The 62,866-nt window shown below is 57.9% G+C and overlaps 4 protein-coding genes across 7 annotated transcripts; 3 read left to right on the top strand and 1 right to left on the bottom strand.

Annotated features, from left to right (window-relative positions):
- The first annotated feature begins 2,657 nt into the window (after positions 1-2,657).
- On the top strand, positions 2,658-12,401 carry CALR (calreticulin). The gene is made up of 9 exons (XM_073318927.1): positions 2,658-2,937; positions 6,277-6,378; positions 6,983-7,186; positions 7,655-7,749; positions 7,859-8,068; positions 8,299-8,412; positions 9,469-9,612; positions 10,112-10,204; positions 10,999-12,401. The coding sequence occupies exons 1-9, from the start codon at positions 2,658-2,660 to the stop codon at positions 11,197-11,199; spliced, it is 1,443 nt and encodes a 480-aa protein (XP_073175028.1). The 3' UTR covers positions 11,200-12,401.
- Positions 12,402-13,181: 780 nt separating this feature from the next.
- On the top strand, positions 13,182-31,704 carry RAD23A (RAD23 homolog A, nucleotide excision repair protein). Of its 2 annotated transcripts, none has more exons than XM_073318930.1 (9): positions 13,182-13,391; positions 18,736-18,897; positions 19,311-19,513; positions 21,360-21,415; positions 22,423-22,550; positions 23,036-23,111; positions 23,459-23,514; positions 23,923-24,087; positions 28,627-31,704. In XM_073318930.1, the coding sequence occupies exons 1-9, from the start codon at positions 13,320-13,322 to the stop codon at positions 28,738-28,740; spliced, it is 1,032 nt and encodes a 343-aa protein (XP_073175031.1). In that variant the 5' UTR covers positions 13,182-13,319; the 3' UTR covers positions 28,741-31,704. The 2 variants fall into 2 exon arrangements, with proteins under 2 accessions (XP_073175031.1, XP_073175030.1); XM_073318929.1 differs by having other exon boundaries at positions 23,459-23,589.
- Positions 31,705-33,916: 2,212 nt separating this feature from the next.
- On the top strand, positions 33,917-53,365 carry LOC140900859 (tetratricopeptide repeat protein 39A-like). 3 transcript variants are annotated; one of them, XR_012155735.1, is made up of 19 exons: positions 33,917-33,991; positions 37,638-37,739; positions 38,036-38,167; positions 38,749-38,819; positions 39,302-39,369; positions 40,276-40,340; positions 41,084-41,183; positions 41,317-41,382; positions 41,877-41,985; positions 42,382-42,449; positions 42,713-42,772; positions 44,315-44,476; positions 46,581-46,672; positions 47,692-47,812; positions 48,295-48,406; positions 49,250-49,364; positions 50,179-50,295; positions 50,693-51,949; positions 53,025-53,365. XR_012155735.1 is itself a non-coding variant. In XM_073318767.1 (18 exons), exons 1-18 carry the CDS (start codon positions 33,966-33,968, stop codon positions 50,808-50,810), a joined length of 1,704 nt encoding a protein of 567 aa, XP_073174868.1. In that variant the 5' UTR covers positions 33,917-33,965; the 3' UTR covers positions 50,811-53,365. The 3 variants fall into 3 exon arrangements, 2 of the variants coding, with proteins under 2 accessions (XP_073174868.1, XP_073174869.1); XM_073318767.1 differs by having other exon boundaries at positions 50,693-53,365; XM_073318768.1 differs by lacking the exon at positions 38,036-38,167 and having other exon boundaries at positions 50,693-53,365.
- Positions 53,366-57,055: 3,690 nt separating this feature from the next.
- GADD45GIP1 (GADD45G interacting protein 1) lies at positions 57,056-58,913 on the bottom strand. The gene is made up of 2 exons (XM_073318184.1): positions 58,483-58,913; positions 57,056-58,031 (listed from the first exon to the last, which is right to left on the bottom strand). The coding sequence occupies exons 1-2, from the start codon at positions 58,824-58,826 to the stop codon at positions 57,713-57,715; spliced, it is 663 nt and encodes a 220-aa protein (XP_073174285.1). The 5' UTR covers positions 58,827-58,913; the 3' UTR covers positions 57,056-57,712.
- Positions 58,914-62,866: the final 3,953 nt, after the last annotated feature.

Raw genomic sequence — 62,866 nt, 5'->3', positions numbered from 1 at the left:
TTGAAATACAGCACATCTCAGGAGCTTCTAACGAAGTGGCTGACGCCGTCTCCTGTGAAAGTTTCCCAGAATCAACTGGTTAAAATCGTCCCTGAAATGTGGAAAATATTGTTAACTTGTATGTAATCAGTAGTGTATCTAGAGGTGCATGTGTCTTATTAATTCTGTTTTCTCCTAGAGCTCCAGGAAGAAATCACAGCTAGTGTGGAGCAGGCTGTCCAGCACTGTCTATGATTTGGGGGCCATGTCATAAACCTACAGCTAAGGGTATCATAAAATCCCTCCTTTACCTGTAAAGGGTTAAGAAGCTCAGATAACCTGGTTGGCACCTGACCAAAAGGACCAAAAAGGGGAGAAGATACTTTCAAATCTGTGGGAGAAGGTTTTTGTTTTTCTTTGTGTTCTCTGAGGAGGCAGAGAGGCACCAGGTCAGGGAAATAATCCATCTCCTCCAAACAATCCTGAAACGAGTATCTGATATTACAAAAAGTGTAAATAAACAAGGCAAGGTGCCGTTAGGTTATCTTTTGTTTTAGTTTGGGAATTTTCCCTTTGCTAGAGGGAGGTGTATTCCTGTTTTTTGTAACTTTGAAGTTAAACCTAGAGGGGAACTCTTCTGTGTTTTAAATCTTTTGTTACCCTGTAAAGTTACCTTCCATCCTGATTTTACAGAGGTGATTCTTTTACTTTTTTTTTTAAATAAAATTCTTCTTTTAAGAATCTGATTGATTTTCAGTGTCCTAAAGACCCAGGGGTTTGGGTCTGTGCTCACTTTGTAACGATTTGGTTAGGATATTATTCTCAAGCCTCCCCAGGAAAGGGGGTGTAAGGGTTTGGAGGGATATTTTGGGGGAGATAGGGCTTCAAGTGGCCCTCCCTGAATGTTTGTTTAAATCACTTGGTGGTGGCAGCAATACCAAGGGCAAGGAAGAAATGTGTGCCTTGTGGAAGTTTTTAACCTAAGCTGGTAGAGATAAGCTTGGGGGGTCTTTCGTGAGGGTCCCCACATCTGTACCCTAGAGTTCAGAGTGGGGAAGGAACCCTGAAAGCTGCCTTAATTTCCCCTCTAACCTAGTTCAGTTTTTTTTTTTAACTGATACAGCCTTTTTCCTCAATTTTTGGGCATCTTGTTAAATATTCTTAAACAATTTCCAAGTATCACTCAGAATTGAATCAGAAATTTTTTTTCCTAGCTGATTTGGCTCATGATTTTTCAGCTTTGTGAAACTGGTCCTTTTAAAGTGCTCTTGCATGCGCTCTTTGTGTGTGTGTGTGTGTGTGTGTATGTGTGTGTAAGTAAACTGGTTTGGACTTTATTCTGCTTGCACATTATAAATGTGATCAAGCTATGATGACTTATACCTAAGCTGCTATTAATTTTTAGTTCTCTGATCAGTTTCTCTTTATCTGTCAGGATTAGGTCTAATATAGAATTCCCCTGTGTTGGTTGGATCACTTTCTAAGTTGGGAAATTGTCATCTACAATATTTAGAAATTCCAAGGATCTATTTGTATTGACAGTGAGAGACCTTCAGAAAAGACCTTTGCCCCTTCTGATGATCTATAAGCACTTTACAAACATTAGTGAATTAAGTGAGAGGTGCAGCTATCCAGTGAGCCACCCTCCACTGCAATGCAGCCACTGCTGGAGTAGAGCATGACAGCTCATAGCACACAGTACTTGGAGGCAAAGAAAAAACCTTAACACTAAATGAAACTACTGGATGAGCTTAGGGAGTCAGAATTAAAAGATCAGAGATGCAGTTTGCACAGGACACCAAGATTAACTTCTCTAACCCTTGATGAGCAAAAAATCAGAACCCTGATTTCTGAGTTGGTACCCACGTAGCAATCGCAATGACTGGTGTTTCCATGGCTCCCTGCCTAGTCCCTGGGTGAGCACATTATGCTTTAACGATTGTTTTATTGTTAGTTCTGGGAGGCAGCCGCACAACACCAAAGGAACAGCAGCGGGTTCCAATTTGCAGAGGATAAAGAATAATCCTCACAAATCCCTGACTTTCAGCTGAGGCCTCGGAGCGTTCGATAATGGTAGGCTGGTATCTTCACAGAGGGGGAAGTGGTGCCTAAGTGAGTTGACCAAAGCCCCAGGAAAAGTCAGTGGCAGAGCGGAGTAAAGACCCCAGGAGTGCTGGCTCCCAGCCCCCTGTGCTGACCACTGGACCCCCTGCCCCTCCCTAAGAGAGGCAGAGAGCCGGGATCCCAGCCTGTGGCCCCATCCTGCTACGCCTAGCACCTGCTTGCATCCTCGCGTAACATTACACCACGGCGCCTTGCTGTGTCACAGCACATGGCATCGCCAGCTCTCTTCCTCCTCCTCCCCCAGGCTGGGTTATTTTATCACCTCCCCCACTGGTGGTTATTAGGGGAGGGGGTGGGTTGCCCCCTGCAGTGACCCAGGGGGGTGCAGAGGAGAGGGAACCCAGCACAACCACCATGAGCTGGCCCTTTAAGAGAGGCCGAAAGCTCACGTGACCTGACAGGCGGCGGTGACATAGCCAGCGAGGGGAGGGGGCGTCTCCCCCGGAACGCGTGGTCGCTCCTGATTGGCCGAGCTCGGCAACCAATGGGAAGCGGCCATCTGGGACGCCAGCGTTCGGGGGCGCAGCCTCACTCGTCGGGCAGGCTGCCGGCCAATGGGAGCGCGCGTCGCTCGGGCTCGGGCCAATGGGGCGGCGGCGGGGGCCGGGCGCCTGGCCGGGCCGACTATAAGTGCGGCCGCCCCGGGCTGCGCGCCCGCAGTCAGTGTCTGGTGCCCCGCTGGGTTGTTGGCGTCTCGTGACGGGCCAGGCCGGCACCTCCCGGGGACAAGCGCGAGACCCACCGTGATGAGCCCGCTCCTGGCGCTCTGCGGCCTGCTGGGCCTGGTGGCGGCGGGGCCCGCCCAGTACTTCAGGGAGGAGTTCGGGGACGGAGGTGAGGGGGGGCGGGGTCCCCATGGGGTCAGGCCAGCCCTGCAGGAGATGGGGGGGGGAGTGAAGGGGGAGGTGATGGGGCGGGGTCCCCATGGGGTCAGGCCAGCCCTGCAGGAGATGGGGGGGGGAGTGAAGGGGGAGGTGATGGGGCGGGGTCCCCATGGGGTCAGGCCAGCCCTGCAGGAGATGGGGGGGGGAGTGAAGGGGGAGGTGATGGGGGGGGGTCCCCATGGGGTCAGGCCAGCCCTGCAGGAGATGGGGGGGGGAGTGAAGGGGGAGGTGATGGGGGGCGGGGTCCCCATGGGGTCAGGCCAGCCCTGCAGGAGATGGGGGGGGGGAGTGAAGGGGGAGGTGATGGGGGGGGTCCCCATGGGGTCAGGCCAGCCCTGCAGGAGATGGGGGGGGGGGGAGTGAAGGGGGAGGTGATGGGGGGGGTCCCCATGGGGTCAGGCCAGCCCTGCAGGAGATGGGGGGGGGAGTGAAGGGGGAGGTGATGGGGGGGGTCCCCATGGGGTCAGGCCAGCCCTGCAGGAGATGGGGGGGGGGAGTGAAGGGGGAGGTGATGGGGGGGGGGTCCCCATGGGGTCAGGCCAGCCCTGCAGGAGATGGGGGGGGGGAGTGAAGGGGGAGGTGATGGGGGGGGGTCCCCATGGGGTCAGGCCAGCCCTGCAGGAGATGGGGGGGGGAGTGAAGGGGGAGGTGATGGGGGGGGGGTCCCCATGGGGTCAGGCCAGCCCTGCAGGAGATGGGGGGGGGGAGTGAAGGGGGAGGTGATGGGGGGGGGGTCTCCATGGGGTCAGGCCAGCCCTGCAGGAGATGGGGGGGGGGGAGTGAAGGGGGAGGTGATGGGGGGTCCCCATGGGGTCAGGCCAGCCCTGTGGGGGGTGGGAGTGAAGGGGGGAGGTGATGGGAGGGTCCCCATGGGGTCAGGCCAGCCCTGTGGGGGGTGGGAGTGAAGGGGGGAGGTGATAGGAGGGTCCCCATGGGGTCAGGCCAGCCCTGTGGGGGGTGGGAGTGAAGGGGGAGGTGATGGGGTCCCGGGGGGGGGGGTCTCCATGGGGTCAGGCCAGCCCTGCAGGAGATGGGGGGGGGTGATGGGGGGGGTCTCCATGGGGTCAGACCAGCCCTGTGGGGGGTGGGAATGAAGGGGTAGGTGATGGGGGTCCCATGGGGGGGGGGTCTGTGGGGTCAGGCTAGCTCTGCAGGTGGAAGGGTTAGTCAGGGTTTACTAGTCTCTGGCCTGGGTGGGGTGCAGTAAAGGGGAGGCTCTGAAGGGCAGCTGTAATGGGGGGCTCCTTAGGGTGTGGGGATCTGTGGGAGGAGGGGTCAGCGTAGATCTGCTGGCGGGGTGCATTGGAGTGAAGGACATAAGGCTTTTCTGTAGCACTCACTATGCTGTCAGGCTCATGGGTGGGGCTGGGGGATGGTAGGGAGGATTAAATAGGGTACAGATCTATGGGGTTAGAGTTGGGGCGTCCTGGTTTTGTGAACATAGGGTGGTAGATGTAGGGACGATTAATGGTCTAGTGTCATAAATGGTCCCTGCAGAACCCAAGGGAACTCTGTGGGGAGGGGGACAGTCGTAATAGGATCGAGGCCATATAGAGCCATGGAATGAGCCCAGATCTCTCTGTGAGGAGGCAGGCCACACACAGTGGGGCAGAGAACCCTGTTGGGAGGCAGGCATTCTATTTCACCCACAAAAATACACCCTAAAATCCTGCTTTGGCTGGTCAGGACTCAGCAGGATTTGGGATTGTGGGTTGGGAGTAGTGAGCTAACCTGTGTCTGTCTCTTATTAGAGTATTTCATTTGCCCTGGGCTCTAGATAGCATTAGGATGTCAGTTTAAAGCCCTTTCTAAAGAGGCTTTGAAAATATTTGGGGGGTGGGGGAAATCTGCCCCCCCCAAAAAAAAAATCAGTGCATAGCAGTTCAGATTAAAAACTCACTTGCTAGCAGTTCCATAGCTGAAACTGTCAGAGCCTCTGAATATACAGTGTGAACACTGCCTGAAACCAGGGGCTTGGTGTCTTACCATGCTTCTTGGGTAAACTCAATCTGGAGAGGGCATATTTGCTGCCTATAGGGCTTATAGAGAGGAGGCGGGGAATGGGGGTGGCGGCTGGAGGCCTCTTTGGTTTCATAATCGCCTCCCTGTGCAGTCTAGACTGAATGGGCAGTGGGGAATCGATAATTATTGGGCCCTGTGGGGATGGTGTCTGTTCTGTAAGGACTAGGTCAAACATTTTGGGGTGTGTCTAAGCACATGCAGACTGTACAGCCCTACGGGGGGCTGTGCACGTTTAAAAGCCAAAATCTGCCCTAGTTGATGATGGATGGGTGCCAAGTTAAGGATGTAAGCAAATGGCTTACAACTCTGCTCCATCGATCTCAGAGCAGAGAGCTTGCAGTCCTCAGCTCAGTCCCACTGTGCCCATGTGGGTGGCTAAATGGAAACTGGTATAGATACAGTGTGCATCTGTGGGCGTGCAAGGCCTGGAGACTGGTGAGGCGGCTCATGGCATGCTATGCTGTGTTTCTCCTGTGCAGCTGTGACCGCATCAGTGAGTTCGGAAGCAGGTGTTGTAACTTGTCTGGAAAGCTGGTGACTCCTGCCTGAAGGGCTTATGGCTCTAAAGGCTCTGGCTGGGGCCCTTCAGACAAGGCCTTTGCTTCTGGTCCATGATGCAGCTTGCAGTACTAAGGGATGAGATGTGGCTGGCCCAGCCATTCTAGACTGATGTTGATCAAGGCACTAACAAGCAATGTAAGCTGCCAATGCAGGATTGACTGTTAAACAGCTGCCATATTCCACGCCAGTGGAGGCTGCATTTTAGCAGCAGGTGACTCAGTCCTTATGTGTTGCCTGTCCTTCTCTTCATGAAGTGCTGAGGCTCATGGGAGAGGAGAAATGCAAAATCCTGTTCCACACTTAATACTCTGCCACACATTTGCATGGTCAGCTTTCACTCTGCCTGCTGGATGAAGCAGGCCCATCATTGTACATGGGGAGGGGGCATGGTCTAGTGGCTGGAACAGAGGCACTGGGAGTCAGAACTCTGTGGGGGCTCAATATGACCTTGGGCAAGCCACTTCCTTTCTGCCTCAGTTCCCTGCCTGGTGAAAATGAGGCTCTTGCCCCTGGCTCCATGAGTGACTGAAACACCGGCCAGTGATTGGCTTCAAGAGCTCTTTTCTGGCCTGTGATGTCCTAGTGAGGTGGGGCCTTCCTCACATAATGACCAAGGGTGGGCTGGGATTGTACATTCCCTGTCCTGAGTGCGTGTGGTGATAGCGGGGGGCTGTTAAAATTTCATGCCTGTCTCTCTTCCCCACAGATGCCTGGACGAGCCGCTGGGTGGAGTCGAAGCACAAGTCGGACTATGGGAAGTTCAAACTCACAGCGGGCAAGTTCTATGGGGACGCAGAGAAGGATAAAGGTGAGAAATTGTGTGTCCCTGCTGCATTCTGCTCTGTGTCCCTCCCCACCCGCCCAGGATGCACTAGGGAGATTGGGGCCTTTTCTGTTAACCATCTTACCCATTGGCTCCCCTGGCAGGGTTACTATAAATCACCCAGCACATCTATAAATCAGTATGAGATCAGCCCAGTAGATCCTTCCCATCCCATTCTGGCTGTAATGGGTTAGCCCACTGGGTGTCACCTGGATTATGTGCTCTCTGGGACAGGGCTGCCTCTTAGCTGTCTGCACAGGTCCTTGCCACTACCAAAGTCCAGATAACAGCATACAGCATATGACAGCCACCAATACCTGCCCCCTTGGGAAGCTGACAACCCCCATAATGCACCTGTGAACATGGCTGGGGGGTAATCCCTTGCTGGTTGCCACCTCGTGCCCTGAAGCATTAGCCGTAAGATGACAAGCACAGGGGCTCGGCACGGTGCCTACATACAAGCTGCTGCAGAGCTGAGCTCGAACAGGCCTGTTGCCCAGATGTGCTGAGTTCTGAGGCCAACTACGGAGGGATCACGCTCCCCCTCCCTGCTGGCTCTTGACTGTGTGTTTTCCCCTTCCCTTGTCAGGCCTCCAGACAAGCCAGGATGCCCGTTTCTACGCCCTGTCTGCCCGCTTTGACCCCTTCAGCAACAAGGACAAGACCTTGGTGGTGCAGTTCACGGTGAAACACGAGCAGAATATTGACTGTGGTGGTGGTTATGTCAAGCTCTTCCCCTCGAGCCTGAGCCAGGAGGACATGCATGGGGACTCGGAGTACAACATCATGTTTGGTGAGTGCCTGTGGGGTGGGCTCTGCGTGGCCTCTGCTGGCCATGCACTAGCTGTATGGACCCAGACTGTGGTAGGGTCTCATGCGAAGCAGGGTGGGGCTTGCACAGTGTCTGGAGGGGAGCTCTCCAAACCCCTAGGAATGTGTGCGTGACTTACTAGGGGGTGCTCATTGGCCCAGCATGGCACTAGGGGCTGCTGGGGAGCTGTGTTCCCCCAGCACTGCCCCTCTGTCATTTCTGGTGGGTTCCCAGCAGGGGGGAGAGTCCAGTCTGAGCCCCATTCAGCCCATGTTCTCTCTACTGAGCCTGCCAACAAGGCCAGTGTGGGGATGTACGGGTGCTGAGGTAGTAGCTGGTCCTGTTGGGAGCTGAATTTGCCAGCTCTCCATGCTGGAACAAGGTGACTTTCAGCCCCTTCTGATGCAGGCTGGGTTTGCTCCTCTGAACTGTGGCTTGTTTCCAATCCAGGCCCTGACATCTGTGGCCCAGGCACCAAAAAAGTGCACGTGATCTTCAACTACAAAGGGAAGAACATCCTGATCAACAAAGACATCCGTTGCAAGGTGAGTCTCCTGGCTAGAGGCTCCTGCCCCTGTGACATGGGCCTGGAGTGGAATCTCCTTGGCTCTAAGCTGAGACTTCATCTAATCCCTGGCTCCTTCCCTTGGCCAGGATGACGAGTTCACGCACCTCTACACCCTCATTGTGCGGCCTGACAACACCTACGAGGTGAAGATTGACAACAACAAGGTGGAGTCGGGCAGCCTGGAAGAAGACTGGGACTTCTTGCCTCCCAAGAAGATCAAGGACCCTGAGGCCAAGAAACCAGAGGACTGGGACGATAGGGCCAAGATAGATGACCCCGAGGACTCTAAGCCAGAGGTGAGTTGGGGGCTGCAGATCTTGGGTAGGGGCAGCATATGGGGCTGGTCAGAGACTGGTACCGTAATGCTACATCATTTCCCCGGGCCAGGTGGTGGGGGATAACAGCTGTAGCTCTTGCTGTGTGTGGGGCTGGATGGGGCAATGGAGGGGAGGATATCCATCAGAGTGAGGAGTTGGTGGCGAATCTCTTCCTGACATCTGCCTGCTTCTGTTCCTCTGCCCCTCAGGACTGGGATAAGCCGGAGCACATTCCTGACCCTGATGCCAAGAAGCCGGAGGACTGGGATGAGGAGATGGACGGGGAGTGGGAGCCTCCAGTGATCCAGAATCCAGAGTACAAGGTAAGGCTGGCCCACAGGCTGGGTCTGGAGCAGTTGTGGGGGGATGGAGGGGGTCTAGAGTGTCTGATTGTAAACTTCCATGAATATCGTGGCCTTCTGTCAGTTGAGGAGCCGCAGCCCTGCTGCAGTCGGTGCTGACTATCTGTGTACCCGGGGGATGAGACCTGAGGCCTGATGCTTGCCAGTTATTGCCTTGGAGTGACAAATGCACCCAGTTAAGGTCTCCTGCCCTAGAGAAAGGCATGAACCCCTATAACACCTCTGTGCAGTGCCAGTGAGCATTCCCTTCTTGGTGCCACCTCCAGCCTTCTGCAAGGGGATAGGCTTGTGCCCTGGAGGGAGGAGATCAAGACCCTTGTAACTCCAAACTATTGTGGCAACGCTGCCCCAGTCTAATCATCTTCATGCTGAGCTGGTCATGGGTAAGGAGGGCCTTGGGGGGCCTTCTGAGGGCAGGCAGGGGAGCAGAGATTGAGCAGGAACGTTCCCTGGTTCTCAAGTTGGCATGTGACTGCTCAGTCATTGGTCCCCTCTGGCCTTGGAATCTTTGTGATCCTCTAGTCACGTCTGACCTCCTGCCTAATGCAGGCCAGAGAACTGGTATGAAATAATTCCTAGATCAGAGCTTCTGGGAAACCTCCCAGTCTTGATTTAAAAACTGCCAGCGATGGCAAATCCACCACAGCCCTTGGTTCAGGGTTCTAGCACGGCGTGGGGAGAAGGGAATAATCCATAGCATGCTAGCTCTGGGCTTCCTCTATGGCAGCCTCAGCCCAGTCCAGATGTCTCTGAAAGCAGCTGTAGGTGGAGCCCTTGTGTTCCAACTCCCCTTAATAAACTCTGGGCCTATGATCCTCAGGGTGGCACGTGCACCGAGGGAGGCAGCCTGTCCCGCTCCTACAGCTGCAATAGCTTCTGGCAGAGCTGGCATCCCCATGCCAGGCCCATTCCTTGATCTTTCTCCCCCCGTAAGACCAGCCGCTCGCCTGTTGGAGACCAGGTGTAATCCCTCTTCCCACTCGCTGGTTTCTCACATGCTGTTCTCCTGCTCCCTAGGGGGAGTGGAAACCCCGACAGATAGACAACCCTGACTACAAGGGGAAGTGGGTGCACCCTGAGATCGACAACCCAGACTACACCCCTGATCCCAGCCTGTACTCCTACGACAGCTTCGGCGTCATCGGCTTGGACCTGTGGCAGGTGCGCTCCTCCCAAGGGGGCTGGCTGGCTGGGAGCAGGACTTGTCTAGCTCTTGAACAGTAGCCTAGATCATGCCACCTTGCGCTGGGGTGGGAACTTGCCTTTAATGGGCTCTGCTTCAGACTGAGCCCCTGGGGCCTCAGCTGCACTAAAGTGCTGGGGCATCCAATCTAATGGAACATGGGCCTTGTGCCCGGCTGTGCTGCTGGCATCGCTGTCCCCTGTTGGCAGATACCTTAACTCGCCCTCAGGGACTCCTGGCTCCCTTATGTCTGAACGCTTCCCAAGCCAAAACAGATGCTTGTCTCTTGCCCAATCCTTGAGATTCAGCCTCAGCCCTGGCTGAGCAGCATTAAGTTTTCTTCTGGGCAGGACTTGACTCTTAACCCTTGTCTTGCTGGTTGACCCCCCACCTTTGCTTGGGGCGAGATGGGCAAAGTCACCGTGGGGGCATCTGGCTGCTCCCTGCTGCGCAGTCACTGGCTTGCTATCCTTTCAGGTGAAATCTGGCACCATCTTCGACAACTTCCTGATCACGGATGACGAGAAGTTCGCAGAGGAGTCAGGCAATGAGACCTGGGGGGCCACCAAGGTAATGACTGTCCCTGGGGAGTGCTCCTGCTCCCCCAGAAGAGATTTCCCCTGCTAGTAAATGTCGACCCAAAGGGAGGACGACATAAGGGGAGAGCCCATGTGCTGGCAGGCAGTGCAGTGACCAAGTCACCCCCTGAGGTCAGAGGAAGGACCTGCAGCTGTTCGGGGGGCTCCACGGGGAATCATAGTGCAGGGAAAGGCAGGCTGAATCAAGGGGGTTTATTGTTGCATTTCTTGTGCTAGGAGGGTGATGGGGCTGTTCAGCTGTAACAGGGCATAGAAACACCTTTGAAATAATCTGATATTGGGTGTGGGGGAGAAGGCCAGACAGTTCAGTAAATGTTCTGAAACCTAAACCCTCTAATGTAATCCATCCTCTCCGAGTGGAGCTATCAGGGGGCTATCAGGATGGGCCTATGGCTGAAGCAGGACTCCTGGGCACATCCCACCTGCTCTTGGCCTGGGTTTCCCTATCAGAAGTGAGGCAAAAGTTCTTGCCAAGGCATGAAGGTTTAAGGTGGTCTGAAACTGTTCGGAGGGTTGCGTAGAGTCTAGCCTGCTCGGTTCCTTGCATCTCTCCTTCCTTCAGGTACTCACTGGCCCCCTTGACTGGCCCAGCCCAATGGCAGTGTCTTTCTCCTTGTGCAGATGGGGAAACTGAGGCATGGGCTTGCTAAAGGCAGCCTGGTAGAGCAGGGAATTAGAATCTGGGGCCCAGGCTAGCACCCAAACCACTAGCACCATCTTCCCTCTCCCTTTCGGATAACTTGTCTTGCTGTCAATCTCTCCCAGGATGCTGAGAAGAAAATGAAGGAGCAGCAGGATGAGGAGCAGAGGAAGAAACAAGAGGAGGAGGACAAGAAGCGGAAAGAGGAGGAAGGGGACGATGAGCCCGAAGGGGACGATAATGAGGAAGAGGAGGAGGAGGATGACGATGAGCCAGAGAAGGAGGAAGAGGAGGAAACGGAGGCACCGCTGAAGGATGAGCTGTAAAAGGCCGTTCCCACAGCACCGCTCCTCCACTGAGCCTCGCCTTTGGCCCCCACCATGTGGCTCGCTTGGTTAAACCCAAATAAGGAGAGGGGGAGGGGATACAGTAATGTCTCTATGAGACTTGAACTTTTTTATTGGTGTTTTGTTTGTGGTTTGTTTTTTATTTCACATGCCCCCAATGATCCATTCATGTGAGTTCAGGTCTCGGCCCTGCAGTGGATGAATGTATGCTAAGGTTAACTGTAGAAACACAACCCTTGGTTCAGGCAGGAACAGCAGCATCAACCACTTTTTTTAATGGTGGCTGGTGTCTCTACTGGCTCCTGTCCTCCAGGTGCTCTGCAAAGGGATAGATAGGAAGCAGTGTACCACTACCTCTCCTTGCCCTCCTTCCAGTCACCTGCCCTGCTCCATCCCTCCTCACAGATGGAAGCAGTTTCCAACCCCTGCTCCCATGTCAGTGACCTGAGTGGGCAGGGATGGTAGGGTTGGCTTTTCCTCCATCCTAGCACTGCTTTGGTGAACCAAGGGGTTGAAATCTACTAGACTGCAGTATTAGGCCTCATTTTCCGCAGTTTGTTCTCACAGGAACTGTACAGCTGTCAAGAGAGCTCCAGCTTAAAATGAGTGGATTGATCCATTTCCTATGTTGCTGCAGCTGCTGCATTGTTTTTTTACAACTCAAGCAGCTGTCTTGGCCTCCGGTTCACTGACAGCTGGTGCGGAGGCCAGTCCAAACTAGATCCACTGTTAAACAGAACGTGCTTTCAACAGCTCAGACTAAGTGGGATGGGTAACTCTAAGTAACTTCCTCCCCTTTCTTTGGACTGTAAAGCAAACATCTGTAGTTCCTTGATTTTCTGTAACATGCCTGACACCTCTCAGGAATCCCCCCTGGAAATTGCATAGAGCTATTGTCTTGTAGCATGGGTGGAGGGGAAATGGGGCATGGGCTAGAATGAAGAGTGGTGTCTTGGTGAGGGAGGTCACAGAATGCTGGGGTGGGGGTGGGTGGCAGGAGAGAAGGGGGGTTGGTAGATGGTAAGGGAGTGGAATACTGAGTCCAAGCTTCTACCTACTCTCTGAAATGTATTGTGGGGGAGGAGTGAAATGCAGAGGTAGGGGTGCGGAGACTTCTCATGTTCACACTTGAATGTATGAATGATTGAAGAAAATTTCTATTAAATTAAATTTCATGTCTAGCCTGTGGCCTGGTTTCTATGGGTCTCTTCCTGGGACGTGAGTGGTATGCAGTCACTTCACGTGGGGGGGAACCATAGTAGCTAATCCAGTAAGGTAATATACCCCAGCAAGGATTTTTAGCTGCCTAGCAGAGGTATAGCCATAGCTGCCCCCTTTGTAAAAAGAGAGCAATGGGCTCAAGTGCAGGCCCCCACAGAAATACACCATCCACACTTCAAGTAGGAGAAGACAGGGGCTGGAAGGACTAAAGGGAGGGGTGGTGTCACCCGGCCTGTGCATGGGGTGGGAGATTATGCTGTGGGCTGCGACTGAGCCTGCTGCTGTGTAAGGAAGGAGCCAGGCCCAGCCTCACTCCTGCTACGTTGTTTGTAGGCCAGGCCCGGCCCGGCCCGCTGCTTCTCAAGAGTGGCCACCAGTCTCCTGAGAAACTTTATGATGAGCTTCAAAGGCTGGATGGTGATACCCCCTACAGGGCGGGCTAGTGCCCCTACGAACCCTTCCCTGCACACGGGGGGGCGGGCACAGGGCCGCCCACCCCCGGCCTGCGTGGGTCTGACACAGCCTCCGTGCTGGGCGGGGGCGGCCTGCCCTCGCCGCCCGGGCCACGCGTGGGAGTCACGGGGGTCCCGGGCCAAGCGCTCAGCCATGTTACCCTTACGGGGCGGCCATTTTGTGTTCCCCCCCGTCACGTGATCGCCGCGGCTGGCCGTCTGCTGTCACGTGATCGGCCCGCCCCAGCGGCGCTCCCCCCGTCACGTGATCGAGGCGGCGCTCGCCCCTGTCACGTGCCGGGCCCGCGCCCTGGCCGGGGCCGGAAGCGGCGGGGCGCTAAGATGGCGGCGGCGTGAGTTGCATGTTGCGGGGCTGCCGAGTCCGTTGGGAAGAAGCGTCCGCCCGGCGCGTCCCGCCCGCCCGCCATGGCGGTGACCGTCACCCTCAAGACGCTGCAGCAGCAAACCTTCAAGATCCGCATGGAGCCCGAGGAGACGGTGAGGGGGGCGCGGCCCCAGCTCAGCCCCCACGTGGGGGGCAGCCCCCCCCCCGCGCAGCCCGGCCCCGCCCCTCCCCCCCGCAGGTAGGGCAGCCCCCCCCCCTTCCACGTGGTCCTGCCCCAATTCCCCCACATGTGGGGCAGCCCCACTCCCCCCGTACAATCTCAGCCCCCGCTTCCTGCGTGGAGTCAGACGACCCCCACCACCACGTGGTCCTGGCCCAATTCTCTGCCCCCCCCCCCCTCCACAGGGTCCTGGCCCAATTCTCCCCCCACGTGGAGCCAGCCCCCCCCCCACACACACACACACGGTCCTGGGCCGTTGCCCCAGCAGCCCCATGTGGAACGGTCCCAGTTTCTCCCTGCCATGTGGGGCAGTCTCCCTACCTTCCCCCCCAAAGGTGTAACACCCCCATGGGCTGGGCCCTAGGCTGCGTGGGGCACTTTTCCCTCTCCCCCCATCCCCTTTTTTCCTACCTGGGAATGTGATACACAGAGTAAAAAAGAATACCAGCTTTGAGGGGTATGGCTAGGGTGGCTCAGGGGGGGCGGGTGGGGAGTGAAATATGGGGTGAGAGTGCCAGAAGAGCAGGGTATGGGGCAAGGGAGGAGGGGTGAATGGCTCCATGTGGGTGGAGGTAGGAGCCTCAGAAAGGAGAGAGGTAGGGGAGCCGAGCTGTCTGCGTGCCCCCGTACTGGGGCAGTAGTGGTTGGTACATCTGGGACTCTTTCAGCAAGTCCCTATTAGCTCCCGTTGAGAAATGTACCAGGGCAGCCCTGCCGCAGGCAAAGCTGGGCCTGGTGCGTGTCCCTGGGGCCTGGGTGGTCACTGCTGGGCATCGCCTGCTTGGCCCAGAGTGATTGGGGGAGGCAGGGAGCAGGAAGACAAGCTGATCCCAGCTGGTGTGTGGCTCCCTCCACCTCCCGGTTCCAATGGGGTGGGTTTTACAGTGGGGTCTGTGATGCTACTGCTCCTGTTGCCATCAGCATCTCCTCCTGCTTCCACCGGGGTGCAAACACCCTGCGTCTGTCTCTCTTTCCGTGTCCCGTAAGAGGCCTCCTCTGGGTCACAGACACCCTTGAAAAGAAAAGGAGGACTTGTGGCACCTTAGAGACTAACCAATTTATTTGAGCATAAGCTTTCGTGAGCTACAGCTCATTTCATCAGTGTTGCATCCGATGAAGTGAGCTGTAGCTCACGAAAGCTTATGCTCAGATAAATTGGTTAGTCTCTAAGGTGCCACAAGTCCTCCTTTTCTTTTTGCGAATACAGACTAACACGGTTGCTACTCTGAAACCAGACGCCCTTGAGGTGTTAGAGGTGAGACCTTAACGCCGTCGTGATCCGTGTTCATGTGACTCGTGTCAAAGCTGATTGGCATCCTCTGAAGGAACCAAATCCCCTATCTTGTCGGGCTCATACAGTCTAGTGGTTAGAGCATTGGACTGGGACTCCAGAGACCTGGGTTCAGTTCCCAGCTCTGCCACTGGTTTGGAGGGTGACCTGGCACGAGTAATTTCTCCTCTTGAGCCTCAGTTTCCCCATCTGTAACATGGGGAGAGTCATACTGACCTCCTTTGTAAAGCCTTTGGCGACCGATAGATGAAAAGCACCTTATGAGAGCTAGGGATTATTAATATACCCTGCTCAGCATCCCGCTCCGAGGCAGCGGGGGCACAGAGCTAAACAGCTAGCACCAAGACTGGCGTCTCAGATCTCCAGAATGTTCTTGTCTCTGCCCTGGAGCTGTCATTTGGCTTTCAAGGGAGCTTTGCTTGAGGGGGAGGCTGTCCCGTGTGGCTGGGGTTTCAGCCTGTGGGTTCTGAACAGGCCCTCGGGGGCGGTGACTCCACCTCCCTTTCTTTGGTTTTATGGGCAATCCCTGTTTTTTTCTGTTGTGACATGTGGTCTCAGTGTGGGGAAGATGGAAAATCCCCCTGCTAGTGTTTGGATGCGGGAGGCACTTTGTGAGGTCAATTTGAATGACTTGGGAAGGACGAATGGGTGGAGCAGTGGGCTGGGAGGCAGGACTCCTCTCGTCTGTTCCCAGCTCTAGCAAAGTGTGGGGTCTAGTAGTTAGAGCAGGGAGGCTGAGTTCTGTTCCCAGTTCTGGGAGGGGAGTGGGGCTTAGTGGGTTGGAGGATGGTGGCTGGGAGACAGGACTCCTGGGTCCCGTTCCAAGCTGTAGGACAAGAGTGCAATCTAGTGGGTAGCGTGCGCTGTCAATCGGATTCTTCTCCCTCCAAACGTACTGCTGTTTTTAAACACTGAGCTGAGACTGAGAACAAGACTCGGTTTTAGCAGGGAGCGGAGTCCTGCAGTCCTGTTTTGCTTTGTGCTTTAGGCAGAGCTGATTTTTAGGGGCCCTTTATGGGGGGTGCAGGGTCTAGAATTTAGGTTGTGTGTATGATGCATGTAAAAATAAACCCTAGCAATACAAATCTTACCATCAATCTTTTTTTAATACCGTTTGAAATATTCCCTGTCACTTTTGCAGCTGAGCAGCTTCTCATGAGGGCAAAGGGATTTCAAATGTTTTTCACAGCATGGATCACATTTTAAGACAGAAACTGTTTGCTGGACAGCTCCCCTCCCATCTATAGCCAGTAAAGCCCTTGTGGTGGGACTGAAGATCTGGGGTTAGTTCCCAACTCTGCCACAGACTGCCGGTCTGACCTTGAGCACATCCCTTCATTGTTCTGGGCCTCAGTTTCCTCACCTGTGTCATGGGAGGGGCTTCCCATGTCTTGTCTGCTCAGCCTGTGAGCTCTTTTGGGCGGGAGCTCTCACTCCATGTCTGTGCAGCGCCTGGCACTGTGCAGCCCCAGTCTATGCTGGAGCTTGCAGGCCCTTCCCCAGATTATGAATAACGTGCTTGGAAGGATTGTTGGTGTCTTTTAATGCAAACTAGCCCCTGGCAATAAGCAGGCCCAAGCCGCCAACAAGGAAAGCGCTGGCTGAGGAGCAGGGCCCACGAAGCTGAGTGGAACTGATTAAAAAACCAAAGTGAAACTGCTGTGCCTGTCCTCATGGGGCGAGCCGAGAGGCAAAAGGGGATTGGGTGATGTGCACGAGGCCAGCTTTAATGCTCTTAGGAGGCGACGGTCAGAGACTGGGTTTTTAACTGACTTGAATGCTCCCTGTCTGATTGTAACTCCCGATCCCTTCCCAGCTAGGGCTGTGTCTGCGCCCCTGAGCCCCTTGTAGATGCAGCGCAGACCTTATCTGCTGCCTCCCCAACGAGTTAGCTCCATCGATGGCTGGGTCTGTGCCAGGGCTTATGTTGGCACGGCTCTGGCGGCTGCACCCTTGAATTTCCCGGCTCTGTGCTTGGCCGTTACAATTCCCTAGCTGGCTTTGTAAGTGGTAACTCCTGCTCTGCGCGCTCCCCTCTCCCGCAGTAGTGGGACACTGGATTCAGCAGCGTTTAGTTCCTGCCCTACACTGTTCCATGTCGGTATAAACAGCCCACCCCAGAGGTGGCTGCATCTCCCCGCAGGGCGAGGGACCTCGGTATAAACAGCTGCCGCTCTCCACCGCTGAGGTAGCCAAACTTGAGTAGCGGGTGATACGGTTGCCCATGGGAGGAGAGGGGTGAGGCAGTGGCTTCCTTTTTTAAATAGCTGGAGTCCCACGTGCTTTTCACAGAGCGTCAGGCTTCGTTTTGGCTCAACCCAGGAGCCAAAAATATCACTTGGCTCCTACTCGCTTTGCAGCTGTTCCGACGGGTCCCCTCTGGGACACCATTGCCCTCCGGGATGCAGGGGAGCGTCTGGTGCAAAGCCTCCACTGCTTGGCTGTGTGGGGCTGGGGGGAATGGGATGCATGCTTGCAGAAGCAGTTGCTCAGTTATCCTTCCAGAGGGCCTTGCAGACCCGAAAGGGTTGAGCCTCATGGCTCTGCCCCCTGTCTTCAAGCACCAGGAAATATGTCTCTGTCTTACCAATGGAGAAACGGAGGCGGAGAAGGCATGAGTGGTTTGCAGTCACCCAGAGACCAATGCAGACGCTTTCCCAGTGGCTGACTGTGATTCCCAGGGGACAGTCAGGCTCTGTTCACGCTCGGGGAAATGGGTGTGTTCAACACGTGTGAAAATCTTGGTGTAGATGAAGCTTTTCTGCCCTGTGTGTCAGTGCTGACCCCATTGTGGCACTAGGGGGCGCTGTGCTGCAGTGAGCAAGGGGGAGGGGCTCAGCAGGGGGCACTTGGCAGTCAGTGCTGCCCTGGTGCAGCAGTAGGGGGCACTGTGCTGCAGGGAGGAGCTCTGGGGGTGCAGCAGGGCCCACTCTCCCCTCACGGTCAGGGCTGGCCACAGTGTGGTGTTGGCTGGCCAGGGTGAACCCTAGTTAAAATGTGTAGAAATACAGCTTGGTTCCCAGTGATGAGTTGTCCTTGGCCCCCGAGTGTCCAGCGTGGATCCCCCTGAGCCCTTAGGTGCCCCCAAGAAGGAGCCTCCGGCTTGCGTTAGCTGCAGCAGCAGCTGTCCCAGTTCCCCAGTGCCTCGGCCTCCCGTTCCGAAAGCTACTGCTGGGTTCTGTAATCCGGCCTGGCCCTGCGGGGAAGCTGCTTCTATCACAAGCAAAGCATGTCCCCCTGAAACGCCATGAGCAGGGCAGAGGGGTGCTGGGGGGGGGTCCCGAGTCTGCGCATGCACCTCCCTGGCTTGGTTGGCACCATTCAGCTGTGAATGGAGCTCTGGGCAATCCTGGCAGCCGGGGGAGAGTCGGAGATGCTGCTCGGCAATGGGCAGATGTGAGCCCAAGACATCCAGTGACCTGCCCCCGAGAGCGCATCTGGTGTCTTTCAGGTATTACTTAGTTGTATTACGGTGGTGGCCAGGACCCCTCTGTGCTGGGTGCTGTACAAATATACAACAGAGATGGTCCCTGCCCAGAGAGCTTTCAGTCTAAGCAGCTATGGGGTTACCTAGGGGTTATCTAGAGGCTTCAGCCAAGATCAAGTCCCATCGGGCCGGGCGCTGCCCACACACAATGAGAGGCTGTCACCATCACAACGAGGGTAAACGCAGGGTGGGACTCGGGTGCAGCATCTGGGCAACAGGTTGGCAGCTCAGAGCCAGAGAGTTGCCCCGGGACACCCAGGGAGTTGGCGGCAGATCCAGATTTCCTGAGTCCCAGGTCAGGGCCTTTCCTGCAGGACCAGACTAGGATGTAGAGAACCAGGGCGGGAACAAACCAAACTGACCTGTCACCTCCTTAATCCTCCCGCCTAATATTGCTGCTGGGGCTGGGAGCAGGGTGGGGAAGGAGAGTTGTCCCTCTCCCTGCCACGCAGGGGTCTGCATACCCAGCTGACGGGGCCGTCTCGTCCCACCTGGCAGGTGCGGGTCCTCAAGGAGAAGATTGAGGCCGAGAAAGGCAAGGAGGCTTTCCCCGTGTCAGGCCAGAAGCTGATCTACGCTGGCAAGATCCTGAGCGACGATGTCGCCATCAAGGAGTACAAGATCGATGAGAAGAACTTCGTGGTGGTCATGGTGACCAAGGTACGGCCGGGCCCTGCTCCCACTTGCGGCTGGGCTGCTGGGCCAGAGGTAGGAGCTGCCCCTGGCTGGGATGCTGCAGAAGGAAGGCAGCATCAAGATGGGCTTGCTTTTCACACCCACTCAGTAGGGGGCGCTCTCCCCTCGCCGTTGACGCTGACCCCAGAGTGGCACTAGGGGGCGCTGTGCTGCGGGGAGCAGGGAAGGGGGGCTTGCTAGGGGGCGCTCTCCTCTCACAGTTAGTGCTGATCGTATAACACACGCAGTCAGCCAGCGCCGAAGGGGGGGGAGTTCCTGCCCCCCTTCACCACAGCTGCTTCCCCGCCCGGGGGTTGGGAGCTGATCGCCTTGCGTGTGGCTGGGGAGCAGGGGACAGAGACCCCAGCCGCACCCTTCAACGCTGCTTGTTTCCTCAGACCAAATCCAACTCGGGCGTCCCAGCCCCCTCCCCTGGCGACGCTGGGCCGGCCAGTGTCCCGGAGCCAGCCCCGTCGGTGGGGCAGACGCCGGCGCCTGCAGCCGGTGCCGACGCTGTCCTGCCCCCAGTGCCTGTGGCGCCGAGCGAGGAGAAGCCTCCGGAAGAGCCGGCTGTTGTCACGCTGCCCGAATCCACTGCCGGGTAAGCCCTGAGAACACGTGCCCCCGCCCCGCGCCTGCCTGTTTGTGTCCCATAGCTCAGTTATGCCGGGTACCCCAATGTCATGCCCCGGGGCAGGGGGATGCCTTCCACTTCAGGGTGCGGGCTTGACCTTCCTTTGTGGGAACCTGGAACATCTTTAACTTGGAAGAGTGGGGTCTAGTGGTTAGAGCAAAGGGGCTGGGAGTCAGGACTCCTGGGTCCTATTCCCAGCCCTTCCACAGATTCACTGTATGACTGGCTAAGTCACTTTGCATCTCTGTGCCTCAGTTTCCCCATCTGTGCAGTGATACCTACCTCCCTGTGTTTTTTGGGATGGGGGGGTGGGTTAAGCGTAATGTTGCCATGTGGCTGTTAAGTAGCTGCCACCTTTCACCCCAGAGGTGGCTACACTGCAGTGATCCCTCATACACAGACTGCAGCATGCTTCAGGATCCTTGCGGGTGAACGGCCGTCTCTGTACGCACATCGCATCCCCTGGGCTGTGGGGACAGAAAGAGGTTGGGGGGTGCACCGAGCTTGCCTGTGAAGCACAGAATGAGCCCATCCCCATGAGCAGCGGGACTGGTTTGATTTCAGGGTGGATTGAAAATCTGTTTAGTTTCAGTTAGTGACCTGGCGCCCTTTGAGATGTGGCGAAGACCCTGCTTGTCTCCTGGGCAGAAAAGACGAGCCTTTGTTCGAAATAGTGTTGGCGAGAAGATGCCCCTGTTGTCAGACAGCAGCCGGTGCAAACTTGTGGGTTTGGGTCCCGCCAGGCCTAGCCCCAAGAAAGTTAACGTGGCAGCGGATGGTGATAGAATCATAGAATATCAGGGTTGGAATGGATTTCAGGAGGTCATTTAGTCCAACCCCCTGCTCAAAGCAGGGCCAATCCCCAGTTTTTGCCCCAGATTCCTAAATGGCCCCCTCAAGGATTGAACTCACAACCCTGGGTTTAGCAGGCCAATGCTCAAACCACTGAGCTATCCCGCCCCTCAGGTGTGTCCTTGCAAGGGGGTCGGCAGCAAGGAGAGGGAGAGCCAGCATGTGGCAGCTCGCTGGGAGGTCAGCTGCTGAGCGCTCCAAGCAGGATCAGGCAGGCTTCCAAAAATTCAGCTGTGAGGTCACCAGTATTTGGACATTGTTACCCCAGGATGGACCCTGATTCCGCTGTCAGAGCTGGGTCTGGTGGATTAGCTTCAACCCGCTGGGAACAGTGTCACCCGAGCTGAAACCATAATAATTCCTCAGTAGATCTCAAAGCACTTGGTCAGGAACATTATCCCATTTTACAGATGGGGAAACTGGCAGGACGCATGACTTGCCCGGGGTCACCCAGCAGGGCATAAAGGCCTCCACCCTGGGGTGTGCACTGTCTGAAAACAAAAAATCCAGCTGAACTTGAAACCAGAGGAATTTTCTGCCATAGCCACAATCTGAGACCTGGGATCCTAAGAGCGGCTAGCGGCTATTAGTAGTATTATGGTCTCGCCCGGGCCGTGTGCCAAGACCCCGCTGTGCCAGGCGCTGCATAAACACAGAGTGCACTCAAGCCAAGAAAGGCAGAGCGGGGACCCGCTCGCAAACTCCAGAGGCACCAAACTGTGTCCATGGGATTTCGAACACACTCGGTAACATTCAGAACCACGCTGCTTTCCTAGCGCAGGCAGGGCCTGGGGGTCAGATCACAGAGAGAAGGGACCTTCGCTGCATCCTGCCCTGTGGTTCCTCCCGGCTCAGGGAGCCCGGCCTGGCTGCTCCAGCGCAGTGTTGACCCCTGGGGGTTTGCTTGTTGCCCGGCTGTTTGGAAGGAGCCAGCTACTATTCCTCTCTTTTAAATTTGCAGCTCTGTTCCCTCTTCAGGTAGCGTGGGGCGCCCAGACGACGCGGCTTCCACCCTGGGTAGGTGAAATCCCTTTGCTGGGGCTGGGGCAGGCAGCCGGGGTCCCTGGGTGACAGCAGAGAGCTCCTGCCAGCACCCCGGGCTGGCTGCTCCGTGGCTCCCAAGGGGCAGACACTGCAGTTGGCTCCTGCAGCATGAGCTCGTTGGGCGGGGGCGCCCTCTGGTGGCTGTCGCTGGGTAAAACAACCCCCTCTTCCCGATGCTGGTGTATGGGTGCCAGGAGCAGGACCCCCCTTCGCAGTGTTGCCCCTCTGTCTGGGAGGTGTGGGGGTGGGCTGGTGGCCCGACCAGGGTGTTGGGAGCTACCTCCTTCATGGCGGTCTCAGGTTTCAGTGCAGGGCAGGTTCCAAGCCCCGGGTTGTTCGGTGCCCTGTTTGATGAGTTGGTTGAGTCTCTGCTGGCAGCTGCTCTGGGGCAGCCTGGGCTGTGTCTGTTCCAAGGATAAAAGGTGACCGTCTCCAGTCACTCGTTAGCAGAGGGGCCGAGTTAGGGAAAGAAGGCTGGGGGGCTGGTAGCCAGGACTTCTGGGTTCCTGTCCCAGCTCTGCATGGGGAATGGGGTCTAGTGGTTAGGGGACAGGGCTGGGAGCCAGGACTCCTGGGCTTTTTCCCAGCATGTGTGGGCTGGGTTCCGTCTCCAGCTCAGGTGGACATGAGGGGTGGGTGGGTGTTAATTAGCTGTATTACGGTAGCGCCCAGGAGCCCTAGTCAGGACAGGGTGGGGTGTGGAGCAGGGAGCCAGGACTCCTGGGTTCTAGTCCCAGCTCTGCCCCTGATTTATGGTAGAATCACTTCCCCTGTGGGGATTGGGCGTGGAGGCGGGAGGTGATCCCACGCTGGGAAGGGGAGGGTGAACCCCTCTGCTGGGAGATGCTGGTGGAGGGGGAAGGGCTGTGTTCGCAGCCAGCACCCAGTCCTTCCCCCCTTTCCCTTGGTGAGCGTGTGCTGGGCACCCCAGGACTGCTGGCTCTGCCTCAGCCCGGGCTGTTGTCCCCTTTCGCCTGCAGTGACCGGCTCGGAGTACGAGACGATGCTGACCGAGATCATGTCCATGGGATATGAGCGGGAGCGGGTGGTGGCTGCGCTCCGGGCCAGCTACAACAATCCCCACCGCGCCGTGGAGTACCTGCTGACGGTAAGGGGGCGCCGGGGCAGGACTCCTGGATTCTATCCCAGCTTGGGGAGGGGGTTTCGGGGGTTAGAGCAGGGGGGGCTGGGAGCCAGGAGTCTCCCCAGCTCTGAGAGGAATGAGGTCTAGTGGTTAGAACGGTGTGTGGGAGCCAGGACTCCTGGGTTTCATTGCCATCGACTTGCTCTGTGACTTCGGGCAAATGATTTTTTTTTTCCATCCACATCTGGATGGCTTACAGGAGTGGGATACGGAGTCTGACCCCGTAAGGTCACCGGTTCTGATCCAGCTCTCTGGGACCCTGTGTGGAATGAGCAGAGGTGCCCGCATTGCCTGAGGCCAGCTCGCTCCCTCGCTGGCAATGGGGTGCCAGGCAAACCCCAGAGACTGAGTTCCTTTCTGGCCCCTTGTGGGGTGAGCCCTGTGGGGCAGGGGCTGTTGTGGGGGGAGGGGCACTGGACAGCACTAATGATGCCCCTTTGACTTCACAGGGCATCCCAGGCACCTCCGAGCCGGAGAGAGCCCCGATCCAGGAGAGCCAACCCACAGAGCAGCCAGCACCAGAAGGTCAGTGACATGGTCCTCCCACACCTATGCGATACTTAGGGACCGTGGTGGGAGGGGGAGACCCAGGGCGGCCAGGCCAGGGGCTGGAGCTGCGTGGGAGAAGGCTCTTGCTCCTGTGGAGCATGGGCTATGGAAGGCCACTGAAAGCATGCATCCAGGGGTGGCAGTGGTGACCCAAACTGGTCCTTCAGGAAGGAGGGAGTGGCTCCAGGCCCTCTTCCCGCTGGCTAGATACCCTCCCATATTCTGTGATCACCAGTGCCCCACCTGTGTGGCAGCATGGCCCAGGTGGGCCCTGCTCCTTCAAGGCATGGACTGGCTTCACCCCGCCCACTCCTTCCCCACAGGCGAGAACCCGCTGGAGTTCCTGAGAGACCAGCCCCAGTTCCAGAACATGCGACAGGTGATCCAGCAGAACCCAGCCCTGCTCCCGGCCCTGCTCCAGCAGTTGGGCCAGGAGAACCCCCAGCTACTGCAGGTAAAGGGGGACAGGAGCTGAAAGAGGCCACGGAGGAGGAGCCGGGAAGTAGTGCTGGGAGGGGAGTGTGTCTAGAGTGGAGGGAGGCAGGTTCTATGCCTGGCTCTGGGAGGGGAGTGGGATCTGATGGGTTAGAGCAGGGGGTGGAGGGGGGAGCCAGGACTCCTAGGTTCTAACCCTGGCTCTACCAGTGGGTCACTTTGTGACCTTGAACAAGTCCCTGCCCCTTTCCCAAGTTTCCCCGCTGGGAAAAGGGGCTGTAAAGGTCCTGCTCTGGGGGTGGGGGGGCGCGTCTCTCCCTAACCCTGATCCCCTTCCCATTGCCCTCCCCAGCAAATCAGCCAGCACCAAGAGCAGTTCATCCAGATGCTGAACGAGCCGCTGGGAGAGATGGCCGACATCTCTGACATCGAGGGGGAGATCGGGGCCATTGGCGAGGAATCTCCCCAGATGAACTACATCCAGGTCACGCCTCAGGAAAAAGAAGCCATAGAAAGGGTAAGGGAGGGGCTGGCTGTGCCAGGAGCCATCCTTCCTGCTGGGCATGCCACAGGATTCCTGCACTGGAGAGCCCCAACGAGGGTGCAGTGGGGTCTCGGGGGGAGGCTGGCGAGGTTGGGAGCCAGGACTTCTGGGTTCTATCCCCTGCTCTGTGCTGGGAGTTGGGGTCTAGTGGTTGGAGCCAGGGGGGAGGAGCTGGAGGCCAGGACTCCTGGAGTCTGTTTCTGTCTGTCCCTGACAGCTCCAAAAGCTTTATCTGGTCTGATGCTGAGCACCTGGAGCTGGGGGTTGAATAAGAACCAAGTTTAGTTATTAACATAAGGGCCAAGTTGTAGCCTTGATAACACTGGGGGGGGTGGGGGGGTGATTCAGACGGGACAGAGGTGCATTGTGGGGAGAGGGGAGTAGACATCTCTGACTTTGCAAAGCAATGGAGCATAATTAATTTGGTCCTCCCCCCAAAATGGATGTGGTCCTCCCTGATGGGCAGTGCTGCCAAGCTCCGCCCACAACATCCCAGAGGAGCTGGACACCTCTGCTGAAACATGGGTCCAAATGACATCATTAGTCTTCAGAGTGAATATGGGAGTCTTCAGAGTCTTTCCCACCTGGTCAGATCCAGAAAGGGTCGTTGCTGGGTTCATGGCGACCTCCATAGACTCATTGACCTTAAGGCCAGAAGGGCCTGTCCTGATCACCTAGGCTGACCTGCACATCTCAGACCACAGAACCTCACAAACCCCCTCCGGGAACAGGCCCATAGAGGGTGGCTGAGTTACTGAAGGCCTCAAATCTTGATGTAAAGACTTCAAGTTACAGAGAATCCACTATTTGCTCTAGTTGAATACCTGCAAGTGACCCAGGCCCCACATTGCAGAGAGAAAAAACATCCAGGGTCTCTGCCCGGTCTGACCTGGGGGAAAATTCCTTCCCAACCTCAAACCTGGTGATTGGTTAGAACCTGAGCACGTGGGTGAGACCCACCAGCCAGATGCCTGGAAAGAATTCTCTGTGGTAACTCAGAGCCCTCCCCACCTAGTGTCCGATCACTGGCCCTTGGAGATCTTTGCTATTAGCAGTCACAGATCAGCCACATGCCATTGTAGGCAGGCTCACTATCCCATCCCCCCCGAAACTGATCAGCTCCGTCTTGAAGCCAGTTGGGTTTTTTGCCCCCCACTGCTCCCCTTGGGAGGCTGCTTCAGAACTTCCCCCCTCTGATGGTTAGAAACCTTCATCTAATTTCAAGCCTAAACTTGTTGATGGCTAGTTTCTAGCCATTTGTGCTTGGGCCAATGTTGGCCCTTAAATAACTCCTCTCCCTCCCTGGTATTTTCCCTCTGATGTATAGAGAGCAATCAGATCTCCCCTCAGCCTTTGTGTGGTTAGGCTGAACGAGCCACGCTCTTTGAGTCTCCTCTCATAAGGTAGGTTCTCCATTCCTCGGATTGCTCTTCTCTGCACCATTTCTAATCCAGATTCATCTTTCTTACACGTGAGAGCCCGGAAGTGCACCCAGTATTCCAGGTGAGATCTCACCAGTGCCTTGTATAATGGCACTAATGCTTCCCTGTCTCTGCTGGGAATACCTCACCTGATGCATCCTAGGACACAGCTGCATCACCTTAAAATGTTCAGTAACATTAGTCCCTAGACCGATCCCTGACCAGCTCCTCTAGTAACCTCCCTCCAGCCTGACCATTCACCTTTGTGTTACCTTTAATCAGTTCCTTACCCGCCTTTTGCTTGATCCCCATCTTCTCCGGTAGAACTAATTTCCCATGTGGGATCTGTACCAGATGTTTTACTGAAATCCAGCTAGACTAGATCTACTGCACTTCCTTTGTCTAACAAATCAGAGCTCTTCTCAAAGTCCGAGATCAGGCTGGTCTGTCGAGATCTATCTTTTGTAAATCCATGTTGTCTTTATTCCCAATTATCATTTACCTCTGTCCTTAATTCCTCTCAAAATTTGTTCTAAGACTTTGCAGGCAATTGAGGTCACGCTAAAGGGCCTGTAGTTTCCTGGATCACTTTGTCGTTCCCCCGGCCCCCTTAAATACAAGTACTGCGTTAGCAATTCCACAGTCACAGGATACGACCCTCGAGTTTACAGGTTCATTACAAATCCTTGCTATTGGCCTCGCAATTTTACATGCCAGTTCCTTTAATATTCTTGGATGAAGATTATCCCGGCCCCCCGACATGCTCCTGTTAAACTGAGTTCGGCCTCCACCTCGGCTATGGTCATTTCTATCGCCGTATCCTCGTGCCCTCAGCCGCCCTGCCACTGCCCCCCCAAAAAATGCATCACCCTTATGAAAAACCGAGACACCGCCTTCGTTTAGGTGTTGGGCCAGGCCTAGATTATCTTTAATCTCCTCCCCATCCGCAGTGCTTAGCGGTCCCACTTCTTCTTTCCTTGTTTTCTTTTTATTTCTATGGCTAAAGAACCGTTTCCTGGTGGTTTTAATTTCCTTGGCAAGCTCCAGCTCTGCCTGGCTTTTGGCAGTTCTCCCCTACACTCCCTCTTGGAGGTCAGAAAGTGTTCTTCACTGATCCATCCCACCTTCCGTTCCTTGTAGGTTTTCTGCTCTCTCAATCTCCTGGTTGAGATGCTTGATGTGCAGCCCTTCCCTGTGATTTTCCCCCCCGGGCTTGGGATGCAGGCTTCAGACCATTTCTGCACCTTTGACTTAAAATAATGCCAAGCCTCCTCCGCATTCAGATCCTTGAGTTCTCCAGGCCAGTCCGATTCCCAAACTGCTTCCCTTCACTTTTTTTAAGTTGCCCTTTTGAAATCCAGGACTCTAGATTCAGACCTACTTTGTTTATCCTTCCATTTACGGTGAATAGCTCATGAGCACTCGAACCAAGGTTGTCCCTTTACAACCAGCTCTTCTATGAGGCCTTCACTTCTTACCAAAACGAAATCAGCTCTTGATGGTTCAGTGAAGAAATCTGTCAGCTGTCCCATCAAGGAACACCTGGGCCCTACCGTTATTGGGAGCGCTTGTCCTCCAATTAGTCTGGGAAATTAAAGTCTGGGAATTGGGATTACAGGAGTCATGTTGAGTTCATTAGAGGTCTCTCTCCAGATCCTGAGGGTCCATAGCAGACCCCAAGCACCATCCCAGCGGAGCCTCTCTGAGCTTTCTTCCCCAAAGTGGTTGTGACCCAGATAGGTTCCATTTTATCCATTCCGTCACTTCTCGTTTCTTTCCACTCTTCCTCGTCATTAACATCCAGTGCTGCACCGCCCCGCTTTACCTTTACGTCTGTCCCCTGCACGGCACGTTCCCTTCAGTGCTTGTGCTCCACTCACCAGTTCTCTTCTCCCGATGGTCTCGGCTTTCACTTCCTGTCCCTCCACATTGTTCCCCAAGCACCTCGCGTCGCTGAACAGACGTCTTCGTTATCTGCTCAGCTTCACCCACGTTCCTCACCCAATAAGGGACGGTCGTTCTACTGCAGTATCCCCTTCCCAACGTTACTGTCAGTGGCGTTGGGACCTTGTCATCCATTCTCCTACCCTCCGTTGGTCCTTTCTCCCTTGCCGTATCCTCTTGTACTTGACTTTCCTCCTGCTCACTGTTAGTCAGGTGTGGAGATTACGCCCGCCCTGAGTCCCTAGTTTAAAGCTCTTCTTCTAGTCGGTTGTGCCAACCTCCATCGCAGACATCTGTCGCCCTCCCCACTCAGGTGGCGTCTGTCCCCGGAGAACAGTCCTCTGCCCGTGACTGCCTCCCAGTGGTCAAACATCCCAAAGCCCTCCTGGCAGCACCACTGCCTGAGCAGATGTTGATCATCATTTTCTCTCGCCTTCGCTCTCCTCTTCTAGGGCCAGGTAGAATCCCACTGAAGATCACCTGAGCCTCCAGTTCTTTCAGTGCCTTCCCCAGCCTGGCGTGGTCTCCCTGGCTGCATCCCACCAAGAATCTAGCCGTACCCTTTGTTCCCGTGGATTCTTTCCTCCTCCTGTAGGTTCAGGCTCAGGTCCACATCCTGTGTCTTAGCTCCCGGCAGCCAGCACCCTCTTCTGTGCTCCAGAACAACTCGGCCGCGGTTTCTAGCTGCACCTCCAAACCTCGGCTCAGCTCTGCCAGCTGGCACCTCACCCCCGCCCTGTGGCAGGTTACAGCTCCTGGTGCGGGGACCACGGGTGAGGTTGTCAGGCCTCCAGGAGATAGCACGGGGGCTGGGAGCGGGGGGGAGAGCTGGTTTTAAGGTAACAGCCCTGTCGAAGCCCCAGGTCTCCTGGGGTGCAGTGCTGTGCCCCTGCACAAGGGAGTCCTCAAAGACAGCACGGCCGTCCTCCGCAGTGCCTGTACTTGGGGGAGTTCTCCCCCTGCCTCCTGAACCTGAGGGGTTCACAGCCCCTCTTTCACCCCCGCATTCGAGCATCCCAAGTGGGCTCAGGCATTCTGCTCCGGAGCGGCTCGCTTCCAGAGGGCAGCTGGGACATACAGGGTGGCAGAGAGGAGTAGGGTTCCCAGGCAGGATCCTTTTGACTCTTCTCTCTTTGTGTCCCCTCAGTTAAAGGCCTTAGGATTCCCGGAAAGTCTGGTCATCCAGGCGTACTTTGCTTGTGAGAAGAATGAAAACCTGGCTGCCAATTTCCTGCTGAGTCAGAACTTCGATGACGAGTGATGCAAGGAAAAAGGAAGAAAAAAAATTTTATATATGAAAAAATTCTCTCTATATCTATTCCTGTCTATTTAAGGGGTACATGGGAGAGACCCCAATTTCCCCCCCTCCCTCCCCCAATCAGACAAACTTACATCTAGATTCGACCAGCCCAGCCTTCTGGCTTGAGGAAATGCTCTTTTCCCCGCTCCCCGTGGAACTGGACAGCTGGGGATCTGAGTCGCAGAACTAGCCCCTAGTCCCAGCCCCCCTCCCCCGGTGCCTGGGCCGTGGGTGAATTCAGTTGCACCCCTCTCCTGTATGGGGCTTGCTCTGGGGTGGGGAGAAGGGATTTGGGGCTGGTCGAGGGGGTCCGTGGGCTCCTCGCCCAGCCCAGAACTTGTGTGCAGGTTGCTTTGCTGTTGAGATGACCAGCCCCTGGTGAAAGGCTGAGCTACTCTGCTTCCATCCATCACCCACTAGCCGTGTGTTGGTCTCCTTTAATTTCCCTTCCCCAGTCCCCCTTTCTGCCACGACCCAGCCACCAGCCAGTGTGGGACCCTATCTATCCCGCTTCGAACCTGCACGGCTCGCATAGATCACAGTTGGCCCACCCCAGTCTGGTGTGTTAGTGGTTGGCTTTGCCTGCATAGAGGAGGCTAAACCATGTTGCCAGTCTGGATCCGTGCTGAGCAGAGCGCAGATCCCTGCTCCTAGACAAGGCAGGGTTTAAACTAGCCGCCTCTGCTAGCTGTTAGCTCCAGATCCAGGAGGGCTGAGAACTGGCTTCCTGTGAGCCCAACCTGTGTTTAAGAACCAGCTGTTCTGGCACTTGTCCCGCCCTCCCTTTGAGGCATGCATCGAAACGAAACGCTCAGCTAGCTCCCCGCGCTGCTGCGGAAGGCAAGGGGCGGGTGCTGCCTTAGAACAGCCCCTGCTGAGCCAGGGCTGCCGTGAAAAGACAGGGTTTGACTCTCGGAGCCAGGTCCCTCAACAGAGTCGCTTGTGTGGTGTTTACTGCTCAGACCTCGGTCCCTGTGCTGTGCCGAGGGAGATGGAAAGCCATTAAACCCCTGCCTGCCCTAAAAGGATCTTTTTCAAATTACCCCTTTGAAAAGTGCTGCAAATCAGTCCCTTCCTCTGCTGGGTTTAAGCCCTGTTTCCAATTCTATTGGAGTTTTAAGGGAACTAAACGAGGATGTCTTTTTAACCTTGATTTTTCTCCTCATTGGGGGATTACAAAACCACAGATTTATTAGATTAAAATCTATTTATTTGAAACAGGGCAACTTTTATCCCCAGGACAATGGGCTTATTTTAAAAACAACATTAAAAAATACCCTCTTCGCTCTGGTAATTTAAAAATCCAATTCTCCTCCCTTTAGGAAGCCGCTGTGCTCTGACCCACTTCTGAGAAGATCAGATGAAAATCCATCCTCGTCCCACCTCCTCCCTGCTAATTTAGTGCCAACTTGGCTGTTTTTTTCTGGATCATCACACCCGTCTCTGCGTCCCTATTTCTCTCCCTGTCTCATGCCCCCAAAACCTTGACCCCCCGTTGAAGTAATTCCTGACTTTTGTGGGCCATTCTGTTGCATACAAATCCCACCTGGGGCTGGCTTTCCCTAGCCTGTGCAGTTGCAAAGAGAAAAGAGTATTTGCCTCCAAAGTAAATCCTGAAGCCATAAATAGCTCCTAAGCTCCATGATATTGCAGGGTAGCTGTGAAAGAGGCTCAGCTAAATTAAGCCGGTGTGATTTTAAGGGGGCGGGAACATGGGTTCCAAAGTGGGTGGGGATAAGAGTTTGCTAGGCCCACATTCTTAGCTTTGCCTCAAGTGAAAAGTGGCCATTGGTTAGATCCAGGCCTCGCCTCCTGGCCACAGTTCCATCTTAAAGGAGCAGTGTCCTAGCATTTGCAGTTTGTTTTGGGGTTGATTTGTTTTCGTGGTTGTACTTAAAATGTTCCTAGCTGGCCGCGGGGTCTGTGCCTGCTAACCAAGGGCTCAATCGAGCTCTTGGGGTGAAGATGGCAGATGGGATAGATTTGATGAAGTACATAAAAGGGGAGGAGTTGGGGTGGAAGGATTACATGGAAATGTAAAACCAAAAGAGGGTGGTTCTTACCCACCCACCTTGTTGGGCCGGGAAAGTGTAACTGGGGAGGTTGTTCTAGAATTGGGCCTCCACACCCCAGCCTCGTCAGTCAGACTGTACCCTGCCGTTCTGGGTGGCCCTGCTCCCCCTTGCCTGGCACCGGCCCCACGGCGGCTTTGTTGCATCTGTTAATTTAGCAGCAGCTTTCGAGGCCCCGGCGCCTGTTGGTTTCTCTCTGGAGCCGTGGGGGTAGCGTGGGAAACTGGCCTCGAATGCTGGGGTGGTGTGGGAGTCTCGGGCTGCGTCTCTGCTGAAAATCCTGCTTGAGCTCTTCAGCATAGACTCTCGCTCCAGCGCCGGGAGTTAATCCACCTCTCGGAGCAGCGGCAGCTTGGGCCGGGGCAGAATTCGTCCCTGGGTCTAGTGGGGTTGGCTCTCGGCGGCGGGGAGTTTTCACACCCCTGCGAGATGTGATGTGTCCATGTAAATTTTCAGCATAGACCAGCTCTCGCAGCCCACGTGCTGCTGATTTAACAGAATTGGCTAAATTTCCCAGCAGCCTTAGGGGAAGGCACTTCGGCTGGCTGGTCAAGCTCAGGGGTCCGGCTTCATTTGTTTCAATCTTGAGCTGTTCTGCTCTAGCCCAAACTGAGTGGGGTGATGGGAACACCAGGCCAGGGTGCCCCCTCTCCCCCCGGCTCTGGGGAATGAAGCAGGCCTGGGCCCTGGGTGTAGGTTTCCCCCATAGCTTTCAGTTCCCCCAGGCGGCCTCTCTCCCTGTCCGAGACTGAGTGCTTCACACCTACTGGTTTTGGGGTGCTATGAATGGAATGTGAAATAAACGAGCTGCCCCCGCCACTCGCTGACGAGGACGGGTCAGAACCTCCTAAAAGCCACCGTCTCCGGCGTGTTCTTTCCAACCCGTGCCTGGGGGAAGCTACAAGCGGCCGAGGGGAGCAGAGGGGAGAGCTATTTTAAGGCGCAGAATAAGTGAGTGTGGATGATTAAACATGCTTGCACCGGGAGGAGACGGGGGTTGGCCTGGGCTCCCACACAGGAGCATGGAGCTGCTCCCCAGGGCCAGCCGCTGAGATCCGGGCTCCAGCTCGTGGTTGGGGTCAGCAAGGAAAGGCTCAGCCCTTCTTTTTCCATGAATGGGGCAAGAACCCTGATTCCCACCAGCCCCTCCCCCTCGGAGGGTGGGAACAGGGCACCTGGCACTGATTGAGACCCCCTCCCCCCTGCCTTATCCTGTGTGTGTGTTCCTGGGCGAAGGGCCACACGGGGCCAATCTCCCAGTAGCGTCTTGGAGCTCACCAGGGACGCTGGAGCAATTCCAGGCAGCAGCCATGCGAGGTGAGGGGCCGTTTCCCGGCTGGCCAGCTGGGAACCCCATGGCCAAGGGGTCTGGCTGGGCCCAGCCCTTGTCGGAGCTGTTGGTTGCGTGGCTCACTGGCTGTGTTCGTGGTTGCCAGGGCTCCGCTCTGCAGGGGCGGGAGAGTTTGGAGACTGTTACCGTGAGGCTAAACCCCGTGGGAACAAGGCCTTGGCTACTGTGTCTGGAGCTGTGGGACAGGCTAATTGCAGGGTTTTCTCTAGTATCGTTCACCCCTCAAAGCATCGTACAAGAGCATAGCTGGATCGCATCACTGGCTACTAACGCAGCTGCTTCTGGGTGGGGTGCGGAGGCTGTTCATGCAGGGATCCCTTGCCCAGTGCTGAAATGCAGCCACCTCTGGGTTGTCCCTGGGGGCTGTTTCTCCAGGGCTGAGTCATTTCATGCAGCCTGGAGGCAGGTGATGTGAGCCGAGGGCCCTGGCTAAACTACAATGGACTAGCCCAAGCCCAGGTGGTTCCCCGCCCACCAGGCTCCACCCGAGGGGCCCTGCTCAGCAAGGGCCGGGCTTGCAGCTACCGGGCAGGCCCAGAAAGCAGGTCTGTCCACATTTGTGCAAAGCAGATGGGGTCGATGCAAGGCCACGCTAGGACAGCTGTGTCCCTCTGCAGCCTGCCGGAGCTGCTGTTGGCTCCAGGACCGGGACTGCTGCTGTGCAGGGGGGCTGGAGAGTTTTTCAGCAGTTTCCGCTCTTGGGCAGATCTGCAATATATTAATTATACCCCAGTAGCACCAAGGAGCCCCAGCAAAAATTGGGGCCCCCCATTGTGCCAGGTGCTGCACAGACCCTGAGCGGGACCAGGGCCCCCATAGGCAGGGCCGTGAACAGATCCGGGGTTGGACCAGGCGCTGCACTGATGCATTGAGAACTGTCCCTGCCCCATAAAGCTCACAGACTCAATAGACAAAGGAGAGGAGGGGAAACTGAGGCACAGAGCTGAGGAGAGACTGGCCCAGGGTCATGCAGGGAGTCTGTGGAGGAGTTGGGACTCGAAGGGAGATCTCCAGGGCCCCAGCAGCAAGGCTCCCCCTGACCCAGCCCCAGCCCCCTGATGTAACTGGCCCTGCTCACACAAACTGATGCCAAAGCGCTAGGCTGGAAGTGTCTGTGATCCCAGCAAGGGGCAGATTGGTTTAAAGGCCGATAGGCTCTGCCCCCACCCAGAACTCAGGCTGGCAGATGAGACATGAGTCCCTGGCACCCGGGGGCCGGACTCCTGCCTGTGGGCACCTGGCCAGGTGAGTCCCGGCGCCTGGGGGCCGGATCCCTGCCCGGGTTGCCCCGGCCAGGTGAGTCCCTGCGCCTGGGGGCCGGATCCCTGCCCGGGGAGCCCCGGCCAGGTGAGTCCCTGCACCTGGGGGCCGGATCCCCGACCGGGGGGCCCCGGCCAGGTGAGTCCCTGAACCTGGGGGCCGGATCCCCGACCGGGGGGCCCCGGCCAGGTGAGTCCCGGCGCCTGGGGGCCGGATCCCCGACCGGGGGGCCCCGGCCAGGTGAGTCCCTGCACCTGGGGGCTGGCTCCTTGACCGGGGGGCCCCGGCCAGGTGAGTCCCGGCGCCTGGGGGCCGGATCCCCGCCCGGGGGGCCCCGGCCAGGTGAGTCCCTGCACCTGGGGACCGGATCCCCGCCCGGGGGGCCCCGGCCAGGTGAGTCCCGGCACCTGCAGGGCGGAGCCGCCTCCCTCCCCGCCCCCGCCGGGTCCCGGCCGCACATTCCTCCAGAGCCGCTTCCTGCTCCCGGACCAGACCGGACCGTCATGGCCCTGGCGGCCGCTGCGGGCAGGTGAGAGACCCCGGCGGGGAGCCCCCGAGCCGGGACTGGAGGGGGGCGGGACCCTCTGCCCGGGGCTGCTCCCCCCCCCGCGCCCCTCCCCCGCTGCAGCCCCCCGCCTCCCAAAGCTCCGCCCCCCCCCGGCCCGCTGGGTCTTTCTGCTGCGGGCTCCCCCCCGCCCCCCTGGAAAAACGCACCTTCAATGCAGAGTCACCCCCCCCACCCCGTGCCTGCTCCCTGGGGGGGTCCAGGGCACATGGGTGCACCCAGCCCCTTCCCTCACTGGGTCAGCCCGGGGGGGGATCCTCTCCTGCTCCCCGGCCAGTCAGGATCCGGGGGGTCCCTGCTGGGTGACGGGAGGCTGGGGCGGGGGGCCCCAGGAGACCGGGGCGGGGCCAGGATATACAACCGGATTCAGAGCTACGGGAGGGGAGGTTGGGCTTGGGGTCGAGCACAGAAGATGGGGGGCAGGGGTCGATGGGGTGGGGAGCAGGCTGATGTGGGGATCATTGGGGGGAAAGGTTTAGAGGGGGGCTGGGCCCCTCCCCCCTGGACCGTCAGTCCTCACTCAGGATGAGTCCAATCGGGCCCCCGGCGTAGGTGCCTCCCCCCCAGAGCACTGTGGGAATATCCAGGGTTCCTGGGGTGCAGCCATGTGTTTTGGGGGGCCCAGAGGGGGCGGGGCACGCAGGGTGGAGGGGGGCAAAGCCCGACAGCCCCGTGTTTGCCAGGAGCTGGTGAGCAGAGCTGTGCTCCAGATGGCGGGGGATCCCAGACCCTGCGGGGGGGCCCTGCCCGTGAGGCCATGAGCCAGCTGAGCCTAGTGCCCAGCCCAGCCTGGCACCTGCTGGCCAGAGCCCTTCCTCAGCCCTGCGTGGAGCCGATGGGGGGGGCGGGGGCCCAGCCTCCGGGCCCAGCCCTGTTTGGTGAAGGTGGGGTGGATGCGCTGGCAGGGCCCTGCCAAGCCCGTGTTTGCTCAGCACTCCCGGGCACCGGTTCAGCTGAGCGTCGCTGGCTGTGGCCTTTGGCAAACACAGCGCTGAGGCTGGCCATGGGGAGAGGGGGCAGCGGGGCCCCTCGGCCTTGCCCTTGGCCTGTGGGGGGGTTGGCAGCTGGGGGAGGGGGACGTCAGTCCATGTTCATAGCTGGGGGGGCAGGGGGTTGATCGGTGCTGGCCAGAGGGAGAGAAAAGTGCTGAGTAAACACCCCCCCAGCTCTGCTGCTGCCCCTCACTCCTGACCTGCGTCCTCTGATGGCCCAGCCCTGGGCTCCCCCTCCCAGCTCCGCTGGTGCCCCTCACTTCTGACCCACAACCCCTGCTCGCCCAGCCCTGGGCTCTCCCACCTTTGCAACTCACCAGCCCCTTACCTGCTTCTATGCTACCTACAATCTCTTCCTGCAACAGACCCTGCAGCCCTTGCTAATAAATAAACATCTGTTCTGTGTTTGGGGGGAAAGCCAGGCCATGTCATCCTTTCATATTATGATGATGATGAAATATTTTCTATTCCAAAAATAACAGCCAGATGTTAAACAATAGCTGTGAAAGTTAGACAGTTTCAATCACTGGGGCAGGTCACTTGCATCCTAGAGTTTGAAAAGAGTTGGCCAAGGAGTTAAGCCTTGTAACTATGGGGACATTCCCAAGGACTGGAAGAAAGCTAATGGTGTGCCAGTCTTTAAAAAGGGTAAACAGGATGACCTGCATTATTACAGTCCTGTCAGTCTGACATCAGCCCCAGGCAAGATACTGGTGAGATGGGAGGCTATTAATAAAGGATTAAAGGCAGGTAATGTAACAAATAGGGGTTTATGGAAAATAGCTCCTGTCAAAGTGATGTGATATTTTTGAATAAGATTGCAAATTTGGTAGTTGGAGGCGATAGGGTGATATCATCTAAGCAGATTGCCGTGACTTGGTACCGCACGACGTTCTGATTGCAAAAACTAGAACGGTCCCAGTTCAGTGTGGTCCAGGTGAAGTGGATTATAAACTGGTTTAACTGAGAGGGCTCGACATGTAACTGCAAATGGAGAATCACCGTTGGGCAGGTGTGTTTCTAGCGGGGTCCCACAGGGACCGGGTCTTGGCCCTACGATATCTGACATTTTATCAACGGCTGGGAGAAAACATCAAATCATCCATGGACAGCGTTTGCAGACGACACAAAGAATGGGAGAGTGATAAATCATGACGAGGGCAGGTCACTGATACGGAGCGACCTGGATCGTTCGGCAAACTGGGCGCAAGCAAACAATCTGCATTTTAATTCGGACGGTGTAAACATCTGGGAATGAAGAATAGGTCGTACTTACAGGCTGGGGGGCTCTGCCCTGGGGAACCGCGTCTCTGACAAAGATTTGGGGGTCATGGTGGAGAATCAGCTGAACACGAGCTCCCAGTGCGACACTGGGGCCAAAAGGGCTGATGCAAACCATGGATACTTAACCAGGGGAATCTGGAGTAGGAGCAGAGAGGTGATTTTACCTCTGTGTCTGGCTCTAGAATCACCATGCCACGATATAAATCCATGGCACGGCCATACCTCGAATACTGCCTGCAGTTCTGGTCGTCGCATCACAAAAGGGGTGTATTAGAATTGGAAAAGGTTCAGAAAAGGGCAACAAAAGTGATTTGGGGGGCGTATGAGGAGAGATGAATAAGACGGGGACCGTTCAGCTTGGAAAAGAGACGGCTAAGGGGGGATCTGACAGAAGTCTACAAAATCTTGACGGGTGAGGAGAAAGTGAATAAAGACGGGTTATTTACTCCTTCTCCTAACAAAAGAACTAGAGGTCACCCAATGAAATTAACAGGCAGCCGGTTTAAACAAACACAAGGAAGTATTTCTTCTCACAATGCAGTCGACCTGTGGAACTCACTGCCAGAGGATGTTGTGAAGGCCAAGACTAGAACAGAGTTTTAAAAAGAGCTAGAGAAGTTCCAGGAGGACGGGTCCATCAATGGCTATTAGCTAGGCTGGGCAGGGATGGTGTCCTTAGCCTCTGTTTGCCAGAAGCCGGGATTGACTGACAGGGGATGAATCATTTGACAGTTGCCCTGTTCTGTTCCCTCCCCCTGAAGCGCCTGGCACCGGCCACTGCCAGCAGACAGGACACTGGCCTGGATGGACCATTGGTCTGACCCCGTCTGGCCGTTCTTATGGCCACTGCTGGACTTGTGTGCACAGTTCAGGAAGGACGTTGGTAAATCAGGGAGGGGTCAGAGAGGAGCCGCGTGGAGGATTAAAGGGTCAGAAAACCTGCCAGAGACTCCAGGAGCTTGATCTAGTTCGTGTACCAAAGGGAAGGCGAAGGGCGACTTGCTCCCAGCCATTGGGAGCCAGCATTTGCCAGCAGGCTCGGCCGTCTCGCAGAGCAGAGCAAATGAGATGGAAGCTGAAGCTGGACAGGGCTGAAGGCACAGAGTTTAACCGGGAGGGTGAATAACCCCTGGAGCCACCGACCCAGGGCCTTGGTGGAGTCTCCACCATGGGCTAGTTTCACACCGGGGTGGGACGTTTTCCTAGATCGGTGCGATTTTCAGCCTGCAGTAACTCAGGGCAGGTCTCTGGGGGTTAGACTAGGGGGTCCCCCTGGTCCCTTCGCTTGGAATCTCTAACTCTCTAAGCAGCCCCTCTTTGCTCCCCGCCCACAGGCCCCTGCCTGACCTGGCGGCCGCCCTAGACGAGTGCATGGAGGCCATGAACTCCTTCCTCTGCAACCAGTTCAGCAAGAGCCTGGAGAAGCTGCAGCCCAGGTGGGTGGAGGAGCTGCCCATGGTCCCTGGCCCTGATCCTCCTCGGTGGGCCAAGGGCTCCCGGCATCTGCAGGGTGCACGTCGGGGAAGCTCGCCCTGGCCTGGGGGGTTCCTTCGATCCTCCCCACCCCCAATGCTGCATCCCAGTGGGCACAAGGGGCCATGCCACCCTAGAACACTCCCCACCCCCCCCAACCCTGGGCCATGAGCTAAGGCATGGTGGGGCTCCTTGGGGCGGGTGTTGCTGGGGGGCTGGGGGAGTCTCCCTCCTGTCACCTGCCCCCTGCTCCCGGCAGGACCAAGGAGAGCATGTACCACGCCCTGGTCTACGCCACCATCCTGGAGATGCAGGCCATGATGACCTTCGAGCACGATGACATCGTGCAGGCCGGGCAGACCATGAAGGAGGCCCAGGAGATTTGCCAGAGGTGGGGGTGGGGGGCACATGGGAGGTGGGGATGGGGCATCCAGGGAAGGGGTGATGGGACTCCGGCATCAGGGTGGGGCATAGCAGGGACTGGGGAAGGCCCAGGGAGGGTTATGGGGTGTGTGTGTCATGGGGGGAGATGGGGCGCACAGGGGCTGGCGGTTGGATGGGGAGTGACAGGGCGTGGGCAGGAGGCTGGCCTGGCAATGGGACCCCCAGGCCTGGCCCCATGGAGGTCTCTGGGCTGGGGCGGGAGGCGTGGGGGTCATTCTGCACCAGTCCCACTGCTGGGTGGAACGGACCTGCCCGTCGTGTGTCATAGACCCGCTGCCCAGCAGAGGGGGAGTTTCCCAGGGCTTGGGGGAGTAAGAGCCTAACCCCACTGGGGAGCTGGGGCCTGGGAGGCCGTGGGGCAAAGATGGGGGAACCCTTCCAGTTACAGGCTCCTCGCTGGGGAAAATCCCCCCCCCTCTCAGCAGTTACTGACCCTGTGGGTCGGGTGGGGCTGGGGAGGCCTGTAGGGGGAGATGCGGGAGGGGCTAGGTAGCTGCCCCACTCCAGCCATCTTCCTCCCACGCCCAGGTTTCGGAGGAAATCCAGCGTGACTGGCTCCCTCACTGGCCTGGTCAGCAAGGCGGATTCATTCACCGAGGGTAAGAGACGCAGGGCATGGCCGCAGGGTGTCGGAGGGTGGGTCAGAGCAGGGGGCTGGGAGCCAGGACTCCTGGGTTCTATCCCTGGCTCTGGGAAGGGGAGTGGGGCCTGGTGGTCAGAGCAGGGGGCTGGGAGCCAGGACTCCTGGGTTCTACCCCTGGCTCTGGGAAGGGGAGTGGGGTCTGGTGGTCAGAGCAGGGGGCTGGGAGCCAGGACTCCTGGGTTCTATCCCTGGCTCTGGGAAGGGGAGTGGGGCCTGGTGGTCAGAGCAGGGGGCTGGGAGCCAGGACTCCTGGGTTCTATCCCTGGCTCTGGGAAGGGGAGTGGGGCCTGGTGGTCAGAGCAGGGGGCTGGGAGCCAGGACTCCTGGGTTCTATCCCCAGCTCCGTGGGTAGGCTGCGATGGCGGTGTTGCTGGAGGCGGGGTCGGGGCTTAGGGATGAGCATGCCCCCCCCCAAGTCCCTGTCGCTCTCCCTCACAGTGGAGCTGCACGCCGAGGTCTGCTACGCAGAGTGTCTACTGCAGCGGGCGGCCCTGACCTTCCTGCAGGTACCGGATCCCCCTCCATGCGGCTGGCACAGCGCCAGGGGGCCAGGACACCTGGGTTGTGAGCTAAATCCCCGGTGCTGCAGGGAGCAGGGTGGGGGCTCAGTGGGGGACACTCTCCCCTCGTCAGTGCTGGCCCCAATGGGCCACTCGGGGGTGCTGTGGGTCACTCTCCAGGTCACTTTCAAGGATTCGCTTTCATTTCCTGTCTCATTGTGAGACAACGTTGCTGTGTGGCATCCCACCCCAGAGGTGGCTGCGTCTCAGCGCCGGGTGAGGGGTTCCTGGATAAACAACCCCCGCATCCCACCCCAGAGGTGGCTGCGTCTCAGCGCCGGGTGAGGGGTTCCTGGATAAACAACCCCCGCATCCCACCCCAGAGGTGGCTGCATCTCAGCGCCGCGTGAGGGGTCCCTCGATAAACAACCTCCATTCCCCACCCCAGAGGTAGCTGCATCTCAGCGCCGGGCGAGGGGTCCCTCGATAAACAACCTCCATTCCCCACCCCAGAGGTGGCTGCATCTCAGCGCCGGGTGAGGGGTTCCTGGATAAACAACCCCCGCATCCCATCCCAGAGGTGGCTGCATCTCAGCGCCGCGTGAGGGGTCCCTCGATAAACAACCTCCATTCCCCACCCCAGAGGTGGCTGCATCTCAGCGCCGGGCGAGGGGTCCCTCGATAAACAACCTCCATTCCCCACCCCAGAGGTGGCTGCATCTCAGCGCCGGGTGAGGGGTCCCTCGATAAACAACCTCCATTCCCCACCCCAGAGGTGGCTGCATCTCAGCACTGGGTGAGGGGTTCCTGGATAAACAACCCCTGCATCCCACTGCAGAGATGGCTGCATCTCAGCGCCGGGCGAGGGATCCCTTCCCTCAGGTTTTGCTCATTTCCCCCTTCTCCCTGCAGGATGAGAACATGGTGAATTTCATCAAGGGGGGGATCAAGGTGCGGAGCAGCTACCTGATCTACAGGTGAGTGATGTCACAGCGGTGGTTCTGGGGGAGGGGGCCCCTCTTCAGGCTGCTGCCTTGGGGCCAGCAGGGGAGGAGGGGTCCCAGACGGGGCCCTCAGCCTCAGAAGGGCTCTTGTACTGTGAAGGTGGGAAATGTGATGGTTCTCCTGGGGCACTCAATGTGGTGTACTGGTGTGAGCAGGGGGCTGGGCACCAGGACTCCTGGGTTCTATCCCCGGCTCCGGGAGGGGAGTGGGGGCTAGTGGTTAGAGCTGGGCGCCAGGACTCCTGGGTTCTATCCCCGGCTCCGGGAGGGGAGTGGGGGCTAGTGATTAGAGCTGGGCGCCAGGACTCCTGGGTTCTATCCCCGGCTCCGGGAGGGGAGTGGGGGCTAGTGATTAGAGCTGGGCGCCAGGACTCCTGGGTTCTATCCCTGGCTCCGGGAGGGGCATGGGGGCTAGTGATTAGAGCTGGGCGCCAGGACTCCTGGGTTCTATCCCCGGCTCCGGGAGGGGAGTGGGGGCTAGTGATTAGAGCTGGGCGCCAGGACTCCTGGGTTCTATCCCCGGTTCCGGGAGGGGAGTGGGGGCTAGTGGTTAGAGCTGGGCACCAGGACTCCTGGGTTCTATCCCTGGCTCCGGGAGGGGAGTGGGGGCTAGTGGTTAGAGCTGGGCGCCAGGACTCCTGGGTTCTATCCCCGGCTCCGGGAGGGACATGGGGGCTAGTGGTTAGCACTCTCTGACTCTCCTGTTTCTTTTCCAGGGAACTGAGCAGTTTCATCCAGTCCAGTCACTGTACAGCAGGCCCTGCCCACGTACACTTGGAGGGAGGGGTGGCACTGGGCATCGGCGCCTTTAATCTGGTAAATTACTAGGAAGGGGGGTGGGGAATGGGACATGGGGCCTTTCCCCTCGAGGGGGCACCGGCTCCGGCCTGGCCCCAGGGCAGGGGACTGGCTGACGGGAACGCCTTTCATTCCTCTATTCTCTCCACAGACTCTCTCTCTCTTCCCTCCGCGGATCCTGAAGCTGCTGGAATTTGCTGGGTTTTCGGGGGACAAGGTAACCCCCTGCCTGGGCCTCCCGTCATCCCCCGCACAGTCTGCAGGTCCCCGCGATGGGGGTTCCCTGGGTCACTGCTGAGAAGGGGGGTTCTGTGGGGGGTCCCGCAAGGGGAGAGGGTCTGGGGGGCTAGCTGGGGTGTGTCTGGGGGAGGGGAGGAATTGGGGTATGGGCCTTCCCTCCATCCCCACCCCCATTGCAGCCAGGGCCCCATCAGCCAGAGGGAGTCATTGAGCTGTGGGCTGAGTCCTGCACCCCCAGCTCTCAGGGCTGTGGTTGGGGGCGGGGGGCGAACATCTGTCCCTCCCCCCACCCCCGGCTCTTCCTGGCCTGGTGGGCTGCAGCTGTCACCAGAGGGCGCCTCACCCTGCCGTTGTGTGTGGCAGTGGCCGGCCGCGCTGCCCCAGAGGTGGCCGCATCAGGCAGCGCGTTGGGACTCTGGAAGGGTGAAAGCGCCCAATGGCCCCCCCCCTCTGCTGTGTCTCTCTGCACAGGAGTACGGGCTGCAGCAGCTGCACGAGGGCGCGACCACCCTGAACCTGCGGGCCCTGCTCTGCACCATGCTGCTCCTCTGCTATTACACCTTCCTCACCTTCATCCTGGGTAGGACTGCAGCCGGCGGGGGACAGGGGACGGGGCCTCCCCCCAGCGGGTGCAAACTCTGATCCGGCCCCAGGCCAGGGGCCGGCTGGCTCAGGGGGGCAGGGGATGGGGCCTCCCCCCAGGGGGTGCAAACTCTGATCTGACCCCAGGCCAGGGGCCAGCTGGCTCAGGGGGGCAGGACATGGGGCCTCCCCCCTAGGGGGTGCAAACTCTGATCTGACCCCAGGCCAGGGGCCGGCTGGCTCGGGGGGCAGGGGACGGGACATGGGGCCTTTCCCCCCAGGGCGTGCCAGCTCTGATCCGGGCCCCCCATTCCCATTCAGGGGGTCCCTGATCTCTCTCAGAACTGGGAGCAGTGGCTTCGCCCCAGGCTGACCCCTCCTTGCACCCTTGCAGGGATCGGGGAGGACGATTTTACGGAAGCTGAGAGCCTGCTAAGACCCTACCTCATTCGCTACCCCAAGGTACGGGACCGGCCGGTGGGGCCCTTCCACCTGCGGGGTGGGAGGGTCCGGGGGGGATCTGTCCTCACTGGGGAGAATTGGGGCTGCCCCATGGTCTGACCTCCTGACGGGTTTTGCTGCCCCGGCTAAAACTAGGGAGTGGAAAGAACTGGGCTGAGACTCCCCCCAACTTGCTTCATGGGTGATCCTGGCATCCCCTACGCTTTGCCCTTCCTCAGGGACCCTGCCCCCCACCCATCGGCTCCCTTCTCTCCCCTCTGCAGAGCGCCATCTTCCTCTTCTTCGCCGGCAGGATAGAGGAGATCAAAGGGAACATCAGTGAGGTAAGAGACCCCTCGCCTGGGGGACCCCCTCACAGAGCCAGGGTCTGCGACGGGGGGTGCTCCTGAGCCAACCAGTCCCCTGGCCCGGGGTCGGATCAGAACCGGTGCCCCCTAGAGGGGGAAGGCCCCATGTCCCATTCCCCACCCCCCTGGAGCCAGCCAGTCCCCCCATCCCCCTGGAGCCGGATCAGAACTGGCGCCCCCTAGAGGGGAAGGCCCCATGTCCCATTCCCCACCCCCCTGGAGCCAGCCAGTCCCCCCATCCCCCTGGGGCCGGATCAGAACCGGCGCCCCCTAGAGGGGGAAGGCCCCATGACCCATTCCCCACCCCCCTGGAGCCAGCCAGTCCCCCCATCCCCCTGGGGCCGGATCAGAACCGGCGCCCCCTAGAGGGGAAGGCCCGATGTCCCATTCCCCACCCCCCTGGAGCCAGCCAGTCCCCCCATCCCCCTGGAGCTGGATCAGAACCGGCGCCCCCTAGAGGGGAAGGCCCCATGTCCCATTCCCCACCCCCCTGGAGCCAGCCAGTCCCCCCATCCCCCTGGGGCCGGATCAGAACTGGCGCCCCCTAGAGGGGGAAGGCCCCATGACCCATTCCCCACCCCCCTGGAGCCAGCCAGTCCCCCCATCCCCCTGGGGCCGGATCAGAACCGGCGCCCCCTAGAGGGGGAAGGCCCCATGTCCCATTCCCCACCCCCCTGGAGCCAGCCAGTCCCCCCATCCCCCTGGGGCCGGATCAGAACCGGCGCCCCCTAGAGGGGGAAGGCCCCATGTCCCATTCCCCACCCCCCTGGAGCCAGCCAGTCCCCCCATCCCCCTGGGGCCGGATCAGAACTGGCGCCCCCTAGAGGGGGAAGGCCCCATGACCCATTCCCCACCCCCCTGGAGCCAGCCAGTCCCCCCATCCCCCTGGGGCCGGATCAGAACCGGCGCCCCCTAGAGGGGGAAGGCCCCATGTCCCATTCCCCACCCCCCTGGAGCCAGCCAGTCCCCCCATCCCCCTGGGGCTGGATCAGAACCGGCGCCCCCTAGAGGGGGAAGGCCCCATGTCCCATTCCCCACCCCCCTGGAGCCAGCCAGTCCCCCCATCCCCCTGGGGCCGGATCAGAACTGGCGCCCCCTAGAGGGGGAAGGCCCCATGTCCCATTCCCCACCCCCCTGGAGCCAGCCAGTCCCCCCATCCCCCTGGGGCCGGATCAGAACCGGTGCCCCCTAGAGGGGGAAGGCCCCATGTCCCATTCCCCACCCCCCTGGAGCCAGCCAGTCCCCCCATCCCCCTGGGGCCGGATCAGAACCGGTGCCCCCTAGAGGGGGAAGGCCCCATGTCCCATTCCCCACCCCCCTGGAGCCAGCCAGTCCCCCCATCCCCCTGGGGCCGGATCAGAACCGGCGCCCCCTAGAGGGGGAAGGCCCCATGACCCATTCCCCACCCCCCTGGAGCCAGCCAGTCCCCCCATCCCCCTGGGGCCGGATCAGAACCGGCGCCCCCTAGAGGGGAAGGCCCCCGTGCCCATTCACGAGGCTCCTGACCTCTCTGCACAGGCCATCTGCAGGTTCGAGGCAGGCTGCTCGGCCCAGCAGGCCTGGAAGCAATTCCACCACATGTGCTACTGGGAGCTGATGTGGTGTTTCGCCTACAAGGGCATGTGGAAAATGGCCTATTTCTACGCCGACCTGCTGAGCAAGGAGAACCGCTGGTCCAAGGTGAGGGGCTATGGGTGGGGCCGTGCCCTCTCCAGGGACTAAAGGGTTTATTGGGGAGGGTCTGTCAGTGCTTCACACAGCGCCCCCTAGTGCCGCCCTGGGGCATTGGGGCCAGCACTGACTGTGGGGGAGAGCGCCCCCTGCTGAGCCCCTGCTCCCTGCAGCACAGTGCCCCCTAGTGCCGCCCTGGGGCATTGGGGCCAGCACTGACTGTGGGGGAGAGCGCCCCCTGCTGAGTCCCCTGCTCCCTGCAGCACAGTGCCCCCTAGTGCCGCCCTGGGGCAGTGGGGCCAGCACTGACTGCGGGGGAGAGCGCCCCCTGCTGAGTCCCCTGCAGCACGGCGCCCCCTAGTGCCGCTCTGGGGCATTGGGGCCAGCACTGACCGTGGGGGAGAGCGCCCCCTGCTGAGACCCTGCTCCCTGCAGCACAGTGCCCCCTAGTGCCGCCCTGGGGCATTGGGGCCAGCACTGACTGTGGGGGAGAGCGCCCCCTGCTGAGTCCCCTGCTCCCTGCAGCACAGTGCCCCCTAGTGCCGCCCTGGGGCATTGGGGCCAGCACTGACTGTGGGGGAGAGCGCCCCCTGCTGAGTCCCCTGCTCCCTGCAGCACAGTGCCCCCTAGTGCCGCCCTGGGGCAGTGGGGCCAGCACTGACTGCGGGGGAGAGCGCCCCCTGCTGAGTCCCCTGCAGCACGGCGCCCCCTAGTGCCGCTTCGGGGCATTGGGGCCAGCACTGACCGTGGGGGAGAGCGCCCCCTGCTGAGACCCTGCTCCCTGCAGCACAGTGCCCCCTAGTGCCGCCCTGGGGCATTGGGGCCAGCACTGACTGTGGGGGAGAGCGCCCCCTGCTGAGCCCCTGCTCCCTGCAGCACAGTGCCCCCTAGTGCCGCCCTGGGGCAGTGGGGCCAGCACTGACTGCGGGGGAGAGCGCCCCCTGCTGAGTCCCCTGCAGCACGGCGCCCCCTAGTGCCGCTCTGGGGCATTGGGGCCAGCACTGACCGTGGGGGAGAGCGCCCCCTGCTGAGACCCCTGCAGCACGGCGCCCCCTAGTGCCGCCCTGGGGCATTGGGGCCAGCACTGACTGCAGGCGAGAGCGCCCCCTGCTGAGTCCCCTGCAGCACAGCGCCCCCTAGTGCCGCCCTGGGGCAGTGGGGCCAGCACTGACTGTGGGGGAGAGCGCCCCCTGCTGAGTCCCCTGCTCCCTGCAGCACAGCGCCCCCTAGTACTGTGCTGGGGCAGTGGGGCCAGCACTGACCGTGGGGGAGAGCGCCCCTTGCTGAGCCCCTGCTCCCTGCAGCACGGCGCCCCCTAGTGCCGCCCTGGGGCATTGGGGCCAGCACTGACTGTGGGGGAGAGCGCCCCCTGCTGAGCCCCTGCTCCCTGCAGCACAGTGCCCCCTAGTGCCGCCCTGGGGCACTGGGGCCAGCACTGACTGTGGGGGAGAGCGCCCCCTGCTGAGTCCCCTGCAGCACAGTGCCCCCTAGTGCCGCCCTGGGGCATTGGGGCCAGCACTGACTGCGGGGGAGAGCGCCCCCTGCTGAGCCCCTGCTCCCTGCAGCACAGCGCCCCCTAGTGCCGCCCTGGGGCATTGGGGCCAGCACTGACTGCGGGGGAGAGCGCCCCCTGCTGAGCCCCTGCTCCCTGCAGCACAGTGCCCCCTAGTGCCGCCCTGGGGCATTGGGGCCAGCACTGACTGTGGGGGAGAGCGCCCCTTGCTGAGCCCCTGCTCCCTGCAGCACAGCGCCCCCTAGTGCCGCCCTGGGGCATTGGGGCCAGCACTGACTGCGGGGGAGAGCGCCCCCTGCTGAGTCCCCTGCAGCACGGCGCCCCCTAGTGCCGCCCTGGGGCATTGGGGCCAGCACTGACTGTGGGGGAGAGCGCCCCCTGCTGAGTCCCCGCCCCCCTCCAGCTCACGGCAGCAGCCGGAGGTTTTCTATAGGGTCTCCCATAGGTGTCCAGAGTTGGAGACCTAACCAGGCCGGATGGCCTGGCTGTCTGCTCTGTGGCTGCTAGTTCTCGGCCCGTCCTGGGCCTGTTGGGGGTCTGAGCCCCCCGCCCCCAGCCGTGCGCGTGGGGCTGATGGGTCAGGCCGGTGTCTTTCTGCAGGCCATGTATGTGTATATGAAAGCCGCCTTCCTCAGCATGCTGCCCCCCGAGGAGCCCCGGCCCTTCGGGGAGAGCGAGGTGCAGCTGTTCAGGTAGGGGCCATGGGCGATGCTGGTGCTGGGGGAGCAGGAGGGTTTGGTGCCAAACATGGGGGTTGGGCAGGAGGGGCACCGGGAGATCTGGGTTCAGGCCTTGCAGCACAAGGGTGGGGAGCCCAGGGCTGGGAGAGCAGGGGCTGTGGGTTGGGAGTGAGGGGCATTGGCAGGGCTGTGTGTGTCCCAACCCCCAGTCACTTGCCCACTAACACTGACCCCCAGATGGGAAGTTGCGTCCCCCCCTTTCTGCTCCTCAGCTTAACGTATGGCACTGGTAATTCCCTCCCTACCTGCCTGCTTGGCTCCGTCCTGCATCCAGCCCTGGGCATTGGCTGGCTCAGGGCCCCCCCAAATCTTATCACTTCCTTTCCCCTCCTATCCCAGCTGCAAAGCTGGGGTGTGTAGGGGAATGGCAGGGGCTACCTAGAGACAGGACAGACATGGGCATAAGATAGGACTCCTGGGTTCTCTCCCTGGCTCTGGGAGGGAAGTGGGGTCTAGTGGTTAGAGCAGGGGGGTGCTGGGACCCAGGACTCCTGGGTTCTACCCCCCAGCTCTGGGAGGGTTCATGTTCCATGGAGCTAAATGCTGCAGTCTCAGCTGGAAACACGGTGCCGGCTTCAGGCAGATCTAAATGCCATGGGTCTTGTTAAATTAAATTAGATCATTCACAGCGTGAGGGCTGGATCCGCCCGGTACCAGTTTGACCCAGTTTTTGCTCTCGTCATAGTTTAATCTGCCACATATGTGTATTGGCGATGCCTGTGTGCAAGCATTAGGTTCAAGAGTTAACAGGATGGGAGCTGAACCAGGCACTCTCTGAGCCATCGTTTCAGGCTGCCTGCAGACTCAGGCATATGTTGCTGGGCTGCCTTTTGGCAAACGGGTCGGCTAGAACCGGGACCTTTGCTTTCAATGCCAGTGGAGATTCTGGAACCCAATTCTGGGTCCGGGGGACCCCCAGTGTGGCCCCCCCTCCCACAGATCGCAACCCAGCTGTCTCTCTTCCCCTCCAGGCAGGTGTCATCTTTTAAGCAGAAGATCGCGGGCAAGTCTCCCCCCACGGAGAAGTTTGCCATCCGGAAAGCCCGGCGCTATAAGGGCAGCCGCCCGGTCCCTGTACCGGTGCCAGCCCTGGTGAGGGGGAAGGGAGTGTGGGGAGAGGGTTCGAGGGGGAAAATTGTGCTGGATGCTGCTTGGAAAAGCCATGACTCAACTGGTGCCATCACCCAGGATCTGCCGTGCTGGAGAATGGGAGGGGCTAGGAGTCAGGACGCCTGGGTTCTCTCCCTGGCTTGGAGAGGGGAGCGGGGTCTGGTGGTTAGAACCTAGGGGCTGGGAGTCGGGAATGCTGGGTCCCATTTCCCATCTTTGTCACATGACCTTGGACAGGTTGTGTCCCTCTCTGTGCCTCAGTTTCCCCACTTCCCATTGGCTCTGAGTGCAAAGCGGCTATAACCTGCTCAGGACGAGGGGGGAATGGGGGAACTGGGAGGGAGCCTAGGACAGGCTGGTTAATGTCCAGCGGGATGTGGGGGCTGTCCTGGGGGTCCAGATCCTCCTCTGCAGGGTGAGCAGCCCGGGCTGTTGCCCTGACACCCCCCCCCGTCCCTCCCCAGGAGATGATGTACATGTGGAATGGCTTCACCGTGCTGGGCAAGCAGCGGGAGCTGCTGGAGGGGACGCTGGAGACGCTGACGCAGGCTGAGAAGAAGCTGCAGGAGTCGCCAGGTAACAGGATGTGAGGCCTTTCCCCTCCGGGGGCTGCCAGCTCCCATCCGGCCCCAGGGTGGGGCACCGGCTGGCTTGGGGGGGGGAAGGGACACGGGGCCTTTCCCCTCCGGGGGCTGCCAGCTCCCATCCGGCCCCAGGGTGGGGCACCGGCTGGCTTGGGGGGGGGAAGGGACACGGGGCCTTTCCCCTCCGGGGGCTGCCAGCTCCCATCCGGCCCCAGGGTGGGGCACCGGCTGGCTTGTGGGGGGGAAGGGACACGGGGCCTTTCCCCTACGGGGGCTGCCAGCTCCCATTTGGCCCTAGGGTGGGGCACCGGCTGGCTTGGGGGGGGGTGGGGAATGGGACACGGGGCCTTTCCCCTCCGGGGGCTGCCAGCTCCCATCCGGCCCCAGGGTGGGGCACCGGCTGGCTTGGGGGGGAGGGAATGGGACACGGGGCCTTTCCCCTCCGGGGGATGCCAGCTCCCATTTGGCCTCAGGGTGGGGCACCGGCTGGCTTGGGGGGGAGGGAATGGGACACGGGGCCTTTCCCCTCCGGGGGCTGCCAGCTCCCATCCGGCCCCAGGGTGGGAACGAAGAACACGCGTGTGGCTGCATCGTGTTTGTTGGGTCTCAGCCCCAGTGGAGAGACTGAGCCCCCCCCATCTCTGCCCCGAGCCAGTGGGGGGTGGGTAGAAGACACAGCTAGGGGGGCTGTGGGAGGGGGGGCACACCGGGTTGGGGGCTGTGGGGGGGGCTGGCACACTGGGGTGGGGGCTCTCCCTGCCACCCCGCCCCCTCCCCCGTGGGGATGCCCAGAGGAGCCGGGCCCCCCCCCTTGACGCCCCAACTCTGCCCACAGCCGGCGAGTTCCAGACGGACGACCGGTGCCTCCTGCTGCTGCTGAAGGGGCTCTGCATGAGGCACCGGCGGAGCCCTGCCGAGGCGGAGGCCTGCTTCAGCGCCGTGCTGGGCAGGTGAGCGCCCCCTGCTGGGAGACTCCACCTGGCTCCCGCCGCCCAGGGCATCTGTGGCGGGGGGAGTCCCCATCCTGGGCGGGGCTCTGGCTCCCGACCCACTGCGGACGTGACGGAGGGAGGGTCCTGCTGCTTCTTGGCCCCTCCTCCCCCCCCCCCGGTTTGCTGATCTCGGGGTTACCCCACCGATGGGCTTTCCCAATGGGATAATGCCCCCCCCTCCCAGCACATGGGCATTGCCCGGGCAAGGAACTGCGTTCTGGGGGTCACAGGTGGTGCCATGCTCCATGGGGGGGTCACTCCCCCCTAGGGATCAGAGGGGTCCTGGGTCTGTGGGGGGGTCACTCCCCCCTCTAGGGATCAGAGGGGTCCTGGGTCTGTGGGGGGGTCACTCCCCCCTCTAGGGATCAGACGGGTCCTGGGTCTGTGGGGGGTCATTCCCCGCTCTAGGGATCAGCGGGGTCCTGGGTCTGTGTGTGTGGGGGTCACTCCCCCCTAGGGATCAGAGGGGTCCTGGGTCTGTGGGGGGGTCACTCCCCCCTCTAGGGATCAGGGAGTCCTGGGTCTGTGGGGGGGTCATTCCCCCCTCTAGGGATCAGGGGGGTCCTGGGTCTGTGCGGGCTGGGGGGGTGTCATTCCCCTCCTAGGGGCCTGGGGGTGTCTGGAGGACACCATGCTCTTGCGGGTCTGTCTGGCCCCAGCCAGGTGCTGCCCCCAAACTCCTGCCCCCAGGTTGCTGCCCGGGGCGGGTCTTGGTCCAGGAAGCCCCTCCCCGGTGAATTACCGTCTGTCTGTCTGTCCCTCCCGCTGGCAGTGAGAAGCGGATCCGCTACGATCACTACCTGGTGCCCAACACGCTGCTGGAGCTCGGCCTGCTGCACCTGGCCCAGGGCCGGAGCGAGGAGGCCATCCCGCTGCTGCGCCGAGCCAGGTGGGGCCTGTCTACACTAGGAGGGTGTTGCAACAATGTCAGCCTGTCCTGTGCTCCCCTGTCCCACAATGCTTCCCAGAAGCCCCAGCGGGTGTGTCGCAGAATGCATTGTGGTGCTAAGGTGCACTGGGGGGCCAGAGGGGCTGGAACTGTCTGTGTGGCTGATTTAGGGGGGGACAGGGCTCGGGGGGGGAGGGGAGTTGAGGCATCCCCCCCGCACTCAGCGGATGGTTCTGGTTCAGCTGGTCCCAGGACTGGTCAGTGCACCGGGAAGCTCAGGAATGGGGTGGGGGGAGTCCGGTGCGTATGATGAAGAGACTCTGGTCCTGGCGGGGTGGGGGTGGGGGGCAGGGTGTATTTGTGGCCAGTGATTACCCCCCCCGCCCTCCCAATTTAGGAACAACTACAAGAACTATTCCATGGAGTCCCGGACGCTCTTCCGGATCCACGCGGTTCTGTCCCGGCTCAAGGCGGATCAGGAGGAGAACGGCATGGAAGGACCCAGCTCCTCCTAAGGAACCGTGCCCCGCAGCCGAGAAGAGCCGGGGGGGCACGGGACTCGGGGGATGGAATCACCTGTCGTCGTCCCCCCCCAGCCCCCACCGAAGGAGGGACCCTGCACTTTCAATGAAGCCAAATTGACTTAACCCTTCCTGCGCCGCTCCGCACCCCAGAGCGACTTCTTTGTCTCCAAAGGCGGAGCCTGGAAGGGGTGCGTCTCCTTTGGGAGCATGCCCGCAGCACCAGGGGGTACCACTGTGACAAACAGGGGGCAGGGAGGCAGAGCTGGATCCTGCGGGAGGGTGCCGCATGGTGAGGCAGCCCTTTAAGTCTGAACCCAAATACCCTTAAAGGGCCAGTTCACCCTGCGCTGCCCACCCCTGTCCAAGTTTCCTAGGATAAGGGCTAACCATGCCCCCCCCCCCGCACGCACACTTTAATTAAACTAATTTGGGACTAGTCACTTGGGGCGGTGCCGACTGCTGTACGGGGCACCATAAGCACTGTGCCCTGTGTTTCCTAGCTGGTTTCCCTGGTCCAGGGAACCTCCCTATCCACAGGTCCCTTGGCCCTCCAGGGTTCCCCCCTCCTACCCCTGTTCTGGTCCCCCGTGGACCAGCTGGCTCCACACACCTCCATAGCTGGGCCCTTCTGCATCCGTATTTCCCATTATCCTGTAGGAATGGGAGCCACGGCGCCTTGCCAAGAGCTGGACGGGTATTTCTTTCCATCATCGCCAGTGGGGCGTTGACTGATGGTTTGCCGCAGAGATCTCATTTGGGGACGATCCTGGGGACCCAGGAGCTGTCGCTGCCTCCTGCACGGGCAGGCGATTTTTTTTTAAATGCAGCCGTGGCCTTGTTTTTCTATTTCTGCCTCTTCTTTTTTGGTCCGGAAATTCAGGTCTCCCCCGAAAGCCCTCGGCACAGGGAAAAGGGCCGAATCCTATGGCCGGTTCTTACAGTGTGTTTTTAATGAGGTGGGCAGCCTCTGAGCCATGCCCCCCCGCATCTGTACATGCCTCTGAGCCGTCCCCCTCCGCGTTTGACAAATGGGGAAACTGAGGCAACGTGGCCTGCAACTGTGAACCAAGGACACCAGATGGGGAAACTGGGAATCGACCGCAGATCTCTTGAGGCCGGGTGCTTTTTAGGTACTAAATCATCTGTCACCATTTACCTCAGTCCACTCTGGCCTTGTCTATATTCAAAGTCCCACTGGTTACACTTTAATCTGATCTAGCGAAATCAGCGCAAAAGACTCCGGTTTAAGCCGGGTTTATTTGGGTTTCGTTGCGGGGCTTGTCTAAACACAGAAGTTGGGCAACTTTAACTGACATTGGTTTAGTACAACCAGTGCATCTTTGTGTGTAGATGCTCATGGGTTGAAATTGGGTTGATATTGGTCACTCCCATAGGCTGCAGAGCTGGAGGCCACCTGGGCCACGGGCCGACCCCTTTCAACAGGGGCCACTCACTCAAATTCGGCCTGGCCAAGGCCCCGTCATGCTGAAGAAGCGTCTGGGCCAAACCCAGGCAGCCACACGCCTCATGGCTGGGAGCGTGCCAAGGTCAGCAACCTGGGTCCTGCTCTGCGTGTGCTGCAGGCCGGGTCCTCGCTTGCCAGCTACCGAAGCAGAAGTGATGTCGCTCCGGGCTGGGGGCTGGGATAAGGTTAGGGGTGGGGGAGGCAGCCGTGTTGCACGAATAGCTGCATAAGTGCCGCATTCGCAGTCCAGCCATCCCACGCTGAGTCCAGGGGCCGGGGCCTTGCAAACGCAGCAGGCCAATGGAGAAGGCTGTTTCCCTGCGCTTGTACATTACACAAGAGAGCGCTGGGTTATGGGATGGAATAGTGGGGGAATCCCACAATGCACAGCAGCTGCCCCACAAGCCACGTGCCTGCTGGAGGATGCTGGGATGCATACCCATGATGCACTGGGCTGTTTGCCAAGAGACCTCTGCTGGGCGGGCAATGCGCTGGCCCACAGGTGTGAGGTTGAATGCGCTCGAGTTGGGAGGAGTCTGTCCTGTTGTCATGACAGATCTGAAACGCACGGCGTTATCCCGGTGCAGTTTTCAGTGCAGCCAAAGCCTCCGTGAAACGGCTGCAACTTTGTATGTAATCGGGCCTGAGTTCATTAGGAACAGATTTAAGCTAAACCAAAATAAGCGTCCACATGGGCTTGCATTGATTTAATTGACTCAGTTGCTTTTAAACCCATTTAGTTACACAGGTGCGCTTTCAAATAGACACGCCCTGTTAGAGGACAGAACTGCTATTGAGGGGGCCAGCACCCGTATTGCACGATTTCCCCATGACCAAGAGACAGCTGGTTCAATCCCTGCTCCACATGTGAATGTCTAACCCCAGCACAGAGCTGGCGAGAGAAGAAACACCCGTCGCGAGGTGGCTGTGCTAAAGGGGTGATGGGACTTTCTTTACATGAACAATTGGTTAAATAATGGATGTTTGGGATCTGTATGGAGGAATCTTATTTTAAAATCGAATTGGGTTCCATCAAGAGTTTTAAATCCTTTTAATTCTGGAGATGATGTAATAAAAAATACAGATGTTTAATTTGTATTCCAGGGTGTTGGGTATTTTTTTCTCCTGATGCAAAAATGGTTGGGGGGCACCTATGAATATACTGAACTCTGCCCCCTGTTGGTTTTATTTAGCATGCAGCTTTGCCCAGGGGCCTGATATTAGGGTGGTATATGTGTTTATCCCACTGATTCAGCTGAATTCAGGCCCACAGGAAATGCCAGGTCAACACCACCTGCAAGACACCTCCCAGTAGGCAATGATGGGATATCCAGACAATGGGGTAATTTCTCCCTAACCCCAGCCAATAAGGGGGTCAACATGTGCCTTGAATCTATAACCCTAATTTTTGTTTTTATCTGGTCTAATGTAACTGCAGCTGTTCTTATCCTCTGCACAATTATCGCCTTTTTTGCATCCTGATAGAATCTTGGGCCCAATATCATGTGTTGGTGGGTTCTGCAGGTCAAAGGCACCTTATGTACAAATAAGTATTGCCTTCGCGGGTGATTTAGATGTGTTGAGCTAGGAGGCAGTATGTCCTAGTGGATAGAGCACTGGACTGGGTCCCTTGAGAGCAGGGTTCTATTCCCCAGCTCTGCCATTAGCCTCACTTTCACTGGTCTGTGCCTCAGTTTCCCCATTCTGTAAAATAGGGCTAATGTGACTCACCTCCTTTGGAAAGTGCTTTGAGAGCTACTGATGAAGAGCTAGGGATGATCATACCATGACAGGGTGGAACAACACACGCCAGGCACCTTTATCCTGTTCACTATTTTGTGCCCCCTTTGGGTCGGGCTTTTGAAAGTACTTTTACTTGGCAAGTCATAGAGGTTTTTCCAATGGGTCTGTGCTCCTTTACACACAGATTTTGTCCTGGTATCACCTTTTATTTAAACAAATATTGCTCCAACCTCTAGCAGAGCTGCAGTTACATGCTTACTCTACTTCCCATGTGGGCACAGCGATGCTGCTAGAAACACCTTTATGTAAGAGCAGCTGGGCTACAGAGGGTTGTACCAGTTTAACTATTGTGGGGTATTTAAAGTGGTACAACTTATGAGGGAGGGAAGTTGAATGCACTAGAAAGTCCCTCTCTCTAGGAATTCCGAGGGCTTGGCTACATGTGGAAGCTTACCAGAATTGTTCCACAGGCCGAGATCTTCAAGGGTACTTAGGGGCCCAACTCCACTGATTTCAGGGAGCACCTGGGCTGTGGATTCAGAGTGTGCTGTGCTCTTCTCGTCTGACCTCCTTTATAACACCGGCCCTGGATGAATTCCTGTTCGAACCAGAGCAGCTCTTTGAGGAAAACATCCCAGCTCGATTTAAAGCTTACCCCAGCTGGAGAATCCACGGCACTCTGGGGCAAGTTTGTTCCAATAGTTAATTACCCTCCCTGTTAAAACTGCACACCTGAATGTGTCGAGCTTCAACTTCCTTCCGGGTGTGGGCTCTGGTGAGACAGAGGGAAAATTTTTGCCCCTTAGCAAAGGGTTGCTGTACAAGGGTGATTTAAGTAATAATTATTCCAGGATCGTGGCCACTCGTTGGGTGGGTGGGCAGCAAGGTTATGGCAGAACAGAGAATGTTGTAAGCAGTATCAGAAGCGGAGCCCATGGACCTATGAAAAAGCAGAGAGGGGCAGGCAACTGCCCCCCTTACCCCATAGGGAATGACATCCGACTTGTAGTCCACGGAAATTGCTGCCTTGGTAAACATCCAGCCCCACCATGGCTAAGCCCTGAGCATTGTCTCTGGGATGAGTCAGCCCTTGATTGCCACACGTGATCCCCAATAAGCAAACAAAACCTCCCTTAAGGGGGGGAGGAGGGGGTCAGATATAAGGTTGTAACTGGGCTAGGTCAGCAGCTGCCTCCTAGCGGCCCCCGTGGGAAGTGCACCCCTGCCGGCTGCAAAGCTGCCATTCAGAGCTGGATTCCTTGCTCTGCAGCTGGGCCTGGCTCTCCCAGCTGTAACCCGTGAGGGAGGATTTTGTTTTTCAACCGTGCGAACACCTGCTCTGCATAAAGAAGGGTCTCCCAAGCCAACAGCCCAGCTGCTAGTGTTGCGAGGAAACCAATTTTGATGTTTGATCAGGAGAGCTGTCCCAGCTGTGTGAAACGGCTCAGGAAATATGCCAAAGGGATGGGAGAGGGGGGAGTGAAGTGTCTAAACCAGCTCAGAGAGTGCAGAGGAAAACCACTGTCCTCTGAGCTGTGAAACACTTTCAAAACAGTCACAAATTTCAGTTCCCAGCCATGACCCCGAGGCAGCAAGAGGGGAAGTGACTTGCCAAGGCTGTTCAGCGACTCAGAAGGTAAGAAATGGCTCGGTGACTAGGGCACTAACTCAGCACAGGAGAGGCCCACATTCAATTCCCTGCTCTGCCTCAGACTGCCTGTGGGCAACTCACTTAACCATGCTGTGCCTCAGTTTCCCCATCCCTAAAACAGGGATACTAGTACTGCCCTGCCTCACAGGGGTGTGTGTCAGGATAAATACATAAAGAATTGTGAGGGGCTCAAATACCTCAGGGATGGGGCCCTGTAAGTACCTAATATAGGTCCTGGCTCCCAGTCTTCCCTACTCTTACAATATGAGGAAAGATTTTTCTAAAATGTGCAGGTTCAGTCTCAAGGAGAGAAGACTAAGGGGGAGCCTATGACAGTCTTCAAAGCTGTTCTAAAGGGGACAGGGATCAGTTGTTCATGTTCCCTGAGGGTAGGACAAGAAGTAATGGGCTTAATCTGCAGCAAGGGAGTTAGGTTAGATACCAGGAAAAATGTCCTGCCTCTGTGTTAGTTACGCTCTGGAATAGGCTTCCATGGGAGGAATCCTGTCTTTGGGGGCTTTTATGAATGGATTGGCCCAACACTTGACAGGGCCAGTCTGTTTACTTGGTCCTACCTCAGCATGGGGGCTGGACTAGATGATTTGTGGAGGTCCCATCCAGCTCTACACTTCTGTGATCACGTTTCCTCCCCTGAAGCAGAGAAAGGAGCAAACGCTCAGGGATTCTTTGAGCGTACGGTGGTACATTCTTTGTCCTTCCCTAGAGTGTAACGACGCTCTAGGGAAGGACAAAGCGTCTGGTTACACCCTTGCCATGTATGAGTCAGTCTCCAAATTTGGAAGAAAATGCAACTAGGTGCAGAGAGTGCAGGGAACTGGCCATGGATGGGTATTTTGCCTATGAAAGATCAATGAATCACACTCCTTCCTAACAAAATCGTGCTGCTCCTTGAGGTAGGGAAGGGAGGCTAGTGGATAGAGCACAGGCCTGGATGTCATGAGGCCTGGGATCCCTGGGTCCCTGACCTGCTGCGTGACTTTGGGCAAGTCCCTTCTCCTCCCAATGCCTTGGTTTTCCCATCTGTAAAACAGAGGTCATGATACTGACCTCCTTTGGAAAGCTATTTGAGACCTACTGATGAAAAGCCCTAGCTAAGAGCGATTATATACAGGAGTCACTTGCCCACTGCTGAAATGCAGCCACCACTGGGCTGGAATGTGACAGCTCAAGACAGAAAGTTAAAAGGGCATCCTAGTGAACTAACCCCATGGGGGGACAGATGGGTGCGGGGGAAGCAAGACTCATCTCTTACCTGAAGCACCAGTGGTCTCTAAGGCACATTTGCAGCCAGGAGAGACATCAGAACCTTCTGGGATCAGAACTGGCTGATAAAGAAAAGTCCCAGGCAGCCAAGGCCCTAGTCAGAGCCTTTTATTTCAACATACAAAGTACAGAGATCTCAGGTTGCTGGCTTGGTAGGGGCAGAACTGGCTGAGAAAGGAGCCTAGTGGTTACATTACTAACACAGTCACCATGTGGTCATCACCCTCTCTGCGATAGCAGCATTCACTCGGGAGTCCCGGGGCTCTGTAGGGTAATGCCAGCTCCCCCACAACATATCATTCCCAATCTGAAGTTGGGGGGAGCCTAGGGCTTTTGAGCAGGACCTTCCAATGACCTCCCTCTGTCTTACTCAAACTCCATTAGGTGGCCCGTGCACAGATCTGAGTCCAGCTGCGGGGGTGGCTGAAGAACCCAGGCTGAGCTGGCTGGCTGTACAAGCAGGGAGGGAGGCTGCCCCCGCCCCCTGTCACACTCCAGGGGGCAGCTCCTACACTGGGACTGACCGTGCAGTGCCTATTCACCCAGTGCTGCACCCCCCGCACCCCACCCCAATTAGAGTAAATAGTGGTGTTGACTTGCTGCTCCAAGAAGCATGATTGGCGCTCCAGACCTGAGCCACCAGCTCCCTGCTCAGCCCCCCTCTAGCACGCACTGGGAACAGAATTTAGCTCAGTGACAACTGTGGCTCTAACACTGACCCAATCTGAGGCTCCTAGATCATGTGCCCCCCTAGGCTGGTTCAGGCCCACCAGCTGAGACAGGAGCAGGTTCTGGGTCAACAGCAGTTTTCTTCTTTGCCTCCTCCTTGAGCTGTTTCTTCTTCAGCTTGAGCTCCTTGCGCTGTTTCTTCTCCATCTCCTGCACCAGCTCCTGGAATTTGGCACTGCGGTAGTCCACCTTGTGGCCAAAACGCTCCTGGGCCTCGGCCAGCAGCCGCTCCCGCCGGGCCTTGTCCTCCCGCTCCTTCTCCTTGCGTGCCGCCTTCTCCCGCCGCCAGTCCTCGATCATCTGCGGCATCTTGGCCATGTTGGCGGCAATCAGCTTCTCTCTGCCAGGAGGGCAAACAAGCCAGCAGTGAGACACCCACCACAGGGGGGAGACTCTCTGTATCTCTACTGCCACTGCTGTTCCCAAAACTTACACTGTAATTTGGGGTGGGGCGACAGAGGTCACCATTCCTTTTCCCTGAGGGCAGGTCTTGGGCCTGGAGACCTTGCTCATAGGAGTGGGGCGAGAGCATTTCCTAGAGCAATGTGTTGGGGGGAGGGGGTGGTGTCACACCCCAAATAGGGGTCATCACCCCAGGACTAGGGTTAGGTTCCAGCATCTCTCCCACCTCTGGAGTAGGGTCCTCCCTCCCCAGGAACTGGGTCAGGTTTTGGGGTCCCTGACCCCTCCATGACTAGGGTCCTCCCCCAGGAATGAGTCAAGTTTCAGGGCCCCTTCCCAGGGCAGTCAGGACCCAGACCTCCGGCCCCCAGGTCAAGCCCCCTCCGCACCTCTCTACCCGCTGCCTCTCCGCCTGCTGCTCCTTCGCGTCCAGCGCCGCCTCCATCTCCCTCAGCCCGGAGAACCACTCCCTCTCCTCGGCCTCCAGCTCCTGCAGCTTCTCGGGGCTGGGCCAGAGCCGGGCCGGGTCCACGCCGGAGGCCGAGCCGTGGCGCCCGTACAGCTTGGCCTCGTAGGCGGGCTGCAGCTGCCACAGGGGCGTGAGGGGATCGCTGGGGTCCGGCCGGTACACGCCGCCCGGCTTGCGCCGCGGGGGCGGGGCGTGATAGGGGCGGGCGGCCGGGAGCGCGGCCCGGAGCAGCCCCAGCCACGCCCGCCGCATGGGCGCCGCCATCTTGGTTGGTCACGTGACCTCACGGGGCGGGTCCTGCCAGCAGTCGCGGGGGCTGCCCAGAGACGTGCCTGACACCTCGCCCTCCACTGACCGGAAGTCGGGCGATGGAGGCCGGAAGTTGGTTTGCGGGAAGGCGCAGAAAGACCGGAAGTGGGGCGATGGAGGCCGGAAGCGGGGCATTTGGGGGTCAATGGGGACCGGAAGCGGGGCCTTTCGGGGCAGTGGGGACCGGAAGTGGGGCCTTTCGGGGCAGTGGGCACCGGAAGTGGGGCTGAGGGAGTCAGGGCACTGGGTGGGGGAATTTACCCGCAAACTGAGGCCTCTTCTCCCCATGCCCTGGAAGCAAGGCGGCGCCGTCGTCGCCTGGCGTCATGGTGCTGAGTTGAGACGAAGGCCACGAGTCAAACTTGCCGCCGAGCCGGTGTCACGTCCAGGCGACGTGTCGCCCCCCCCTGTAGGGCGGCCACCTCCGAGCAGCAAAAAACCGGGACAGCCAGGCTGGGCCGGAGCCCCCAGAACCGGCCAGCTGGCAGCGTGTGCTCTGCACCCTGACTCACAGATCTCCCCGGCCAGCCCCCGCCACGAAGGGACGACCCTGGGAGAACCTGGACAGGTGGCAACATGCCCTTCCCCCCCAGGCAACGTTCCATTTACATTAGAACACGGCATGAGCTCAGGCCGGGGCACTGGGTCAGAAAGTGGCCTTGGCATGACATGCGAGCACCCAGGCAATGGGATGGCGTGGGCTGCTGTCTGAATGGGGCACGAAGATGAAACACCATTACCTCGTGGCACAATGGTGTCACAAGAAACAGCATCGGAGGGACACCGAGCACCTCACAATGTGGGGGCCTCGTGCAACAGCACGCCATTGAAATGAAACAGCCATGCACCATTACGGCCTCCTGCCACGTCCTGGCTGCGACACACAGTGTCCAGATGAAATACCAGCTCGCCAGTGTCTAATTGAATAGTCGATGCCCCACAACGCCGCTAAACTGTGCCTCGCAAGACAATGTGACAATGGCACGTTGCAATGTTGTGTTATTATGCTGACCCCCAGCTGATGCCCTGCTATGCAAGCTGGCAGCGCAGTGCCAAAGTATGTCACATCAAGAACCAGTATCTCAGGGTCTGAGATACCAGTGTGTTGGAGTATTCAAGGAGAAATGTGAAGGACTTTAACCTTTATGACTTCATGAAATGTCACCATGTCATATCTTGTAACCTGATGGATACACTTGATTCCGACCCGGGATTGCAGTTCCTGCCATGAGCAGCTCCTAGGTGCAGCTCCTGCCACCTCAGCCAGGAAGAAAGATACTCCCAGGCTCAGCACAGCTGGTACCAGCTTGTCTCAGGAAGTTTACCGGTAAGGCCCCTATTCAGGGAACCCCAGGAAAGTTTTGTGTTGCATTTCTTCTGCTGTAACACACAGGAGAGATGCACATGCACACACACCCCCACATACACAACCACACCTACCCACACCGTTGGGCCTTTGCAAATGGGTCATCAGCTCCACTCTAACACCCTGTGTATAGCATCATTGGAGCTTCATCCAACGCCGTTCTAAGAGAAAGTGATATCACAGTGGCAGTGCAAATCCAGTGTGAACTGTCAGGGCGTATCTACACTAGGAAATTTACCGGCATAACTATACAGATATAATTATACTGTTATAGATCTACCCACATAACTCCTGCTTCCAAAGCAACATAGCTAAACCGGAAAAAGATACCCTCCTCTTTAGGAATAAGAGTCCCTGAACAGGTTTCAGAGTAACAGCCGTGTTAGTCTGTATTCGCAAAAAGAAAAGGAGGACTTGTGGCACCGTAGAGACTTACCAATTTAGTTGAGCAGAAGCTTTCATGAGCTACAGCTCAGTCCCTGAACAGGGAGTTATATGGGGAGAGCTATAGCAGTGTAAGTATAAATTAATAGATTATAAAGACAGATTGGACCTCTATGATCATCTTGTCTGACCTCGTATATAACCCAGGCCATAGAATTGCCCTGAATTAATTTCTTGTTGAGGTAGAGCATCTCTTTTAGAAAAACATCCAATTTGATTTAAAAATCTACAGCCTTGGAGAATCCACCACAAGCCTTGGTAAATTGTTCCAATGGTTAATAACCCTCACTGTTAAAAATTAGCATCTTATTTCCAGCCTGAATTTGTCTAGCTTTTCAACTTCCAGCCTTTGCTAGACCTTTGACTGCTAGATTGAAGAGCCCAATATCAAAGTTGTGTTCCCCAGGCAGGTACTTATAAACTTAAATGCTAGTAAATTTCCTCAGGTAGATGAGCCCTTAGTATGTTGATTTCCCTTCCTAGATATTTCATTCTTCGCTTTTCCACTTCCTTTAAGGTTTTCTTCCTTCTCCCTATTATGAAACTAACAATGGAACAATGGCTTTCCCCTCCTCCTCCTCACACCTTATTCTGAGCAGTCTCTGGAAAGCTAGGTCGAGTTTTATGAGTGAGTTTTATACACATATTGGGCTGTGGGAACAATTATTTCTCCCCATAAAACCCAAACTGACATGCAGTGGTTTGTTTGCTTTGAGCCTGATGACTTTTAATGAGACACCAGAACCGCTGTGCTGGAAAAATTGTGCCTTTCTATGGGAGTGTAATACTAATGATCCCTTTGCTAAGCTGATCCAAACTCAGACTCCCCCCCGCCCCCTCCGCAGGTCTATAATTGGGGTCTGATTGCCACACAGCCCCCTCCGAGTCAGTGTTAACTCATGTCAGGAATTTTCTCGCACTCAGTTTACTTGTACTGGTTTTAAGTGCTGGAATTAGTTGGGAGGAGGGTGGGCACCCGTGGTCGTTAAATATCCCAAGGCACTTTTCCTAAAAGTCAAGGTGTTCACCCTGGTGTCCTGGCCTGTATCCAGCTTTGGTAATTAAATTCTGCCTCCTGAACTTTCTGCACTGTGTTTTCAGTTGCAAATGTTATTGCTATCTGAAGATGTTTTGGGGGGTTGCCGTGTGAAGCTATGTGCTGTCCCCACCAGAAGTGGCTGCATTTCAGCAGCCAGTGAACGAGCCCTGCATATGCAGCTTGGCACCTTCAGGTGAAAGATGCTTCCGAATGATACTGTGACAAAAAAAGTGGTGGTTTCTTGGGGCTTCTGGAGTTGTGGCTATGCCGCACATTGGGATACCTTCAGGAATTCATAGCTTGTAAGGCCAGAAGGGACTATTATGATCATCTAGTCTAACCTCCAGCGTAACACAGGCCAGAGAGCTTCTCTGAATTAATTCCTGTTTTCAATTAGAGCCTCTATGGTAGAAAAACATCCAATCTTGATTTAAAAATTGCCAGTGAGGAATCCATCACAACCCTAGGTAAACTGTTCCAATGCACTAGTGCTTGGATCCTCCTTGTTCCCAAAGCGCTAATAGCCTGAGCAAAAAGAAGTCACTTCCTTAGCCATAACAGTACAGGGCATATGACACATGGCAGAACAGTCCTGATTCCATCCAACAGAGGGCAAGAGGATCAGAGAACTATCCCTTTCGCCCCCTAGTGACAGAGATATGGGATCTTATTAGTGACTGGAAAATGAATAATGATTCATAGCTCTTCTATAGCACTTTTCAGCAATGGAGATCTCAAAAGCACTTCACAATCTTTAAAGTATTTATCCTCACAACCCATCCACGAAGTAGGGAAATATTATTATCCCCGTTGTACAGGTGAGCAACAGAGGAGAGGCCACATGACATGCCCAAGAGATCTGTGACAGAGCAGGGAACTGAACCTGGCTTGCCAAAGTCCTGAGCCCCTGCCCTAGCCCCGGGACCATCCTACCCAACAGCTAGCAGGGAGGACAAAGGCAAATCTGACACTGTTACCCCTTCATCTAGCTCAGCCTCCAGCCCCTAATCTGGCACAACTGGAGCCGTTTCCAATGGTGCCATTTCGAGGCCACGTTATCTTTTGTTTGCTTCTCTTTCCCCTGCTCTTTACACCCTTCAGCCGTCAGCCTCTGGCAGAGCTTTCCCACCAGCCGTGATCCGGCAC

Source organism: Lepidochelys kempii, chromosome 20 (genome assembly GCF_965140265.1).
Source record: "Lepidochelys kempii isolate rLepKem1 chromosome 20, rLepKem1.hap2, whole genome shotgun sequence".
NCBI lineage: Eukaryota > Metazoa > Chordata > Testudines > Cheloniidae > Lepidochelys > Lepidochelys kempii.
The sequence above is the reverse complement of the archived record's forward strand: the minus strand, read 5'-3'. Positions and strand labels throughout refer to the sequence as shown.

Excerpts from the sequence above, each read along its gene's own strand:
- RAD23A (XM_073318929.1), top strand. The coding sequence starts at position 13,320 with ATGGCGGTGACCGTCACCCTCAAGACGCTGCAGCAGCAAACCTTCAAG. Across the intron at positions 13,392-18,735 it reads GCATGGAGCCCGAGGAGACG|GTGCGGGTCCTCAAGGAGAA; the intron begins GTGAGGGGGGCG and ends CCCACCTGGCAG. Across the intron at positions 21,416-22,422 it reads CGACGCGGCTTCCACCCTGG|TGACCGGCTCGGAGTACGAG; the intron begins GTAGGTGAAATC and ends TTTCGCCTGCAG.
- CALR (XM_073318927.1), top strand. The coding sequence starts at position 2,658 with ATGGGAGCGCGCGTCGCTCGGGCTCGGGCCAATGGGGCGGCGGCGGGG. Across the intron at positions 6,379-6,982 it reads GGACGCAGAGAAGGATAAAG|GCCTCCAGACAAGCCAGGAT; the intron begins GTGAGAAATTGT and ends TTCCCTTGTCAG. Across the intron at positions 8,069-8,298 it reads CCGAGGACTCTAAGCCAGAG|GACTGGGATAAGCCGGAGCA; the intron begins GTGAGTTGGGGG and ends TCTGCCCCTCAG.
- LOC140900859 (XM_073318767.1), top strand. The coding sequence starts at position 33,966 with ATGGCCCTGGCGGCCGCTGCGGGCAG. Across the intron at positions 40,341-41,083 it reads AGCAGCTACCTGATCTACAG|GGAACTGAGCAGTTTCATCC; the intron begins GTGAGTGATGTC and ends TTTCTTTTCCAG. Across the intron at positions 47,813-48,294 it reads CTGTACCGGTGCCAGCCCTG|GAGATGATGTACATGTGGAA; the intron begins GTGAGGGGGAAG and ends GTCCCTCCCCAG.
- GADD45GIP1 (XM_073318184.1), bottom strand. The coding sequence starts at position 58,826 with ATGGCGGCGCCCATGCGGCGGGCGTGGCTGGGGCTGCTCCGGGCCGCG. Across the intron at positions 58,032-58,482 it reads GAGAGGCAGCGGGTAGAGAG|AGAGAAGCTGATTGCCGCCA; the intron begins GTGCGGAGGGGG and ends CCCTCCTGGCAG.